Source organism: Oncorhynchus gorbuscha, linkage group LG04, assembly GCF_021184085.1.
Source record: "Oncorhynchus gorbuscha isolate QuinsamMale2020 ecotype Even-year linkage group LG04, OgorEven_v1.0, whole genome shotgun sequence".
NCBI lineage: Eukaryota > Metazoa > Chordata > Actinopteri > Salmoniformes > Salmonidae > Oncorhynchus > Oncorhynchus gorbuscha.
In genome coordinates, this window is record NC_060176.1 from 37,055,379 (window position 1) to 37,127,467 (window position 72,089).

Genomic DNA, 72,089 nt, shown 5'->3' on the forward strand with positions numbered 1-72,089 from the left:
GCTTGTGCAACGTGCCATCCTTCATTTTTCATTTTACAGGAATTAAATACATACTGATATAGTAAACTCCTCAATTTTATCAGATGAATCTCAACATATTCCTGTCTCTGCTATAACGAAACGGTCCTGTAGGTTAGCATCCGCTTCATCGGACCACTTCCGTATTGAGAGTGTCAACTGGTAATTCTTGTTTGGTTGTTTTCTTGTCTGAGTTATGGTCTGATTTGCAACGGAGGGCCTTGTATGCATTTCTGTGTGTGGAGTAAATGTAACCTCTAGTTGCACAGGTGACATTATGGTAAAAATGAGGTAAAACCATCAACTCCAGCGCACGGAGACACATTCGGAATGTGACCAAGTGCCCATGTGGAACAGGGAGAGGCACTGTCGGGACGATGCGATGCGCCTGTGCGAAAGAGATGCCTGATGAGAGAGGGTCTAGTATAACACCTAGATATTCTATTCTCTGTGCTGGCACCAAACAGCTCTTTATCTAGTTTTCAAACCCTAGCTCGGAGAGGTGGGTTTACAAGAGAAGCTGTGTCTCGTACTGCTTGTTCCCGAGTGGGGGAGCAAACCAGGTAATTGTCCACATATATGCGGTAAATAAGTCAATTGAACTCAACCAAAACAATGGAATGCCATAGAATCACGTGGGAGAAAGGGCCGTTGGGGAAAGATCCCGAATATCCTCATTGCCTTCCAGCAAAATGTGTCTACATTTAGGCCAATGTTTATAAACTATGGCCAAAAGTATGCCATCACCGATCCACTTTTCATTCTCCATTTGTTTTGTCTATGTTTTTTTTACACACCTGGTTTCAATTCCCCCATTACATGTTCATTATTTAACCCTCTGGTTTCCCCCATGTTTGTGTGCGTGTTTTTTTTGTGTAAGGTTGTATCTGATGGCTGGTATATTGTTGCCGGGTTTTGTTATTGTTTATTTCGTGGTACCGGTATTTTTCCAGCGACATAGTATTGTGTTAATACTGGTGTTTTCTTGAATTAAATAACTTGTCCACGCATCTCAACTCTCCTGCGCCTGACTCCTTTCACCAGTTACCCACAGCCTCGACAGTTAACACCACTTCACATAAGTGGCACACCTGTTGCGGACAGGTGTATACAATCAAGCACACAGCCATGCATTCTCCATAGACAAACATTGACAGTAGAATGGCCCATACTGAAAAGCTCAGTGACTTTCAGCATGGCACAGTCATTAGATGCCATCTTCTCAACAAGTCAGTTGGTCAAATTTCTGCCCTGATAGAGCTGCCCTGGTCAACTGTAAGGGCTGTTATTATGAAGTGGAAACGTCTAGGAGCAACAAAGGCTCAGCTGCGAAGTGATAGGCCACACAAGATCCCAGAACAGGACCGCCAAGTGCTGAAGCACTTAACAAAATAACTGTTCGTCGGGAGCTTTGTGAAATCGGTTTCCATGGCCGAGCAAACTGCACAAAAGCCAATGCCAAATGTTGGCTCGAGTGGTGTAAAGCTTGCCACCATTGGACTCTGAAGCAGTGGAAACGTGTTCTCTGGAGTGATGAATCACACTTCACCATCTGGCAATCCTACACACAAATCTGGGTTTGGCTGATGCCAGGAGAATGCTACCTGCCCGAATACATAGTGCCAACCATAAAGCTTGGTGGAGGAGGAATTGGCCCCTTAGTTCCAGTGAAGGGAAATCTTAACGCTACAGCATACAATGACAGTCTAGATAATTCTGTGCTTCCACCTTTGTGGCAACAGTTTGGGGAATGCCCTTTCCTGTTTCAGCATCACAATGCCCCTGTGCACAAAGCGAGGTCCATACAAAAATTGTTTGTCGAGATCGGTGTGGAAGAACTTGACTGGCCTGCACAGAGCCCTGACCTCATCAACCCCATCAAACACCTTTGGGATGAATGGGAACGCTGACTGCGAACCAGGCCTAATCGCCCAACATCATTGCCCGACCTCACTAATGCTCTTGTGGCTGAATGGAAGCCAGTCCCCGAAGCAATGTTCCAACATGTAGTGGAAAGCCTACCCCAGAAGAGTGGAGGTTGTTATAGCAGCAAAGTGGGGACCAACTCTTAATTAATGCCCATGATTTTGGAATGAGATGTTCGACGAGCAGATATCGGCATACTTTTGGCTATATAGTGTATCCACTGCTGTACATATAATTCTTATTATATCTTGTGTATATTCATCCGTGTACTGTAGGTATTCCTCTTGTCCAGATGGGATAGGGCAGTGTGCAGTGTGATGTCGATTGTCTCTGGATCTATTGGGGTGGTAAGCAAATTGAAGTGGGTCTAGGGTGTCAGGTAAGATAGATATGATCCTTAACTAGCCTCTCAAAGCACTTCATGACGACAGAAGTGAGTGCTACAGGGCAATAGTCATTTAGTTTCTGTTACCTTTACTTTCTTGGGTTCAGGAACAATGGTGGACATCTTGAAGCAAGTTGGGACAGCAGACTGGGATAGGGAGAGATTGAATATGTCCGTTAACACTCCAGCCAGCTGGTCTGCACATGCTCTAAGGATGCTGCTAGGGATGCCGTCTGGGCCGTGAGCCTTGCGAGGGTTAACACGCTTAAATTTCTTAATCACGTCGGGCATGAAGATGGAGAACCCACAGTCCTTGGTAGTAGGCAGCGTCAGTGGCACTGTGTTATCCTCAAAGTGGGCGAAGAAGTTGTTTAGCTTGTCTGGAAGCAAGATGTGATCAAAACAATCTTGAAACGTGGATTCCAATTGGTCAGACCAGCGTTGAATAGTCCTTAGCACAGCTACTTGCTGTTTGAGTTTCTGCCTATAGAAAGGGAGGAGCAAAATGAAGTCGTGATCAGATTTGCTGAAGGCAGGGCGGGGGAGGGCCTTGTAGGCATCCTTGAAGTTGGCGTAGCAGTGATCGGGGGTTTTATTAGCGCGGGTACTACAGCCAATGTGTTGATAGAACTTCGGTAGCATTTTCCTCAAATTTGCTTTGTTAATCTTATGACTCCCCATCCCGGATCCGGGATCGTGACTACGGCTCAAGCTCATTACCATAACGCACAATGCGAAAAAATATTCCAAAAAATATTTAACCTCCACACATTAACAAGTCCAATAGCTCAAATGAAAGATAAACATCTTGTTAATCTACCCAGCAAGTCAGATTTCTAAAATGTTTTACGGTGAAAACATAGCACATATTTATATTAGATCACCACCGAAACAAAAGGCAAGCGGCGGCCATTTTGTCCCAGAAAAAATAAAATTTAAAAGTAGGATTAAAAAATAATTAATTCACTAACCTTTTGAAAATCTTCATCAGATGACAGTAATATTACATGTTACACAGTACATTATTTTTTTTTCAATAATATGCCATTTATATCCATAAATCTCGGTTTACAATGACGACATTTCAAAAAATGCTACTCAAATGACCGAAATGATGATAGCTCCGACAGATAACGTCAGATAACAAGCAATAAACATGACTAAATATACATGTTCTACATATATTTACAAAGATACACTTCTTAATGCAACCGCTGTATTACATTTATTTTTAACGTTACAGACATCGTTCACTGGGCTATACTATGAGTCAGCGCTCAGATATTAGCAGTATGTCTCCTCTACGTTTGGAGTCCACAGAAACCCCAAATAACCACATAAATATTCCCTTACCTTTGATGTTCTTCCATCAGAAGATGTAGAAGGAGTCATACTTACCCAATACATCGTTTGGTTTCACGTTGTGTGTCCCTGTATTAGCATATGCTAACAGCTTCAGTTGAAATGCGTCAAAAATGACTTCTGGTCCAGCACTCTTGCGCATCAAAACTTCCAATTTACATATTATATGTCGATTAAACTGGTCAAACGATGTGCAAAATCGAGCTTTATGATGTTTTTAGCATGTAGAACAAAGAGCAACGCTAACAGACAATCCGGCTTCAAATGCTGCATCATGGAAAAAGACGTACTCCAAATCGGCCGCGCGCAATAGAGTGCATGATTTTCAGAGGGACACGAGCAATTTCGCCCGCCAAACGTGCAGGGCTCGTGGGATTCTCACATTGAACATGCCATTTGAAAGCTGACATCGCGCTGAAGACATGGAAACTGTTCCTGGATTGGTAGCTGCCTGGGAAGGGTGGGGGCCATGACGTCAAAGTTCACCCAACTTTTCTCTTCACAAGAGAGAGTTTGGGAGAAAGGCTGCCCTGAGAGTTCTGCTTTACATACAGACATAATTTAAACGGTTTTAGAAACTTTAGAGTGTTTGCTATTCAATAATAATTTTTATATGCATATATTAGCAATTTTGGGAAAAAATATTTTCAGTTTACTATGGGTACGCACTTTCTCCAACAGGGGCAGTATAGAGGGGGAGCTCTAAGAGGTTATTAAAATCCCCAGCTACAATAAATTTTGCCTCAATATATGTGGTTTCCAGTTTCCATAAAGTCCAGTGAAGTTCTTTGAGGGCCGTTGTGGTATCTGCTTGAGGGGGAATATACACGGCTGTGACTATAACCGAAGATAATTCTCTTGGGAGGTAATACGGTCAGCATTTGATGGTGACGTATTCTAGGTCAGGTGAACAAAAGGACTTGAGTTTCTGTATGTTATCACAATCACCCAATGAGTGGTTAGCCATGAAACATACACCCCACCTTTCTTCTTCCTGGAGAGTAAATTATTCCTGTCAGCGCGATATACTGAGAACCCAGCTGGCTGTATGGACAAAGACGGTATATCCGGAGAGAGCCATGTTTCCGTGAAACAGAGTATGTTACAATCCCTCATGTCTCTCTGGAAGGAGATTCTCACCCTGAGCTCGTTTACGTTATTATCCAGAGACTGAACATTAACGAGTAACATACTCTGGTGTGCGTGCCTCCTGAGTCGGACAAGAAGCCCACTCCGAATGTCTCTTCTCAGCCGGCAGTGTTTTGGATCAGCCTCTGGAATCAGTTCAAAGATCCAATTCGGAAAAGTCATATTCCTGGTCGTAGTGCTGGTGAGTTATGCCGCTTTGATATCCAAAAGTTATTTCCGGCTGTACGTAATACTACAACATTATTCCTGGGCTAATAATATAAGGCATATATATATATATATAGATTTTTTTAAACGAAATACTGCAAAGTTGCTCAGGAGCTTGAAGCAGATCTGCCCTATCTGTCGGTGCCATCTTGTATCCACGAGATCATCTGTTCACCTATTCTGCGTCTCACAAAGACGGCGGTTGGAATCAAAATTTTCACATTTGGACATATCAGACCAAAGGACAGATTTACACCGGTCTAATGTCCATTGCTCGTGTTTCTTGGCCCAAGCAAGTCTCTTCTTCATATTGGTGTCTTTAGTAGTGGTTTCTTTATAGCATTTTGACCATGAAGGCCTGATTCACACTGTCTCCTCTGACCAGTTGATGTTGAGATGTGTCTTTTACTTGAACTCTGTGAAGCATTCATTTGGACTGCAATTTCTGAGGCTGGTAACTCTAATGAACTGCAGCAGAGGTAACTCTGGGTCTTCCTTTCCTGTGGCGGTTCTCATGAGAGCCAGTTTCATCATAGCGCTTGATGGTTTTTGCGACTGCACTTGAAGAAACTTTAAAAGTTCTTGAAATGTTCCACATTGACTGACCTTCATGTCTTAAAGATATTATGGACTATGGTTTATCTTTGCTTATTTGAGCTGTTCTTGCGCTAATATGGACTTTGTCTTTTTCCAAATAGAGCTTTTTTCTTCATACCACCCCTACCTTGTCACAACACAATTGATTGGCTCAAACACATTAAGAAGGAAAGAAATTCCACAAATGAACAAGGCACAAGTGAAATGCATTCCAGGTGACTACCTCATGAAGCTGGTTGAGATAATGTGAATAGTGTGCAAAGCTGTCAAGGCAAAGGGTGGCTGCTTTGAAGAATCTCAAATATTACATATATTTTGATTTGTTTATCACTATTTTTGGTTACTACATGATTCCATATGTGTTATTTCATAGCTTTGATGTCTTCACAACTTTTCTACAATGTAGAAAATAGTAAAAATAAAGAAAAGCCATGGAATGAGTAGATGTGTTCAAACTTTTGACTGGTACTGTATGTGATTGGTTCTTTGAACTTAGGCAAATATAACTATTTCCCATAGGGATACATCGAAACAAGTAGTTGAAAGAGAACTTGTTTTCTTATTCTTGATTGTGATTAATTCCCATACAGCTGTCATCAATAAATAAATCACTAACTGTGAGTGTCAGTGCTAAAAACAGCACTTTTCTCAGAAGCTGCTAAAATTCCACAAATCTGCTAATTGTGTCACAATGGAATATTTCCAAGCTGTTCCCCTAGGTAAAGTTCTACGATCAGCTTCCTATTCTTTAATTTTAACCATTAGTGGGGAAATTTCTAAATTGACTTCACTCTACTCCCACCGAAATCACTTCCCATGGCAGTTGTCAATACAGAAGTGTATTGAACCCCAGTGCAATTGAGGAGCCTCCGGAGGAGGAGAGTCCAAGTTGAGCTCCGTTTCACAACACCGTGCTCCTCCCAAATTTTGTTAAAAAAATGCAGAGGGCTCCGTATTGACATGACTGGTTAGCGGTAGGTGGGGTGGGAGGTCCTGTATAAATACAAACTCACTTCCTTGACAACAGCTCTACTCAACAGCTTTGCACTGCTTCACAAAGTACAATAAGTATGAATGCCCTGACTTCTGCAGATGACGTTTCCCAGCCAATGCTGATGTCGGATTGACCATGCAGTGACTTTAAATTCCTAACCTGGCCCGCTCACTCTGTCATGAGCATCTAGCGTGCGTCTCAAATGGTTCCCAATGTAGTGAGGGTTCCATTTGGGACATAGCCCTAATCATTGATTGCTTGACCATCACTTATCTCTCTGATATCAATGAGAGTTAAAGTACATTACATAAAACATGTCAAATATGACTGTACTTTATAAAACCACAACTTGATTCCACAACTTTACGGCCTTTACAGTCATCATGTCAGGACAGGGGATGGCCCAAATGCCATCCTATTCTCTATATAGTCCACTACTTCTGACCAGAACCATGGGGCTCTAGTCAAAATAGTACACTATAGGGAATAGAATTTGGGACACAGTTTAAGGGCTTTCATTTATGTTCTCCCAGCAGTATCACTTCACCTTCCGTCTGCTTGACGCCTACTGAGAATATCCCAAATGGCACCCTATTCTCTACGTATTGCACTACCTTTGACCAGAGTCCTATGTGACCTGGTAGGCAATTTCGATAGCCTTTAGCCACACCCTCATACTACTCCTCTGTTCCGCGGGTGATGTGGAGGTAAACCCAGGCCCTGCATGTCCCCAGGCACCCTCATTTGTTGACTTCTGTGATCGAAAAAGCCTTGGTTTCATGCATGTCAACATCAGAAGCCTCCTCCCTAAGTTTGTTTTACTCACTGCTTTAGCACACTCTGCTAACCCTGATGTCCTTGCAGTGTCTGAATCCTGGCTCAGGAAGGCCACCAAAAATTCTGTGATTTCCATACCCAACTATAACATTTTCCGTCAAGATAGAACTGCCAAAGGGGGAGGACTTGCTGTCTACTGCAGAGATAGCCTGCAAAGTAATATAATAATAATATAATATATGCCATTTAGCAGACGCTTTTATCCAAAGCGACTTACAGTCATGTGTGCATACATTCTACGTATGGGTGGTCCCGGGGATTGAACCCACTACCCTGGCGTTACAAGCGCCATGCTCTACCAACTGAGCTACAGAAGGACCACAAGTAATGTAATATTTTCCAGGTCCATACCGAAACAGTTCGAACCACTAATTTTAAAAATGACTCTCTCCAGAAATAAGTCTCTCACTGTTGCCGCCTGCTACCGACCCCCCCTCAGCTCCCAGCTGTGCCCTGAACACCATTTGTGAATTGATCGCCCCCATCTAGCTTCAGAGTTTGTTCTGTAAGGTGACCTAAACTGGGATATGCTTAATTAACACCCCGGCAGTCCTACAATCTAAGCTAGATGCCCTCAATCTCACATAAATCATCAAGGAACCCACCAGGTACAACCCTAAATCTGTAAACAAGGGCACCCTCATAGACATCATCCTGACCAACTGGCCCTCCAAATACACCTCCGCTGTCTTCAACCAGGATCTCAGCGATCACTGCCTCATTGGCTGTATTCGCTACGGATCCGCAGTCAAACGACCACCCCTCATCACAGTCAAACGCTCCCTAAAACACTTCTGTGAGCAGGCCTTTCTAATCGACCTGGCCCGGGTATCCTGGAAGGATATTGACCTCATCCCGTCAGTTGAGGATGCCTGGTCATTCTTTAAAAGTAACTTCCTCACCACTTTAGATAAGCATGCTCTGTTCAAAAAATGCAGAACTAAGAACAGATATAGCCCTTGGTTCACTCCAGACCTGACTGCCCTCAACCAGCACAAAAACATCCTGTGGCGGACTGCAATAGTATCGAATAGTCCCCGCGATATGCAACTGTTCAGGGAAGTCAGGAACCAATACACGCAGACAGTCAGGAAAGCAAAGGCCAGCTTCTTCAGGCAGAAATTTGCATCCTGTAGCTCTAACTCCCAAAAGTTCTGGGACACTGTGAAGTCCATGGAGAACAAGAGCACCTCCTCCTAGCTGCCCACTGCACTGAGGCTAGGTAACACGGTCACCACCGATAAATCCATGATTATCGAAAACTTCAACAAGCATTTCTCAAAGGCTGGCCATGCCTTCCTCCTGGCTACTCCAACCTCGGCCGACAGCTCTCCCCCCCCCCCCCCACCGCAGCTACTTGCCTCAAGCCTCTCCAGGTTCTCCTTTACCCAAATCCAGATAGCAGATGTTCTGAAAGAGCTACAAAACCTGGACCCGTACAAATCAGCTGGGCTTGCCACCTGGACCCTCTATTTCTGAAACTATCTGCCGCCATTGTCGCAACCCCTATTACCAGCCTGTTCAACCTCTCTTTCATATCGTCTGAGATCCCCATGGATTGGAAAGCTGCCGCAGTCATCCCCCTCGTCAAAGAGGGAGACAACCTGGACCCAAACTGTTACAGACCTATATCCATCCTGCCCTGCCTATCTAAGGTCTTCGAAAGCCAAGTCAACAAACAGGTCACTGACCATCTCGAATCCCACCGTACCTTCTCCGCTGTGCAATCTGGTTTCCGAGCCGGTCACGGGTGAACCTCAGCCACGCTCAAGGTACTAAACGATATCATAACCGCCATCGATAAAAGACAGTACTGTGCAGCCGTCTTCATCGACCTTGCCAAGGCTTTCGACTCTGTCAATCACCATATTCTTATCGGCAGACTCACTAGCCTCGGATTTTCTGATGACTGCCTTGCCTGGTTCACCAACTACATTGCAGACAGAGTTCAGTGTGTCAAATCGTAGGGCATGCTGTCCGGTCCTCTGGCAGTCTCTATGGGGGTGCCACAGGGTTCAATTCTCGGGCCGACTCTTTTCTCTGTATATATCAATGATGTTGCTCTTGCTGTGGGCGATTCCCTGGTCCACCTCTACGCAGACGACACCATTCTGTATACTTCCGGCCCGTCCTTGAACACTGTGCTATCTAACCTCCAAACGAGCTTAAATGCCATACAACACTCCTTCCGTGGCCTCCAACTGCTCTTAAATGCTTGCATGCTTTTCAACCGTTCGCTGCCTGCACCCGCACGCCCGACTAGCATCACCACCCTGGATGGTTCCGACCTAGAATATGTTGACAACTACAAATACCTAGGTGTCTGGCTAGACTGTAAACTCTCCTTCCAGACTCATATTAAACATCTGCAATCTAAAATCAAATCTAAAGTGTTCTATTCCGCAACAAAGCCTCCTTCACTCACACCGCCAAACTTACCCTAGTAAAACGGACTATTCTACCGATCCTTGACTTCGGCGATGTCATCTACAAAATAGCTTCCAACACTCTACTCAGCAAACTGGATGCAGTTTATCACAGTGCCATCCGTTTTGTCACTAAAGCACCTTATTCCACCCACCACTGCGACCTGTATGCTCTAGTCGGCTGGCCCTCCACTACATATTCGTCGCCAGACCCACTGGCTCCAGGTCATCTACAAGTCCATGCTCAGTTCACTGGTCACAATGGCAACACCCACCCTTAGCACGCGCTCCAGCAGGTGTATCTCACTGATCATCCCAAAAGCCAACACCTCATTTGGCCACCTTTCGTTCCAGTTCTCTGCTGCCTGTCACTGGAATGAATTGCAAAAATCGCTGAAGTTGGAGACTTTTATCACCCTCACCAATTTCAAACATCTGCTATCTGAGCAGCTAACCGATCGCTGCAGCTGTACATAGTCTATCGGTAAATAGCCCACCCAATTTTACCTACCTCATCCCCATACTGTTTTTATTTATTTACTTTTCTGCTCTTTTGCACACCAATATCTCTACCTGTACATAACCATCTGATCATTTATTACTCCAGTGTTTAATCTGCAAAATTGAAATTATTCGCCTACCTCCTCATGCCTTTTGCACAATGTATATAGGCTCTCTTTTTTTCTACTGTGTTATTGACTTGTTAATTGTTTACTCCATGTGTAACTCTGTGTTGTCTGTTCACACTGCTATGCTTTATCTTGGCCAGGTCGCAGTTGCAAATGAGAACTTGTTCTCAACTAGCCTACCTGGTTAAATAAAGGTGAAATAAATAAAAAAGGCAATAGGGTGCCATTTGGGACGCACACATTGACAAAGGGAGAAGTACAGCTGCCTGCTGTTCGATTTTCTCCACACCTTAGACAACCACACACATACCCTGACAACCATATTACACACACCCTTTGCCTCTGACACCCTGATGGTCACTATTGTTCAGAAACGACCCCTAGATTCTTCCCCCTAGTCTAGGAACTGTAGATCTGAAATTGTTGCTATAAGCAGTGTTGAATATTCCACCTAGCATACCAGAAGGCAAGCTGCAGCTATAGCTGTATGTTGTTTACACCTATTCAGTTATTTTCAATCTACATTAATAAAGTATGTACAGTTGAAGTCAAAGGTTTACATACACCTGAGCCAAATACATTTAAACTCAATTTTTCACAATTCCTGACATTTAGTCCTAGTAAAAATTCACTGTCTTAGGCAGTTGGGATCACTACTGCACATGGGGACAAAGATCTTACTTTTTGGAGAAATGCCCTCTGATCTGATGAAACAAAAATAAAATTGTTTGGCCATAATGATTATCGTTATGTTTGCAGGAAAAAGGGGGAGGCTTGCAAGCTGAAGAACACCATCCCACCGTGAAGCACGGAGGTGGCAGCATCATGTTGTTGCGGTGCTTTGCTGCAGGAGGCAATGGTGCACTTCACAAAATAGATGGCTTCATGAGAGAGGAAAATTATGTGGATATATTGAAGCAGCATCTCAAGACATCAGTCAGGAAGTTAAAGCTTGGTCGCAAATGGGTCTTCAAAACGGACAATGACCCCAAGCACACATCCAAAGTTGTGGCAAAATGGCTTAATGACAACAAAGTCAATGTGTTGGAGAAGCCATCACAAAGCCCTGACCTCAATCTTATAGAAAATTTGTGGGCAGAACTGAAAAAGCATGTGCAAGCAAGGAGGCCTATAAATCTGACTCGGTTACACCAGCTCTATCAGGAGGAATGGGCCAAAAGTCATCCAACTTATTGTGGGAAGCTTGTGGAAGGCTACCTGAAACATTTGACAATTTAAAGGCTATGTTACCAAATACTAATTGAGTGTATGTAAACTTCTGACCCACTGGGAATGTGATGAAAGATATAAAAGCTGAAATAAATCATTCAACAATTTTTCTGACATTTCACATTCTTAAAATAAAGTGGTGATCCTAACTGACCTAAGACACGGAATTCTTACTAGGATTAAATGTCAGGAATTGTGAAAAACTGAGTTTAAATGTATTTGGCTAAGGTATATGTAAACTTCCGACTTCACCTGTATATGTCACTGAACCAGGTCTGAGTAGTTGTTTTGCTTAGCCTGGACCGAGGAGTTGGCAAGACACTGACAGCACAAACCGGTCTAAAACCATGCTGTTTTGCTCACTATTCTGTCTGCCCAATTCTGTGTCCCAGGCTGATGTTGGGACAATGATTCAGATTATTCCAAAACAATACAGTGGGTATTTATACAACAATAAGAGCCATAGAACACACAGCAATGTATTGGGAAATGTGTCATGTTTGTCATTTATTATCATGTCTTGTCCCTGTGCTCCCCATTCTATTCGTTTCCCTCTGCTGGTCTTGTTAGGTTCTTTCCCTCTTTCTATCCCTCTCTCTCCCCCTCCCTCTCTCACTCTCTCGCTCTCTCCTTCTCTCTATCGTTCCGTTCCTGCTCCCAGCTGTTCCTATTCCCCTAATCATCATTTAGTCTTCCCACACCTGTTCCCGATCCTTTCCCCTGATTAGAGTCCCTATTTATTCCTTTGTGTTCCGTTCCTGTCCCGTCGGTTCCTTGTTTAGTATTCACCGTGCTGTGATTGTGTTTCGCCCTGTCCTGTCGTGTTTTTTGCCTTCATCAGATGCTGCGTGTGAGCAGGTGTCTCTGTCAACTACGGCCTGCGCCTACCCGAAGCGACCTGCAGTCTGTGGCCGCTTCTCTTGTTATTCCCCTCTACAGACTAGAGGATTTCTGTTATTCCCTGTTTGGACTTGAATAAACTCTGTTTCTGTTAAGTCGCTTTTGGGTCCTCTATCACCTGCATGACAGAAGGAACCGACCAAGGAATGGACCCAGCGACTTCAGACGCTCGTTACACTGCCGTCAAGATCCAAGGAGCCATGCTCGGCAGACACGAGCAGGAATTGTCTGCTGCTCGCCATGCCGTGGAGAACTTGGCCGCTCAGGTTTCCGACCTCTCTGGACAGTTCCAGAGTCTACGTCTCGTGCCACCTGTTACTTCCTGGCCTGCCGAGCCTCCAGAACCCACCTTGCTACTCCGGGCAGCCCACTGAGTGCCGCTCCTTTCTCACGCAGTGTGAGATTGTGTTCTCTCTCCAACCCAACACATACTCTAGAGAGAGAGCTCGGGTTGCTTACGTCATTTCACTCCTTACTGGCCGGGCTCGAGAATGGGGCACAGCTATCTGGGAGGCAAGGGCTGATTGCTCTAACAAGTTCCAGAACTTTAAAGAGGAGATGATTCGGGTTTTTGACCGTTCAGTTTTTGGTAGGGAGGCTTCTAGGGCCCTGGCTTCCTTATGCCAAGGTGAACGGTCCATAACGGATTATTCTATTGAGTTTCGCACTCTTGCTGCCTCTAGTGAGTGGAACGAGCCGGCGCTGCTCGCTCGTTTTCTGGAGGGGCTCCACGCAGTGGTTAAGGATGAGATTCTCTCCCGGGAGGTTCCTTCAGATGTGGACTCTTTGATTGCTCTCGCCATCCGCATAGAACGACGGGTAGATCTTCGTCACCGGGCTCGTGGAAGAGAGCTCGCATCAACGGTGTTTCCCTGCTCCGCATCGCAACCATCTCCCTCCTCTGGCTTTGAGACTGAGCCCATGCAGCTGGGAGGGATTCGCATCTCGACTAAGGAGAGGGAACGGAGGATCACCAACCGCCTGTGCCTCTATTGCGGAGTTGCTGGACATTTTGTTAATTCATGTCCAGTAAGAGGCCAGAGCCCATCAGTAAGCGGAGGGCTACTGGTGAGCGCTACTACTCAGGTCTCTTCATCTAGATCTTGTACTACTATGTCGGTCCATCTACGCTGGACCGGTTCGGGTGCTAATGCAGTGCCTTGATTGACTCTGGGGCTGAGGGTTGTTTCATGGACGAAGCATGGGTTCGGAAACATAACATTCCTTTCAGACCGTTAGACAAGCCTACGCCCATGTTTGCCTTAGATGGTAGTCATCTTCCCAGTATCAAATTTGAGACACTACCTTTAACTCTCACAGTATCTGGTAACCACAGTGAGACTATTTCTTTTTTGATTTTCCGTTCACCGTTTACACCTGTTGTTTTGGGTCATCCCTGGCTAGTATGTCATAATCCTTCTATTAATTGGTCTAGTAATTCTATCCTATCCTGGAACGTTTCTTGTCATGTGAAGTGTTTAATGTCTGCCATCCCTCCCGTTTCTTCTGTTCCTACTTCTCAGGAGGAACCTGGCGATTTGACAGGAGTGCCGGAGGAATATCATGATCTGCGCACGGTCTTCAGTCGGTCCCGAGCCAACTCCCTTCCTCCTCACCGGTCGTATGATTGTAGTATTGATCTCCTTCCGGGGACCACTCCTCCTCGAGGTAGACTATACTCTCTGTCGGCTCCCGAACGTAAGGCTCTCGAGGATTATTTGTCTGTGTCTCTTGACGCCGGTACCATAGTGCCTTCTTCTTCTCCGGCCGGGGCGGGGTTCTTTTTTGTTAAGAAGAAGGACGGTACTCTGCGCCCCTGCGTGGATTATCGAGGGCTGAATGACATAACGGTTAAGAATCGTTATCCGCTTCCCCTTATGTCATCAGCCTTCGAGATTCTGCAGGGAGCCAGGTGCTTTACTAAGTTGGACCTTCGTAACGCTTACCATCTCGTGCGCATCAGAGAGGGGGACGAGTGGAAAACGGCGTTTAACACTCCGTTAGGGCATTTTGAGTACCGGGTTCTGCCGTTCGGTCTCGCCAATGCGCCAGCTGTTTTTCAGGCATTAGTTAATGATGTTCTGAGAGACATGCTGAACATCTTTGTTTTTGTCTATCTTGACGATATCCTGATTTTTTCTCCGTCACTCGAGATTCATGTTCAGCACGTTCGACGTGTTCTACAGCGCCTTTTAGAGAATTGTCTCTACGTAAAGGCTGAGAAGTGCTCTTTCATGTCTCCTCCGTTACTTTTCTCGGTTCCGTTATTTCCGCTGAAGGCATTCAGATGGATTCCGCTAAGGTCCAAGCTGTCAGTGATTGGCCCGTTCCAAGGTCACGTGTCGAGTTGCAGCGCTTTTTTAGGTTTCGCTAATTTCTATCGGCGTTTCATTCGTAATTTCGGTCAAGTTGCTGCCCCTCTCACAGCTCTTACTTCTGTCAAGACGTGTTTTAAGTGGTCCGGTTCCGCCCAGGGAGCTTTTGATCTTCTAAAAGAACGTTTTACGTCCGCTCCTATCCTCGTTACTCCTGACGTCACTAGACAATTCATTGTCGAGGTTGACGCTTCAGAGGTAGGCGTGGGAGCCATTCTATCCCAGCGCTTCCAGTCTGACGATAAGGTTCATCCTTGCGCTTATTTTCTCATCGCCTGTCGCCATCTGAGCGCAACTATGATGTGGGTAACCGTGAACTGCTCGCCATCCGCTTAGCCCTAGGCGAATGGCGACAGTGGTTGGAGGGGGCGACCGTTCCTTTTGTCGTTTGGACAGACCATAAGAACCTTGAGTACATCCGTTCTGCCAAACGACTTAATGCCCGTCAAGCTCGTTGGGCGTTGTTTTTCGCTCGTTTCGAGTTTGTGATTTCTTACCGTCCGGGTAGCAGGAACACCAAGCCTGATGCCTTATCCCGTCTGTTTAGTTCTTCTGTGGCTTCTACTGATCCCGAGGGGATTCTTCCTTATGGGCGTGTTGTCGGGTTAACAGTCTGGGGAATTGAAGGACAGGTTAAGCAAGCACTCACGCACACTGCGTCGCCGCGCGCTTGTCCTAGTAACCTCCTTTTCGTTCCTGTTTCCACTCGTCTGGCTGTTCTTCAGTGGGCTCACTCTGCCAAGTTAGCTGGTCATCCCGGTGTTCGAGGCACTCTTGCGTCTATTCGCCAGCGCTTTTGGTGGCCGACTCAGGAGCGTGACACGCGCCGTTTCGTGGCTGCTTGTTCGGACTGCGCGCAGACTAAGTCGGGTAACTCTCCTCCTGCCGGTCGTCTCAGACCGCTCCCCATTCCTTCTCAACCATGGTCTCACATCGCCTTAGACTTCATTACCGGTCTGCCTTTGTCTGCGGGGAAGACTGTGAGAGCCGCCAATAAACGCAGGATTAAGAGTCCAAGGTATTGTTGCGGCCAGAGAGTGTGGCTTTCCACTCGCAACCTTCCTCTTACGACAGCTTCTCGTAAGTTGACTCCGCGGTTCATTGGTCCGTTCCGTGTCTCCCAGGTCGTCAATCCTGTTGTGCGACTGGGTTCTTCCGCGACATCTTCGTCGCGTCCATCCTGTCTTCCATGTCTCCTGTGTTAAGCCCTTTCTTCGCACCCCGTTCGTCTTCCCTCCCCCTCCCGTCCTTGTCGAGAGCGCACCTATTTACAAGGTACATAAGATCATGGACATGCGTTCTCGGGGACGGGGTTCACCAATACTTAGTGGATTGGGAGGGTTACGGTCCTGAGGAGAGGAGTTGGGTTCCGTCTCGGGACGTGCTGGACCGTTCACTCATCGATGATTTCCTCCGTTGCCGCCAGGATTCCTCCTCGAGTGCGCCAGGAGGCGCTCGGTGAGTGGGGGTACTGTCATGTTTGTCATTTATTATCATGTCTTGTCCCTGTGCTCCCCATTCTATTCGTTTCCCTCTGCTGGTCTTGTTAGGTTCTTTCCCTCTTTCTATCCCTCTCTCTCCCCTCCCTCTCTCACTCTCTCGCTCTCTCTTCTCTCTATCGTTCCGTTCCTGCTCCCAGCTGTTCCTATTCCCCTAATCATCATTTAGTCTTCCCACACCTGTTCCCGATCCTTTCCCTGATTAGAGTCCCTATTTATTCCTTTGTGTTCCGTTCCTGTCCCGTCGGTTCCTTGTTTAGTATTCACCGTGCTGTGATTGTGTTTCGCCCTGTCCTGTCGTGTTTTTGCCTTCATCAGATGCTGCGTGTGAGCAGGTGTCTCTGTCAACTACGGCCTGCGCCTACCCGAAGCGACCTGCAGTCTGTGGCCGCTTCTCTTGTTATTCCCCTCTACAGACTAGAGGATTTCTGTTATTCCCTGTTTGGACTTGAATAAACTCTGTTTCTGTTAAGTCGCTTTTGGGTCCTCTATCACCTGCATGACAAAATGAGCTCCACATCTCTTTGCTGTGCAACACACCCCATTTTCTTACTTTCTTATCTATTATAGCACATAGACATGAACTAAGTGTGTTCTTCTGTGTTAAAAATAGATATTCTACTTGGTAAATGAGACCAATAGGAAAATGTCATGTTGTGAAACATTGTGAGACTGGATTTGCTGGGCTACATGAGTGGAGTTATTACATGGACAATTTTTATTCATTTTATCAATTGGAAATCTCATAGTCTTGACTAAGAGCTAACGTTATATGAGCTGTAGTCTTTACTCATTTAGCTAGCACAAACCCATGGATCTAAACATTTTACAACACAAATATTGATAATCTCTCTTAAACAGACAGTATTTCTCAATTAAATATACTTTACTTCGTTGTTTTTTTATCATTTAAGTTCAATTTGTCATGCACAAAGTAGTAGTTCTTCTATCCAAGCTTTGCTTCACGTTAACAGCTTGACCGCACAGCCGGCTTGATCAATCAATCGTCATCTGCATGGTCTACCTCTGACTTTTCTCCTGCTCCTCCTGGTCTCTTTTCAAATATTTTATCCCTCTGTCTCTGCTTTATGTCTTTAATCTCTTTGGCATAATGGGAGAACGCTCCTCCAAACTTGCCCCACACTTTGAACGGGATAGTGATAGTTTCTACAGCTGGGTTTGACTTCTCTCACCCTCCAAAAAACTCAGTATGTTGAATCCCATGTCAAAGAAGAACCGTTTGGAGTCCACCATGATAGAGGTGCCCTCCGGAAGCTCGCTGTAGTCCCTTGCTCCTTCACCATAGGTGAGTTCCTCGTCATTGTCTATATGCTTGGCAAGCACGTTACGGAAGTCTATTAACCCTTGCCGGGAGGGTGATGGTTTGTCTGTATTTCATGCCACCGGGGACTCCGCCACCTCCTACTCTGAACCCGGGTCCTCGGTTGATGGTCTGCCTGATCCTGATTTTGCCTTTCAATTCGATGTTTGATGGCGTTTATGTATGGCCTGTATGGGTCCCATAGAAATATGATAACACTGGTGTCTGCACATTTTAAACTGTAAACTGTTGTCATTTTGCTGTCTGTATACCAATTGTGTAAATGTGAATATACAAATCTAGTTCATAAATAATAACACCAGAAATGTTTGCACGTGAAATGTTAATGAATTTCAGCAGATAAATAGCAAAAACCTTTGAGTGTTAGCCAAGTGTAGAGGCTTTGCCTTTTGATTTTGCACAATATAGCCAGTGGTATAAAGTACTGAAGTAAAAATACGTGAAAGTACTACTCAAGTATTTTTGGGGGGTATCTGTACATTACTATTCATATTTTTGACAACTTTTACTTTTACATTTTTACATTCCTGAAGAAAATCACTGACACCCAAAAGTACATTTTGAATGCTTAACAGGACTGGAAAATTATCCAATTCACTCACTTATCAAGAGAACATCCCTGGTCATCCCTACTGCCTCTGATCTGTGGGACTCACTAAACACAAATGTTTTAATTGATCAATTATGTCTGAGTGTTGTAGTGTTCCCCTGACTCCATAAAAAAAACATCTTGTTTGCCTAATATAAGGATAATGAAATGATTTATACTTTTACTTTTGATACTTAATATATTTTAGAAATTACATGCACTTTTGATACTTAAGTATATTTAAAATCAAATACTTTGCCTTTACTCAAGTAATATTTTACTGGGTTCACTTTTATTTGAGATATTTTCTATTAAGGTATCTTTACTTTTACTCAAGTATGGCAGTTGGGTACTTTTTCTGCCACTGAATATAACGCAATTGTCACGTTCGTCGTATGAATTGGACCAAGGCGCAGCATGGTATGCGTATATTCTTTATTATATTAAGAATGAACACTGAACAAACTAACCAAAATGACACGTGACGCTATGCAAAATAGTGCTGACAGGCAACTACAAATAGACAAGAACCCACCAAAACAAAAGGGAAAATGGCTACCTAAATATGATCCCCAATCAGAGACAACGATAAACAGCTGCCTCTGATTGGGAACATTTTACATTACATTTAAGTCATTTAGAACCATATCAGACCACCATAGACATACAAATACCTAGACCTACAAAAACCCTAGACATACTAAAACCCTAAACATTAAAAAACTAGCATACCCAACCTCGTCACACCCTGACCTAACCAAAATATAAAGAAAACAGAGATATCTAAGGTCAGAGCGTGACAGCAATTCCCACGATAATTAAAATCAACCATCCACAATGTATACCAATTTTCTTTTGTCATGTGTGAATATGCAAAGTATTTGATTGTGTCTCACAGTATATGATCACATTTTGGTACTTGTTTTTTTACGTTAACATACAATAATGTTTATGTTCTACCAAATAGAGAAATGAGCTTAAGCAAAGAACGTGATGCGGTATGGGTGGCATTTGAGGAGGCGCTTTGAGAAGCTCATTATTGCACAGCATTATAATTTCAACATGTAGCTGTAAGTGATATTTCTTCCTATTTCCCCAGTATATTTTTAGGGCAGTTGAATTGTGGGTACATACCACAATGTTGTTGTGTTGTAATTTTAATCACAGAGAGATTCCCATTCTGTTTGATTTTAATAAATACTGTAAGATCAGAAGTAGTGAGCTGCAAAGCGACAGGTACCTGCTCCTGCCACTAGACTTTTCCCTGTCCAATGGATAGAGAGGGATAGCAGAGGCAACATAATTCACCAAAGACCCGAGCTGTGTTCGAATACCCATACTAACATACTACATACTTGAATGAATATATACTATATACTAGTTCATTTACTGTAAATGAATGGTATCCTTTCAGTTGAGCGTACCTGTCTACGGGAAGTTGATGCTGTTGCTATGCAACCACTTGCTAGCTTGTTAGTATAACAAATTAATAGTTAGACATTTTACGACTTGGGGCTGCGTTTCAAACTCATAAAATACACACCTTCATCCACTTACCCTCGCCTTATGCCCTGGGGGAATCCCCGCAGCCATATTTGTCGTCGGTCCAAATGATTAGCCAAGCAAGGGAAGTTTGCAACCCAAGCCCCTCAGCCCTCGTTTTTTAATGGAGTTTGCGTGTGTACATGTAACGGATGTGAAACGGCTATCTTAGTTAGCGGTGTGCGCTAAATAGCGTTTCAATCGGTGACGTCACTTGCTCTGAGACCTTGAAGTAGTGGTTCCCCTTGCTCCGCAAGGGCCGTGGCCTTTGTGGAGTGATGGGTAATGATGCTTTGTGGGTGACTGTTGTTGATGTGTGCAGAAGGTCCCTGGTTCGCGCCCGGGTATGGGCGAGGGGACGGTTTAAAATTATACTGTTACATTGATGCTGTTGACCCGGATTACTGGTTGCTGCGGAAAAAGGAGGAAGGTCAAAAGGGGGGTGAGTGTAACGGATGTGAAACGGCTATCTTAGTTAGCGGTGTGCGCTAAATAGCGTTTCAATCGGTGACGTCACTTGCTCTGAGACCTTGAAGTAGTGGTTCCCCTTGCTCCACAATGGCCGTGGCTTTTGTGGAGCGATGGGTAACGATGCTTCATGGGTGACTGTTGTTGATGTGCGCAGAGGGTCCCTGGTTCGCGCCCGGGTATGGGCGAGGGGACGGTCTAAGGTACATACATTTATGTTCACTTCGGGGATTGAAACTCCCTATAATTAAATTTGTGATGATTGTACATCCGCTAAGAAAAGTCTGCGAAAACTTAACCTCAACGTCAATATGGAGAATGTAAATAAGTCAGAAATTGTGCTACTAATGCACAAACACGTCTCATAAAAGTAATGATGTTTTTGTTTGGTTAGCTTTTGGAAATTGTAGAAATATTTTCTTTCCTTCTTCAGAAGTAGCTAGGCAGGCTAACGTTAGTTAGCTAATTAATTTTCTAGCTATTATACAATAGCAAATATACAAATGTAAAATGTAAATGTATAGGCGTATATTAATTAATAATTATATAGTTAATATAAGTAGACATGTAATCATAATTGACTGTACTGCATATAAAACACCCATAAGCTATTGGGGTGGCTGAAAACACAATCATCGCGGGACGAACTAGTGACAAATTTCCGGGCACTTACTTTGAGGGCTGAGGGGAGACGGTGTGTCTGTTAAGTGTTTGGAATGCAGCCCGGGTGTGTTATTAAATTCAATCTGGAGTGCCAGAGTGCACTCTGGGCATTGTAAATTGAGAGTGTTTACCTCTCGAAGCGTTCAGATCGCACACTGGACGCTCTGGGTGAGGAGTAGGGTTGAGCCGACAAGCACACAAGCTAACTGGCTAACTTACTAGCTATTCCCTAGCAGAGATGGTTAGGCTGTTTTCATGTTATCCTGAGCGTTGGTGACTGTAATTGTGCTGCTGGCAACAATTTAATCATGCTTTTTTGACAATGTTTACTGACACTGATGTTGAGCGTTTTGCCTTGAATGGGCAGAAATCCCAGTGGCTAGATGTGCCAAGCTCATAGAGACGTATCCCAAGAGACTTGCAGTTATAATTGCTGCAAAAGGTGGCTTACAAAGTATTGACTTTGGGGGGTGAATAGTTACTGTATGCACACTCAAGTTTTCTGTTTTTTTGTCTTATTTCTTGTTTGTTTCACAATATTTTTTTTTTAGCATCTTCATAGTGGTAGGCATGTTGTGTAAATCAAATGACACAAACTCAAAAATCTATTTTAATTCCAGGTTGTAAGGCAACAAAATAGGAAAAATGCCAAGGGAGAAATAGTTTTGCAAGACACTGTAGCTAGCTAACATACCGGTGCATTCTGCTGTAATGCTATGCGGTTCGTAAGGATAGTGTAGCTAATTTATTAGCCAACATTACTTGTTAGGTAACTTATTTGAAAAGTAATTACTTTATTACATTGCTCAACATTTGTTTAACATTTGGCATATTTTCGGACATTTTCTTAAAATCTGAAAACGTGAAGCCACGCCCATTTTCTGAAGAATTGTATTATGGGCCCTAAAAGCACGGAAATGGTGTCCTCTGCTCGTATACTTCATATTTGGTGAAGGTAACTATATCCATACTATTGTCCAACCCTCTAAATTGTCCACCCCTCCTTTTGTGGCATTGTAATCCATTATGATTTCAGTTTTTTTTATGTTGCTGGCCACAGAATCTCCCATTCATATACGTACTCATGAGTCCCACATTTTTGCCTTTCTTTGTCACGTAGGATACTAGGGACGTGTCGGCTGTGAACACAAACTCAGAGGAATTGATAGGCCTGTTCCGTGTATTCAACAGCTGAGTTGGGAGCTCTGGGTTGTTTTTTCGTTCTGTTCCTACCATCATCAGCTAGCTCCTGCCCCAGCTTGTGAGAAGTAAAAGAGTTATTGCATGTGATGTTGTGGCCACGGAGTCCCTATGTCACGTCCAGGACAACCCTCATCCATTGGTTCTTCTCAGGGGCTCCTCCATCTGGCTTCCTTGTATACACTTGCAAGTTCCACGTATATGACGAAGCAGCATCAAAGGCAGCCCCGATCTTGATTCCATAATTTGCAGGTTTAGATGATATGTACTGCCTGAAGTGGCAGTGGCCCCTAAATGGCATAAGCTGCTAATCAACAGTAACGTTGGGCCCAGGGTTGTAAAACGGGAAGGCGGTCCATCCACTTGTTTACTGACCTGATTGCAAATAGCTTGTCTCTCTGATGCCGAGCTGGTCTGGTGACTCGGTTATCGAAGCGGATAATCCTGGAAAAAATTTGGAAGTTTTCCAGAGACATTGTTGCATGTAAAAGTTCTCTGCCAGTTTCTGCATCCCAAAAGGATTCTGTGGATTCTCCATTGGATCTGAAAATACCAGCAAGGATAAGAACCCCAAAGTATGCATGTAAATGTATTTGGTCCATCTCGTTCCATCTCTCTCCAAAAACATGCCTTCCCTCCAATTAGTGCAGTCCAGAATGATTTTCTCAATGGTTTCTGGGATGAACAGTTCAAAAGAACACTTGATGTCCTGCACATGAGTAAGAGCCATCTGCGTCAGCCCAGGTTGCATTCTCATCACATTGGCAGCAATGCGAGGTGGCTCATTCCTTGGGCAATAAGACCATTCAATTTCACAACTTTTTGACATCCATATTGCTCCTCCTCCAGGCTGCTAATGCTGGGGATGGACTAGGGTCAATCTCACCCTCTTCTTCCAACTCACTGTCAGAATACGAATTGACAGAGACATGATCCTCATATTCGGGAATATTCTTAATCTTCCAAAGTGGAAGATGCTTCTTCCACACTAGCTTCTCTCTCTGAAAAAAAATATTTTATTGCCCTCTGAGCAGAGATTAATTTTGCCAAACTGATTGATTGTGGTAAGGAGCCACACATGCAAAGCTATTCATTTGTTGTGTCCCTCCCTCAACTTGCACCTTGCTGGGATAGAGAGTGGGAAAATTCAGATTTTTTATTTTTTTACAATGTATCGAAATAACGTATTGTAATAACATTATGCAGATTCCCACAGGACATTATGTAGTTTCACACATTGCAAATGGTAAAGAGTGTGAGAAAAGCAGGATACAGGCAGGGAGACAGTCAGGTTCTTGGTGCTATGTTGAAACAGCAGGCCCAGAGAAGAGGAAGACAGTGAAGGCACACAGCAAAACTTTTTGTTGTTGTTATTTTTATTTGTTTTCACATACACACACACTTTTCCACACTTTTATTACCCTACGGTTAGTGAGGTTAGTATGAGTATTCGAACACAGCTTTGGACAAAAAAAGGTGTAAGAAGGCCTCAAGACACACTAAGTGTTATGTACCTATCTAGTTTTGTGTATTTATTTACGCAAACAAAAAGTGTAACCATTTTCTCTATATAGATAGCATATGCCAGTCCTGGCTGCCTCATGTTAATTGTATATTATTGTCATCAAACATCACAGCTGAGGACATTGATCTTACCGGAACAGGTGACCATATTGCAGCTAATGGCGGGGGTGCGTAATCGCCCTTAACAGAGCTTTACCCTGAGGCATCTAACCCTAAAACAGGGTTTTCCAACCCTCTCCACCAGCTCCCCCAGATTTTTCACATTTTTGTTTTAACGCTAAACTGCCACACTTGATTTAATTAGTCAAAGGCTTGATGATTTAGCTAACTAATTGAACCATGTGGGCCAGTTAAGGGTTAAATTAAAAATGTGAAACGTCTGGAGAGGCCTGAGAAGAGGTTTGGGAAACCCTCCCTTAAAGGAACCCCAAGGGAGATGCCAAGAGCAAGATCTCCCTTGGGCGATCATTACATTGCTGCCTCGGTCAGGATCGAGGGAAAGATGAACGGAGCAAAGTACAGAGAGATCCTTGATGAAAATCTGCTCCAGAGTGCTATGGAGCTCAGACTGGTGTCCTTGAGTGGCCCAGCCAGAACCCGGACTTGAACCCGATCGGACATCTCTGGAGAGACTTGAAAATAGCTATGCTGCCAGGCTCCAAATCCAACCTGACAAAGCTTGAGAGGATCTGCAGAGAAGAATGGGAGAAACTCTCCAAATACAGGTGTGCCAAGCTTGTAGTGTCATACCCAAGAAGACTTTAGGGTATAATCGCTGCCAAAGGTGCTTCAACAAAGTAATGAGTAAAGGGTCTGAATACTTACTGAATAATATTTTCATTTCTTTTTTAAAATAAATTTGAAAAAATGTGAGGTCCTGAGCAGGTTTTCATCAAGGATCTCTCTGTACCTTGCCGCTGAAACATGATGCTGCCACCACTGTGGGACTGCGAGTGCATACAGGGATGGTGCCAGGTTTCCCCCAGACATGACTCTTGGCATTCAGGCCAAAGAGTTAAAACTTGGTTTCATGAGACCAGAGACCAGATAGTCTTGTTTCCCATGGTCTGAGAGTCTTTAGATGCCTTTTGGCAAAGTCCAAGCGGGCTATTATGTGCTTTTTACTGAGGAGTGGCTTTCATCTGGCCACTCTACCATTAAGGCCTGATTGCTGGAGTGCTGCAGAGATGGTTGTACTTCTGGAAGGTTCTCCCATCTCCACAGAGGAACTCTGGAGCTCTGTCAGAGTGACTGTCAGAGTGACCGATTCTCCCCTGATTGCTCAGTTTGTCTGGGTGGCCAGCTCTAGGAAGAGTCTTGGTAATTCCAAACTTCTTTAATTGAAGAATGATAGAGGCCACTATGTTCTTGGGGACTTTCAATGCTGCAGACATTTTTTGGTATCCTTCCCTAGATCTGTGCCTCGACACAATCCTCTCTCAGAGCTCTAATGACAATTCCTTCGACCTCATGGCTTGGTTTTGCTCTGACATGCACTCTCATGTTTAAGGTGGGACCTTAAATAGACAGGTGTGTGCCTTTCCAAATCATGTCCAATCAATTGAATTTACCACAGGTGGACTCCAATCAAGTTGTAGAAACATCTCAAGGATGATCAATGGAAACAGGATGCACCTGAGCTCAATTTCGAGTCTCATAGCAAAGGGTCTTAATACTTACGTAAATTAGGTATTTCTGTTTTTTACTTTTTTTTACTTTTAATATTTGCAATAATTTCTAAAAACCTGTTTTCACTACGTAATTATGGGGTATTGTGTGTAGCTTAATGAGGGGAAAATGTTTAAATCCATTTTAGAATCAAGCTGTAATGTAACAAAATGTGGAAAAAGTCAAGGGTCTGAATACTTTACGCATTCATTGTAGGCCCACCCATTTGGGAGTCAGGTCCACCCACTGGGAAGCCAGGCCAAGCCAATCAGAATGAGTTTTTCCCCCAAAAAGGCCTTTATTACAGACAGAAATACACCACAGCACCCCACTCCCCCTCCTTAAAAAAATCCGCAGGTGAAGAAGCCGGATGTAGAGGTCCTGGGCTGGCATGGTAACACATGGTCTGCGGTTGTGAGGCCGGCTGGATGTACTGCCAAATTCTCTAAAACGACGTTGGCGGGCAGCTTATGGTAGAGAAATAAACATTAAATTCTCTGGCAACAGCTCTGGTAGACATTCCTGCAGTCAACATGCCAATTGCATGCGTTGGAAAACCTGGTCTGTTTTAAAATATGATACTCAGCTAAACTAGCACATACTGCTAAGTATTGAGTTAATTGTGTACTAATTAGATACCAATTTATTTTGTGAGGCAAATGTATATTTTCGGTCACGCAGTTAGTTTGCAACTTTGCGTCTATGCTAGGCAGCGGATAGTGGTCGCTAGATCTGCGCTATGGTCTAGGGTTGATGTGCCCAGTAATACACGTGTCCACCGTGCACCAGCTTGTACACAAGGCTGCAAAGGCGTCATTTCTCTCATTAACTAGCTTTAATGGCGGGCCTTAGTACACATTTTTTTCCTGTCTTAATAAAACGAATGTTTCCACCACCATTTTCGGAAAATCTAGGATGTTATACAACATTGGCTGAACGCTATGTGCAACATCAGAAATTGTCCGAAAATGTATAACTCAACCAAGATAGACTACAGCCTGTCGTTTCAAATTGAAACAAATCAGTCAACGTGGGCAGAACCAAGCTCGAGCTAGCGAGATCTTATTTGCGCGATCTAGCAACATCTGCATATTTCCCGTAGGGAAGGCAAATCCATCTTCTCTCACTGAGTGGAAACGCCAAGCGGTAGCTTCACTTTTATACATCCGTGAAATGTCTGTCTCATTGTTCTGTCTGTGGTATACCGACTGGGCAAATCAACACTAGATGCAGAGAAAGATTTTATAACTAACCCATTGTTATAGCTCATTGTTAATAGCTGTGGTGTAGATCTAACGCACGCTATCGGCTGCCTAGGCTACATATATGCATGCATGATCAAAGACGAGTTGTGTATGCAATCTCCAGTTATGCACATGCACGTAGTATATTTCAGAATTGTATTAGTCACAAGCAAGTAAATTATATTGAGAGTCAATTTTTTTTAAAGCATACATTTTGAGTGGCATTTTCTAGCTACAGCGAACCCGCCTACTTGTTGGTCTCGTGGGCAAAGAAAGACACGCCGATTTGGGGGTGGGGGGTAGAAATCTGTACAAGCAGCGCTGTGATTGGTCAGAAAAAAATATTAAAATAAACAACAGGAATTCCCGTTGGTCAACATCCATTCGCAAGGAGTCCCGGGTATAGTATTGTTAAGGGCTCTATTTTTTCTCTCGGTCTTGAACCGAAATTGTTTCCGATCTCCTCAGTTCCACAACCAAATAACGAAATGGTATGTGTTTTATCTGTAGCGATACTTTTTTATTAACTACTGAGTCGTATAGAATTTATGGTTTAATTGTACATTCGCTAGCATTACGTGCTACTTCTTCAAATGGACTGAAAAGCAACGCTAAACTAGCGTTTACCAGCTAAGTTAGCAAGGTCGGGTTCCTAACTACTAACGTTACTGTAGCTAGTTAAGAGTTACTTTAACTTTATTTTCTCTTTGGTAATTGCTGGTGTTACTTGTCCGACATGCATTACATCTTCTGCTATTTCTGCATGCAAATAATGTGGCAAGTAGGCTACTAACGTTAACTAATTTCAATAGTTAACGTTAGCCTAGCTATTTTTTTTTCGTGTTGGCTGGTCTGGTTGCTCCGCGGCAGTTCTGTAATCATGTCAATATTGCAAAATCTGTCGAGGTGCTCTAAGTAGATCCTAATTTAAATTTCGGCAAATGGCTAATTCAATGAGTTTATGTAACGCTCCACTTTGCAGTAGTGTTATCCAGTTTAGTTAGATTTCTCATTTGATGCCAGTTGATTTGTTGCTTGTCAAGAATTGGCGGGAAACGTAAACCAAAATGGGGTGATTCGCCTGGCTTTCTAGTTAGCTAACCATCTTCATAATTAGTTATTTATATAGGGACATATGAATCAATCTTGAGTTTTGTCTAGGTAACGTTAGCTATGTCAGCCAGGCAAGTGAAGATTGCTGACCTGAGACACAGTCATGTTATTTGGGCTCCCTTTGGGTCCCAATGATTTAAGAAACACTGACATTTGATGACAAATGTTGACAGACGTGCAAAATAGCTGTGAAGATATTATCGCTGTACGAATTCCATGGTTTATGGTGTAGGAATTGATAAACAGAACAATGATTGATTCAAAAGTTATTCTATTTAAATTCTAATTCAAAATTCTTGCCGCCGACAATCATTAGTTTTACTGTTATTCCCCAAATGTAGATCGTTTCATCACAGTTAAAGGAATGGCTGAAAAACACTCATTTAAAATGATCCCTACAGTGTTGGGTGATTTGGAAAGCATCGTCAGTCAACAATATTATAATAATACTCGTCGGAAAAGGTATCTTTAACTTGCACTGGATACTATGCCATTTTAAGGCTTGAAATGAATTTAACAGGTAAAGTAGTTGGCAAATGGAAATCAACAGGGTCGTCTACAGAGGTAGTTGGGCTGGGATTAAAAAGCTCAAGGTTAATGGTTATTACTGGTAACACTAAGACATTTACGGTATAAATGTGTACATAAAAACAATCTTTGTTGTGAATGCTGCGTGTAAAATGTATATGTCAAAATGTTTACTTTGTCTGAAGAGGTAATATGGGCCAATTAACAAGAGTTAGGATTTATCTGGTCATTTGGGGACGGGGTACATGACAAAAATAATGCATGCAAATCACATGGTTTCAAGTCTCATTCTACTGGCTAATTTTGTAATGCTGTGTCTTGCACCATCTATTCCAGGCTGGTGGTAAGGCAGGGAAAGACAGTGGCAAAGCTAAGGCGAAAGCGGTGTCGCGCTCCCAGAGAGCTGGACTGCAGGTAAGATTTGAATACCACTACAGAGACCTTATATACTGAACAAAAATATAAACGAAACTTTGAAGTGTTTGTTGCTTTAGCTAAGAAATTATCCTGAAGTGTTCAATAATCAAAGCTTATTTCTCTCAATCTGTGTACAAATGTTTACATCCTTGTTGACCAGACTTTCTCCTTTGCCACGATAATCCACCTACCTGACAGGTGTGGCATATCAAGAAGCTGATTAAATGTCATGATCATTACACAGGTGCAGCTTATGCTGAGGACAATAAAAGGCCACTCTAAAATATGCAGTTTTGTCCACAGATGTCTCAAGTTGCAGGAGTGTGCATTTGGCATGCTGACTGCAGGTATGGCCATCAGAGCTGTTGCCAAAGACTTGCATGTGGATTTCTCTGGTGGACTTTCCTGCAGTCAGCATGCCGGTTGTACACTCCCTTAAAGTCTTGACACATCTGTGGTATTTTGTGGCAACTGCACATTTTATTGGCCTTATATTGTCCCCATGCTGTTTAATCGGCTTCTTGATACTCCACACCTGTCAGGTGGGTGGATTATCACATTTATGCACAGAATTTGAGAGCAATTACCGTTTCATGCATATTGATCATTTCTGGGAACTTTTATTTCAGTTTGAAACAGTGCTTAATATGAGCCGGATACTGCTGGAACAGGATCTGGCACCTTTCAGTTTGGGGCTGTTTTGTTCTGCATTTGACCGGATCCTCTCGTTGCATGAAGAATAATTTTCACTTTTTGCAATATGTCGATTCTAACAAAAACTCATTTGAGTTGCCTCTAATTAATACACACACTCAAATCACCTGAGTGTTTTTTTTTTTTTCAAGCTCTGCCCAGTATTCTAAGTATATTTGGGTTGATTTGCAAAACATTGTAACTTGTGTTTGAGACCAACACGTGGCTGTGTGAAGCACTACAGTATGTCTCAGAACTAGAATGAAATTAACATTCTATGATTTCTCTACTCTGCTAGACGTGAGCCTGCAACTCATCTCTATAGCATTGCATTTCCTTATAGAATGATAGCCATGTGACAGGTTCTGAACAAACTGCAGCACCCCTGATAATTGTAAACACATTTGCCAAAGTTATAGAATTACTGCTGTCTGTTCAGAAATTAAATCATTCAGAATAGCCTACTACACCATGAGGCCTATAATTTAGCCACAGGAGATTAATAGATATATTATTTGGAAATGGTCTAGCTGTATTGTAGCCCAATAACAAGGAATAGCCAACAGTCAGTCACTTTTGGCATGAGAGCTGTGACAATCACCAGCGAGTGAGCTGCCCATCATTGGGTAATCCTAAAAAATGGTTTACAGCTTAATTTCCCCCTCTTATTGTAGCCTACAGTAAATCTCCATACATGTAGGCTATTGATGGAATCAAGGCATGGTAGTTTTTATTGATCTGTTTGACAGTGTCAAAGTACCCTTCCATTCTGATCATTTGTTTATTAAAGATTCTGCCAAAGTCTCCAGTCATGTAAAATGATGTCTAATTCCATGAATTGCGTTTATAAAGGAACACATTTTTCCTGGACCCTAGGCTACTAAAAACACTCCCATTTGTGCCACATCTGTAAGTCCCTCTACTGATCTGTACCATGACGCAAATGTGACTATGCATGCAATGCTTTATTATAAAGCTGAAACATTTTACTCTCCGGGTCACCCCCCTCCCCTCATGTGCACTTTGGGCTGGCACCTCACGATTTGACAAATGAAGCACTGCTTAACACTTTACAAGTTGCATTTCATATTTGTTCAGTATGTTTAAATTGCCTGACTTCCTTTATGAACTGTAACTTGGTAAAATCTTTGAAATTGTTGACTTTCTATTCTCTCTGTGTACAGGAGATTGGGATAGTAATTCAGACTGACTTTATCCAAAATGGATAGTTATTTTTCCTCGTTAGTCTACACCATGCCCTATAATAACAAAGCGAAAACAGGTTTTTAGTAATGTTTGCAAATGTGATTTTATATATTTTTATTAAGTTCGTTATTTACTAGGGATGCACGATATATCTTAATCGTCCGATTATTGGCTAAAAATGCCAGCATCGGCCCGGCATCAAAGCTTAGGTGTATACCTATATAACGTCGGTAGATGATGCCATGAAAAATAGTGCTAAACAGAACAAAAGCAGAAATGCTAGGTGCACACTTCTAACAAGTTCAAGTTGAGCAGTCATTTGAAAGAGTAAGAACTTCAGTGAACTCAAAGGCGAAATCCATTAACGCCAAGATAACGAGATTCATTGCCCTTTACAATCAACTGTTCTGTCATGGATGATGTTGTCTTCCACCGACTGGTCGAGCACCTCTAGCCCCGGTACACACTACAAAGTAGGTGCTATTTTCCAAATGTTTCCCTACTGGAGTTGTGCATTTCAACAATACTGTGCATCTATGGGCGTCACTGGTATTAGCTTCACGGCTGACATTTCATACCACTGCTGCCATTTCGATGGCATTTGAGAACGTTTAACTTGGAAACATGAACATGTTCCTAGTGCCAATCCAACAACTGACTCAAATGCATCTGCAGCAGACGTGATACCCTCTGTCATGGCAATGAAACGCCTGCTAAATTGCCATAAATGTTTAATGACTTTCAACTTGTTCCCAAATTAATGTAATTGGTTCAGTTTGTTTTTGATGTTTTAAACTGCGTGTCGTGATCACGTTTTGGTGTAGGGGGACAATAATTCTATACGTGATGCGCGCAGTTGTTTTGGGTTCCGTGTAAGACAGTGCTACAGGGAGACAGAACGGACAGCTGATTGTCGTGGTTGACTACGTAACAACACCTGCACAGGATCGGTCCATCCAAACATCACACCTGCGGGACAGGTGGTTTTGTCTCACCAGGGGTGATGGTTGGATTCGCGTTTATAGTCGAAGGAACGAGCGTCACACTGAGGCCTGTACTCTGGAGCTGGATCGATGTGGCGGGTCCATCATGAACAGATACTCACTGTTACTTTTAACCCCCTCCCCCTTATTCAGGGACCCATTATTCCATTTCTGTTGGTCACGTCGCATGTCTGTGGAACTTACTCGGTTTGTCTCACTTGTTGGTTCTTGCTATGTTCATACAAATATTGACAGTGAACATGTTTTTTTTTGCTGAGTTTATATATTGTATAGAAAAATAAAGTATATATTGCATATTTAACATGGGAAAAATATCCACATAGTATTAAAGTTCTCTTAGCTGTGTGCGGCTCCGCTCATTAATTATTTCGCTCCAGTGAGAAAAGAGCTGAGACCGTCGTAGCAGCAATTAGCTTATGAAGGAATTAGCAGTTAGCTAAAATGCAAAGGAGCAACATATAGCACGCATTGGCGAGCCAGGACTAGAAAACGCCAAAATCATTAAGGTCTGGTAACATTTCGTCTTCCCTGTAAACTATAACAGGGCTTACCAACGAGTGGTGGATATAACGTCTACAACATGTAGGCTCTGATCATTGCTGATAGTCTGAGTGGCAATGCGAGTAATATGACTACTCATTTCTGCGAACATCACCCTGAAGTTCCAATTTGGCGAAAAAAGGAAACGGCAACCACTTCTCCCCACAGCTTTCAGGCAACAATATGCGGCTGACTCCCGTATGGCTAAAGAAAGCAACGCAGCGATAGCAAAATTCATAGCGGCAGATGAGACCCTTCTCTATTGTAGAGAATGCAGGGTTCAGGAACATGTTTGACGTGGTCGAGCCGCACTTCACTATTCCTTCCCGGACACATTTTGCCCAGACATTAGTACATGCCTTCTACAAAACAACTTGCGAGCGATTTGTCAAACGCGGTCTGTCACTCTAAGACAGTTGGACGTCGAGAGCTACCTTACTGTAACGGCACATTTCATTACAGCAGAGTGGGAGATAAAAAGCCTTCAAACACGTCCCCTTCAGAGTAGTGATAAGTGTAAACTTGAAGAGCTAAGGGAAGTAGTTGCAGTGTGGAAGTTGGGGAGATATAATATAATCATCCCTGTGACCGCTAGAAATATTATAAATGCATTTACACTAGCTGGATTGGGGCCACAGAGAATGCTTTGTTGACTGGGGGGCAGTATTGAGTAGCTTGAATGATTAAGGTGCCCAGAGTAAACTGTCTGCTACTCGGGACCAGTTGCTAATATATGAATATCATTAGTGGGTTTGGATAGAAAACACTGAAGTTTCTAAAACTTGTCTGAGTATAACAGAACTCAGGCGAAAACCTGAAGAAAAAAATCCAACCAGGAAGTGTACGTGGGAAATATTGAAGATGGTGGGATATTGGTCATGTTGCACTTCCTAAGGCTTCCACTAGATGTCAACAGTCTTTAGAACCTGGTTTGATGCTTTTACTGTGAAGTGGGGCCGAATGAGAGGGGAATGAGTCAGGTCTGGCAGAACGCTTTTAGCTTGTGACGTGCGTTATTGTGAGTGACTCACGGTTGCGTTCCATTGCTTTTCTACAGACAAAGGAATTCTCCGGTTGGAACATTATTGAAGATATATGTTAACATCCTAAAGATTGAGTCTATACTTAGTTGGACATGTTTCTACGGACTGTAACGGAACTTTTTGGACTTTTCATCCGACCTTTTGGCTGGACCTGCACGCGCTTTTGGATTTGTTTACCAAACGCCCTAAGAAAGGAAGGTATTTGGACATAAATTAGGAACTTTATTGAACAAAACAAACATTGTGGAACGGATTCCTGCGAGTTCATTCTGATTGAAGATAATCAAAGGTAAATGAATATTTCTAATACTAATGTTGACTACACAACATGGCGGATATCTCTTTAGCTGTTTTGGTCTCTGAGCTCCGTACTCAGATTATTGCATGGTGTGCTTTTTCTGTAAAGTTTTTGGGATATTTGACACGGCGGTTGCAAGGAGGCTTTTATCTAAAGTTCCAAGTATAGTTGTATCTTTTATCAATGTTTATGAGTATTTCTGTGAATTGATGTGGCTCTCTGCAAAATCACCAGATGTTTTGGAACTACTGAACGTAACACGCCAATGTAAAATGAGATTTTTGGATATAAATATGCACTTTATCGAACAAAACAAACATTAAGTCCTATGAGTGTCATCTGAAAATCAAAGGTTAGTGATTCATTTGATCTCTACTTGTGCTTTTTGTGACTCTTTGGCAGGAAAATGGCTGTTTTTCTGTGACTTTTCGATGACCTAACAATTGTTTGGTGCTTTAGCTGTAAAGCCTTTTTGAAAACAGACACTGGCTGGATTAATGAATTTTATCTTTAAAATGGTGTATAATACTTGTATGTTTGAGGAATTGTTATTGAGATTTTTGTTTTGAATTTGGCGCCCTGCACTTTCACTGGCTGTTTGCGGGGTGGTATGCTACCGTCCCGAATATCCCAGAGGTTAATCTAGACGATTCACCGACATTGCTTTTTTGAGAGACCATCTCTTGCCTCCAAGCATAGACCAGGAAGGTGGTATCCTTTTAATTAAAAACACATTTGCTGCACATGTTTTAAGACAACAGGAGATGCTGGAGCTGCTAAACCACAAATTAATCCAAGATGGAATTCAAGCCATGGCATGGTTGAGAGACTCAAAGTTGCAGTGTATTCTACACTGACTGAGCAAGCTGTGAGGAATGTCAAAGATATTGTGACTGGAAAAATGACGACTTCTTCTGCTAGTCTTATCAGTGGGCAAACCTCTCAAAACAGTCACCGCACTGAGCATTCCATCAGTTTCCATGGTCCTGAAAACAATGATTCAGAAATCAATGGTGGTATCCCCCGCAGTAAGGGATGTCAAGACTGCTATCAGAGTAAACTTGGAGCCTAAATATGCTGACCCTGGTGTCAGCTTCTTACACGAGCACTGCTTTGGACTCCCGGTTCAAGTCCCTGCTGCACCTGGATGCTGCTGCTTGTTTAACAGCGGAGATTATAAATAAAATACCTGTTGTATATTGGTCATAAAGTAATTGTCCGTGTCTATTTCTAACAACAATCATATTTTTAATGCCGCTTAAGAGGTCATTTTCATAATATAATTCTGCAGTATCAAGCCAAAGGCGCCAACCCCTCTCCAGAGACTGCAGACAGGGGTTCTCCTCCAGAAGTCTGCTATGGCTGAGCTTTTCACGACCCAGGCGCAGGGAACCAAGTCAAAAGGCCATGGAGGAGGTGACCTCACTCAGGGACGTAGACAGTATTCCCCTGGATGCTGATCCACTTACATGGTGGAAGACCAAAGAGTTAATATACCCTCATGTTAGCAAAGCACTACCTGGCTGTGCCTGGGACCTCTGTCCCTAGTGAGAGGGTATTCTCCACAGCAGCTGACATTGTCACAGCAAGCCGATCTGTGCTCACTGCAGGGTAATGTGGCTGAACTTAATTAACTTCTTAACCTCTAGCGTCAAGCAATCCCGTATCCGGGAGCGTAATTATAGTCTCAAGCTCATTACCATAACGCAACGTTAACTATTCATGAAAATCGCAAATGAAATAAATATATTCACTCACAAGCTTAGCCTTTTGTCATCTCAGAAATATGCTTTTCAACCATAGCTACACAAGCATTTGTGTAAGATTATTGATAGCTAGAATAGCATTAAGCCTAGCATTCAGCAGGCAACATTTTCACAAAAACAAGAAAAGCATTCAAATAAAATAATTTACCTTTGAAAAACTTCGGATATTTTCAATGAGGAGACTCTGTTAGATAGCAAATGTTCATTTTTTTCATTTGTGTAGGAGAAATCGCTCCGTTTTGGCTATAAAAAATCAGAAAATGCCGTCTCTACAACGCCAAACTTTTAAACAAATTAACTCTAATATCGACAAACATGGCAAACGTTGTTTAGAATCAATCCTCAAGGTGTTTTTCACATATCTATTCGATGAGAAATTATTTGTGGCAGCTGTGTTTCTCCTTGACGCAAACGAAAAATACACTCAGCTGGAGATGACGCAATAATTGCAACTGAGGACACCAAGCGGCCACCTGGTAGATGTAGTCTCTTAAGGTCAATCTTCCAATGATTTGCCTACAAATACGTCACAATGCTGACGACACCTTGGGAACGACAGTCTCTAAGCTCATTCGTGACCCATATAAGGAGACATTGGAACACAGCGCATTTGAAATCTGGGGCACTTCCTGTGTGAAATTTCATCTTGGTTTCACCTGTAGCATTAGTTCTGTGGCACTCACAGACATTATCTTTGCAGTTTTGGAAACGTCAGTTTTCTTTCCAAAGCTGTCAATTATATGCATAGTCAAGCATCTTTTCGTGACAAAATATCTTGTTAAAACGAACTTTTGTTTTATCCATAAATTAAGAGTGCCCCCTAATCAAGAAGTTAAAAACTTAAATCATTTTTTTTTAAACAATCAATTCAAGTAACCAGTCTCGTGGTCTTATTTAAGGCACTGCTATGTGACTTATTTTTTTATATTTGCTACTGGACTATGCACTCTTTAAGTTCTGTTTAAATGACTCGTGTTTTAATTAAGGCAGGCACTTTCTTTTCTTGTCCCTTTGTTTCCATATGCTCCTGGGTATTGAAGCTACCTATGTTTCTATTACAATAAATGGAAAATCTAAATACAATTGGCATTTTATTTTGTCAATGTATCAATACCGAACCGTGACACCACTACTGTATCGTACCAAACTGAGTTTTGTGAACCGTTTCACCCCTAATTGACATGTATGATGAAATCCTTATTGAGAATGAAACTACTGAACGAAACCGCATAGCAAGTGAAAGAAATGGGTTTTGCTTGTTTTACTGGCACTACATATGTAAATGTTTACTTTTTGGTCTGCGTGTAACCTTTTATTTAACTAGACTAGACAAGAACAAATTCTTATTTACAATGACTGCCAAACCCAGTCAACGCTGGGCCAATTGTGCGTCACCCTATGGGACTCTCAATCACGGCTGGTTGTGATACAGCCTGGATTCGAACCAGGGACTGTAAGGCCACCTCTTGCACTGAGATGCAGTGCCTTAGATGTGTGTTAAGCATTCTAGTACAGTTAAAAAGGCTGCATTTTTTAAACGACATTATTTTGGCAGGGAACATCGGTACTGGCCAAAAGTCATTTGTGCATCCCTATTTACACTACTATTCAGACCCTTTGCTATGAGACTTGAAATTGAGCTCAGGTGCATCCTGGTTCCATTGATCATCCTTGATGTTTCTTGATTGGAGTCCACCTGTGGTAAATTCAATTGATTGGACATGATTTGTGAAGGTGCGCACACACCTGTCTCTTAAGGTCCCACAGTTGACAGTGCATGTCAGAGCAAAAACCAAGCCATGAGGTTTAAGGAATTGTCCGTAGTACTCAGGATTGTCACGGCACAGATCTGGGGAGGGGTACCAAAACATTTCTGCGGCATTGAAGTTCCCCAAGAACACTTTTTTTTTTTCTTAAACTGAATAAGTTTGGAGCCTAGAGCTGGCCGCATGGCCAAACTGAGCAATCAGGGGAGAATGGTCTTGGTCAGGAGGGTGACTAAGAACCCAATGGTTATTCTGACAGAGCTCCAGAGTTCCTCTGTGGCGATGGGAGAACTTTCCAGAAGGAGAACCGAACCATCTTTGTAGCACTCCACCAATCAGGCCTTTATGGTAGAGTGGCCAGGCGGAAGCCACTCCTCAAAAGGCACATGACCGCTCACTTTGGAGTTTGACTGTCAGACCGTGAAACCACGATTGAACTCTGGCCTGAATGCCAAGCCTCATGTCTGGAGGAAACTTAGCACCATCCCTACGGTAAAGCACAGTGAAGGCATCAGCATGCTGTGTGGATGTTTTTCAGCAGCAGTGTCTGGGAAACTAGTCAATATGAGTGGCGCAAAGTTCAGAGATCCTTGATGAAAACCTGCTCAGGACCTTGAACTGGGGTTGACGGTTCACCTTTCGACCACCCTACGCACACAGCCAAATCAAATTTGATTTGTCACATACACATGGTTAGCAAATGTTAATGCGAGTGTAGCGAAATGCTTGTGCTTCTAGTTCCGACAATGCAGTAATAACCAACAATGCAGTAATAACCAACAAGTAATCTAACTAACAATTCCAAAACTACTGTCTTATACACAGTGTAAGGGGATAAAGAATATGTACATGAAGATATATGAATGAGTGATGGTACAGAGCAGCATAGGCAAGATACAGTAGATGGTATCGAGTACAGTATATACATATGAGATGAGTATGTAAACAAAGTGGCATAGTTAAAGTGGCTAGTGATGCATGTATTACATAAAGATGCAGTTGATGATAAGAGTACAGTATATACGTATGAATAATGTAGGGTATGTAACACTATATTAGGTAGCATTGTTTAAAGAGGCTAGTGATATATATTTTACATTTCCCATCAATTCCCATTATTAAAGTGGCTGGAGTTGTCAGTGTCAGTGTGTTGGCAGCAGCCACTCAATGTTAGCTTCTGTCTCTCGGTCCCAGCTTTGATGCACTTGTACTGACCTCTCCTTTTGGATGATAGCAGGGTGAACAGGCAGTGGCTCGGGTGGTTGTTGTCCTTGATGATCTTTATGGCCTTCCTGTAACATCGGGTGGTGTAGATGTCCTGGAGGGCAGGTAGTTTGCCCCCGGTGATACGTTGTGCAGACCTCACTACCCTCTGGAGAGCCTTACGGTTGTGGGCAGAGCAGTTGCCGTACCAGGCGGTGATACAGCCCGCCAGGATGCTCTCGCTTGTGCATCTGTAGAAGTTTGTGCGCTTTTGGTGACAAGCCGAATTTCTTCAGCCTCCTGAGGTTGAAGAGGCGCTGCTGCGCCTTCTTCACGATGCTGTCTGTGTGAGTGGACCAATTTAGTTTGTCTGTGATGTGTATGCCGAGAACTTAACTTACTACCCTCCACTACTGTTCCATCAATGTGGATAGGGGGGTGTTCCCTCTGCTGTTTCCTGAAGTCTACAATCATCTCCTTCGTTTTGTTGACGTTGAGTGAGGTTATTTTCCTGACACCACACTCCGAGGGCCCTCACCTCCCTGTAGGCCGTCTCGTCGTTGTTGGTAAATCAAGCCTACCACTGTTGTGTCGTCCGCAAACTTGATTATTGAGTTTGAGGCATGCGTGGCCACGCAGTCGTGGGTGAACAGGGAATACAGGAGAGGGCTCAGAATGCACCCTTGTGGGGCCCCAGTGTTGAGGATCAGTGGGGTGGAGATGTTGTTGCCTACCCTCACCACCTGGGGGTGGCCCGTCAGAAGCAAGATGATGCCAGGAGTGGCTTCAGGCAAGTGTCAATGTCCTTGAGTGACCCAGCCAGAGCCCAGACTTGAACCCAATTGAACATCTCTGGAGAAACCTGCAAATAGCTGTGCAGTGACGCTCCCCATCAAACCAGGGTTTGAGGCTCTACAGAGAAGATTAGAGAAACTCAATACAGGTGTGCCGAGCTTGTTCTACCCAAGAAGATTTGAGGCTGTCAAAGGTGCTTCAAAGTAGTTGGTAAAAGGTTAGTTTTTTTTTTTTTTGTGCAAAAAAATGCAACGTTTTTGCTTTGTCATTATTGGTCTAAATGCTTTCCGAATGCACTGTATATGCACCTTGTCATTCATTTATAATGGACCTTGAGTTTCCGTGGTGTTCTGTTTTCAAAGCAAGAGTAGCAATGTTTTTCATGTTCCTGGTATTAAAAATAACTCTTCCATTCAACTGGTTTGTATTTTTGTTTCTCATGTCTGTGGTCCTATTACTAGAAACCACTCATTCTGCGCAGAGCCTTGGTGTAGTGGCAACACTCCCTGGCAACTGTCCAACAGATGAAGGACAGACAGGGATTTAATCTCAAGGTTTTTCCCACTTGTCTCCCCACCTAATATCGCTATGTATAAAAAGCCACTCATCCTAATTTTTTCCCCCTTGTTTCTTCCTTCCAGTTCCCAGTGGGTCGTATCCACAGGCACTTGAAGACTCGTACTACCAGCCATGGCCGTGTAGGAGCCACAGCGGCCGTGTACAGTGCTGCCATCCTTGAATACCTCACTGCTGAGGTGAGCCTAACACCATCTGACACCAATACATTCTGTTGGATTAGACTATTGCTGTCATGTAAACAATGTCATTTATCCATTTGTGGGATTGGAAAGATATTCTAAGAGTGCTATTGAATACTAGACCTCAATCTTTATTTTGAGTTAAGGTTTGCTGATTTGTTTCCAGGTCCTGGAGTTGGCGGGCAATGCTTCCAAAGATCTGAAGGTGAAGCGCATCACTCCTCGCCACTTGCAGCTCGCTATCCGTGGAGATGAGGAGTTGGACTCCCTCATCAAGGCCACCATTGCTGGAGGAGGTGAGTTGAGAAGGCACACTATTAGATCACTTGCTCTCACACCGTTTATACGGACAAACACCACATGCACCTGTTTTTGGATTATTTGCAGTGTGTGTGTGTTTGTGTGTGTGTGTGTGTACTACACACATCGTGTGAGTGAATGACATTAATTTTGTAACATGCATACACAATCGTATTCTTGTTTGCTGTTTTTTCTAGGTGTGATCCCTCACATCCATAAGTCCTTGATCGGGAAGAAGGGCCAGCAGAAAACTGCATAGACAGACCATCTTGTTGACTGTGAAGGCTTGTATTCTGACTGGACTGTGTTCGGAGACACTTGTATTCAGACTGACTTGACTGACCAGAACTTCACATTTGATATTTTATTAATATTATAGCTAACGATGAGTGATTACTTTTTTTTTTTTTTTTCATTATTGTAATATTTCCCATAATGAGAACTCTTAAGACAAACACATTTGTATTAGGGCTGGGCGATTATAGTCTAAAAATCTGTTATGTAAAAAAAAAAATTGAACTTATGGGCGGTTCCTAAATGTAATTTAAAAGTTTTTGTACAATTAAGTCATACACTGCATTTAAAAAAAGTTGAGCAACAATCTAATCCATGGCTTGTGAAATTATACCTAGGCTAAATATAAGCCTTCCACAACACACTAATTATTTTATCAAAGTAGTTTAACATCATTTTGCCATCACTGATCAAGTTTATGGAAAATCCCTTTCCTTACAAATTTAACCAAAAGCATACATAATATACATTCACTAACAATAAACTTATTGTAGCAGGCATTGAAAATTAACACCAGTTTCAGGCACAAGCCCACGTGCTCATAGGTAGCCAGCTAATCTTTATATTTCAGGTTTTGCAATCTTGGATCTATTTGCTAGCTAACAAGGCAGAACAGTGGAGTTATGAACACACCCTTCTGTCTAAACTGTTGAAAGAGCATGCTATCCTGTACTTTGTTAAGATTGAAATTTAGTGGCCTACTTAATCAGAACGAGACATTGCCAATCATAATTTTATCCTTATTGCAGATTTAAGACTAGACCACTACTATACGTCTTTGCTAAAATGCTGCTCGCTGTACTTGGTAGTGCCATGCTGCATGTGACCAACTGAGCATACATTTTTTTGTTAGTGTTTGCAATTTCAGTAGTTCAGACAAAGGGTATTGTTAACTTCTCTAAATTGTCCATATGATTTTTTTTTTTTTTTTTTTTGACGGACCAATCCTTTATTATAAATAGTGACTTTTTTGTTGTCAGATCTGTCCAAAATGAGCCCAATGGTTTGAGTTTAGCTTGGATTTAAGCTTGTCACATGCCTTCCCACCTTTGGGACATCTCCCATTTTTAGGGTGGAGACGTTCATCTAGTCATTTATTTACAGTTCTCTGGTGTTAGTGGGAAGGAGCGACTAAGTCGAGACCAAAAAGACATGAGAACAACAGACCATAATGAGACCATAATCATAATGAGAAATACAAACATTGATTCTTGCGATATAGGCATTTGGAATATCGCTCAAATTAATTAGATCGCTCAGCCCTAATTTGTCTGCCATTTTAGATTGTTGGGCAGGACAGAGGAAATAATCATACCGTTGTCAGATTGACAGTTGAATTCGATTTGGCAGGGCTTCATAAATGTTTTATACTGAAATGGAATTAAAACTCATTTTTATAAAAACGAAGCTGATTTGTGGTTTTCTTCTATTTGTTTTGCAAAATTTTTAGAATATCCTGTAGTGTTATGAAACTTCGGTACGTTATGCTATGATAAGTGTTGTAATGTTTTTATTTGCAAACAGTTCCAACAGACTATCATGGCTAGAGTGGGTATACTACTGAACTTTTTTTTTTTACATTTCAAGGTTTATAAAGAGTTGGCCAATTAAGAAATGAATGGCTTTTTTATAATTAACTCCACAAAAATAGTCTGGTAAACGCAGGCTTAGAATACATCTATGAGAATCAGCTAGTCACTTTTTGTGAATTTTGAAGCATTTTATGTAATCCAAGTTAGTACGTTAAGGCTTCGTAATTCATGAAAGTCCTGTTAACTGATAATCTTATAGAGAGAACGTATGATCTCCTCAGCCTGTTAACCATGGAAATGTTTTTGCATTTATCCCAATTCCTTTCCCCCATAGGAATGGCCGAACCATAAGAGATGGACTCATCTTTATACCATTATAGCGTCTGAAGGCATGGGCAGCGCCATTGAGGCTACAACCCATAGGAATCCCCACCCGGTTGACTACTTTAAAATGGAGCAAGCCCTCAAATGTCCCTGCCCATGCTAAAATTGCTTTTTGGCCACTACAGTCTTCGGTCTTAATGAACCAGAGTTTACTCATTTCAGGAGGCTGAAGAAATTTGGCTTGTCACCTTAAACCCTCACAAATCTTTACAGATGCACAATTGAAAGCATCCTGTCAGGCTGTCTCACCGCCTGGTACGGCAACTACATCACCCTCAACCGAAAGGCTCTCCAGAGGGTGGTGTGGTCTGCTCAACGCATTACCGGGGGCAAACTACCCGTCCTCCAGGACACCTACAGCACCCGATGTCACAGGAAGGCCAAAAAGATCAAGGATGTTTTCAGTCCCCAAATTCAAGAAAGCGTACAGTGTTATATAGAGCCTTAGTTGCATGGAACTTCCATCTTATATTGCTCAAAAAACGGCAAACCTGGTTTCAAAACAGATAAGGCAGCACCTCGTGGCGCACCGCTCTCCCCTATTTGACCTAGATAGTTTGTATGCCTTGATATGTAGGCTACGTGCCTTTAAAAAAATAAAGTCTTCTGTTTGTCTTTGAGCTGTTCTTGTCTATTGCTGTTTTGTGTGGACCCCAGGAAGAGTAGCTGCTGTTTTTGCAACAGCTAATGGGTATCCTAATAAAATACCAAACCACCCCGCTATTTACATTTAAGTCATTTAGCAGACGCTCTTATCCAGAGCGACTTACAAATTGGTGCATTCACCTTATGACATCCAGTGGAACAACCACTTTACAATAGTGCATCTAAATATTTTAAGGGGGGGAGGGCTGGTGAGAAGGATTACTTTATCCTATCCTAGGTATTCCTTAAAGAGGTGGGGTTTCAGGTGTCTCCGGAAGGTGGTGATTGACTCCGCTGTCCTGGCGTCGTGAGGGAGTTTGTTCCACCATTGGGGAGCCAGAGCAGCGAACAGTTTTGACTGAGCTGAGCGGGAACTGTACTTCCTCAGTGGTAGGGAGGCGAGCAGGCCAGAGGTGGATGAACGCAGTGCCCTTATTTGGGTGTAGGGCCTGATCAGAGCCTGGAGGTACTGAGGTGCCGTTCCCCTCACAGCTCCGTAGGCAAGCACCATGGTCTTGTAGCGGATGCGAGCTTCAACTGGAAGCCAGTGGAGAGAGCGGAGGAGCGGGGTGACGTGAGAGAACTTGGGAAGGTTGAACACTAGACGGGCTGCGGCGTTCTGGATGAGTTGTAGGGGTTTAATGGCACAGGCAGGGAGCCCAGCCAACAGCGAGTTGCAGTAATCCAGACGGGAGATGACAAGTGCCTGGATTAGGACCTGCGCCGCTTCCTGTGTGAGGCAGGGTCGTACTCTGCGGATGTTGTAGAGCATGAACCTACAGGAACGGGCCACCGCCTTGATGTTAGTTGAGAACGACAGTTTGTTGTCCAGGATCACGCCAAGGTTCTTAGCGCTCTGGGAGGAGGACACAATGGAGTTGTCAACCGTGATGGCGAGATCATGGAACGGGCAGTCCTTCCCCGGGAGGAAGAGCAGCTCCGTCTTGCCGAAGTTCAGCTTGAGGTGGTGATCCGTCATCCACACTGATATGTCTGCCAGACATGCAGAGATGCGATTCGCCACCTGGTCATCAGAAGGGGGAAAGGAGAAGATTAATTGTGTGTCGTCTGCATAGCAATGATAGGAGAGACCATGTGAGGTTATGACAGAGCCAAGTGACTTGGTGTATAGCGAGAATAGGAGAGGGCCTAGAACAGAGCACTGGGGGACACCAGTGGTGAGAGCGCGTGGTGAGGAGACAGATTCTCGCCACGCCACCTGGTAGGAGCGACCTGTCAGGTAGGACGCAATCCAAGCGTGGGCCGCGCCGGAGATGCCCAACTCTGAGAGGGTGGAGAGGAGGATCTGATGGTTCACAGTATCGAAGGCAGCCGATAGGTCTAGAAGGATGAGAGCAGAGGAGAGAGAGTTAGCTTTAGCGGTGCAGAGCGCCTCCGTGATACAGAGAAGAGCAGTCTCAGTTGAATGACTAGTCTTGAAACCTGACTGATTTGGATCAAGAAGGTCATTCTGAGAGAGATAGCGGGAGAGCTGACCAAGGACGGCACGTTCAAGAGTTTTGGAGAGAAAAGAAAGAAGGGATACTGGTCTGTAGTTATTGACATCGGAGGGATCGAGTGTAGGTTTTTTCAGAAGGGGTGCAACTCTCGCTCTCTTGAAGACGGAAGGGACGTAGCCAGCGGTCAGGGATAAGTTGATGAGCGAGGTGAGGTAAGGGAGAAGGTCTCCGGAAATGGTCTGGAGAAGAGAGGAGGGGATAGGGTCGAGCGGGCAGGTTGTTGGGCGGCCGGCCGTCACAAGACGCGAGATTTCATCTGGAGAGAGAGGGGAGAAAGAGGTCAGAGCACAGGGTAGGGCAGTGTGAGCAGAACCAGCGGTGTTGTTTGACTTAGCAAACGAGGATCGGATGTCGTCGATCTTCTTTTCAAAATGGTTGACGAAGTCATCTGCAGAGAGGGAGGAGGGGGAGGAGGATTCAGGAGGGAGGAGAAGGTGGCAAAGAGCTTCCTAGGGTTAGAGGCAGATGCTTGGAATTTAGAGTGGTAGAAAGTGGCTTTAGCAGCAGAGACAGAGCATTGAACCAGTAACCGGAAGGTTGTTGAATCAAATCCCTGAGCTTACATGGTAAAAATCTGTAGTTCTGCCCCTGAACAAGGTAATTAACCCACTGTTCCCTGGCAGGCTGTCATTGTAAATAAGAATTAGTTCTTAACTGACTTGCCTAGTTACATTTTTTTAACTCATGTTTGGAGTGTTTGCACATTCAGATCAAAATTGCATTTTTTTAAAAGTTTCTTTGCCCCATAACAAATATAGTTCTCCCTCCCAGTCATTTTTCAATACAACCTAATCTGTATTTGTAAATAATATTATATTCCTTTTCTTTTAGCCAGGTAAAGACTGAGTCTTTTATTATAATCTACTAAACCATTACAATTATAACTAAGCTGTACTTATTTCACCACTTACAATGATGGGACGAGTATCAATTAATCTTACCATAATATATACCTGTAAATGTACTACCAAAAAGTACCATAATGACCAAGCTGCTAGACACCCTGAATTTATCCATTCTTATCAATAATACCAGAATCAATATCTGACATCGTTCCATGTAGCTGTACCATAATACACAGTATATACAAAAGTATGTGGACACCCCTTTAAATTAGTGGCTTTGGCTATTTCAGCCACACTGTTGCTAACAGGTGTATAAAATCGAGTACACAGCCATGCAATCTCCATACACACACATTGGCAGTAGAATGGCTTACTGAAGAGCTCAGTGACTTTCAACATGGCACCATAATAGGAAGCCACCTTTCCAGCATGTCAGCATCTCATTCCCTTCTTTCACTTCCTTGGCTGCTCTCTCAAGAACTTCAAGGGGTGGCTAGACCCCTGCTTGTTTTACGTTTGTACACATAGGGCATGATTATGTCTGCTCTGTACCAATAAAAATGCTATCTTGAGTTCATATTCATGACACATTGCAAAAATACTGTGTAAAAATGACAATGTTATGAATCATAATAATTGTATGGGGTTGGTGGCCATTGGCTCAGGCAAACGTTTTGGCCATATTAACCCACACAGCTACAAGGATGCTCTTTCATGCTAATTTTAGGACATATCGTAGCTTATATTGGCTCAGGCAAACGTTTTGGCCATATTAACCCACACAGCTACAAGGATGCTCTTTCATGCTAATTTTAGGACATATCGTAGCTTATATTGGCTCAGGCAAACGTTTTGGCCATATTAACCCACACAGCTACAAGGATGCTCTTTCATGCTAATTTTAGGACATATCGTAGCTTATATTTTATTTAACCTTTTTTTAACTAGTCAAGTCTGTTAAGAACAAATTCTTATTTACAATGACAGCCAACCAAAAGGCACAAGGCCTTTTAGCAAGAGACAACACAGCACTACATAAAGAGAGACTTTAGACAACAACATAGCATGGCAGCATCACATGACAATACAGCATGGTAGCAACACAACATGGCAGAAGCACAACATGGTAGTAGTTCAAAACGGGGTACAAACATTGTTGGGCACAGACAACAGCACAAAGGGCAAGAAGGTAGAGACAACAATACAATGCAGCCACAACTGCTTTGCAGAATTGCAGCTTGTCTATGCCGCTTGGTCATCACTCATCCATATATTTATAAACAGGGCAACATAGACATGGGCCTAGACAAGGTCTGAGATAGGCTCGGTGATGATAGGGGAAGCAACCTTAAAGAAGAAAGGCTCTAAACCATATGACCCAGATGTTTTTTAGGGGTCATGTTTAAGGAGCTCCTTTCGCACCTCGGACTCTGTGATCGCTTGCAGTTAGAAACTTTGTAGCGGGCAGGGGGAAAATAATGAGGAGCATTGAGGATAGTCGCATTAGAAGGAGTAGTAGATGAGGAAATGTTGGACGTGCAAGGAGGCATGGCAGAGTCAAATAGGAATCCTGACTTAATGAAATTGAAGAGCTCAGCCATGTGTTTGTTGTCAGTAATAACCACATCATCAACATTAAGAGACATGGGCAGCTGTGAGGAGGAGGGTTTATTCACCAGGTCTTTAAACATTTTCCAGAACTTCTTGGGGTTAGACCCACAGTGAGAGAACTGTTCCTTAAAGTAACTAACTTTGTCCTTCCGGATAGCCTGAGTGCAATTATTTCTCATTTGCCTGAACTGGCATCATTTTGGTCGGCATCCTGGGGGTACTGTCACGTGTGCTCCCTCTCCGGCCTCTAAGTCATCAGGCTGCTTGTTATGGCGCACACCTGTCACCATTTTTACCTGCGTATCATCCGACTCACCTGGACTCCATCACTTCCCTGATTACCTTCCCTATATTTGTCACTCCCTTTGGTTCCTTCCCCAGAGAGCCAGTTAGCCTGAGTTATGCGTATGCTAAGCGATTTGCCAAATGGAATTCTTGAGGTGAAGTAAATCACAGTCGAACCTGGGGCCGAACCTGTTTTTAATTCTCATTTCTTTTATGGGGGTGTAATAGCAGGTGGGGCTAATTACATTCATAATACTAGGGGATTGTGTCAGTGTTTAGAGGGACTTGTGATTACGGTTGCAAAGAGTCGGAAACTTTCCGGTAAATTTCCAGAATTTCCCCGGAATTTTTCCAGTTAAGCCCGGGAATTTGGGGAATTTGTCTTAAATTAATTTTAAAAGTTAGCTTATAACAGTGAACCTTTTTTTGTGGGATACACATTTTTTGGTTAAACTATCCCCAATTCAAAGGAATTGCAACCCTCTGCATGCACAGTGCATTCTTCAATCACATGTACAGCTGATTCTTGCACACTAATGAGATGCTATTAAGCCCACACTACACACTGTCTGAGCCAAGGACTACATATATTTGACATGATATACATTATTTTTTTGTTAACTAGTAAACAGTAGCCTACGGCAAAGTGTGTTTACATAATTTCTAACTTTAGCTTTAGTTTTTGCTACCATGCGGGTTTTTAGCTTGCTTGAGCCTGAACTGAAGAGTGTTAATTCACCTGTTTCCATACATTTATCTTACAAAGGAGTTGTTTAATCTAACTGCTTGACTATTTATCTGTACATAGAATTGTATATATATATTTTTTACTCATTTACTCAAAATTATTAATCAGACACCTTATCGTTTGCACCTTCCTCCTGGAATACAACTTTTTTTTACTCAATGGAGGAACGTAGCCAGAGAAATGATGATGAATGTCTTTGCTCGAGCTGTGTATGCAACTGGTTTACCTCTGATGCTCACAGGCAACGTGTATTAGAAGAGATTTCTCAATGTTTCTCGCCCAACATACACCCCTCCAACCAGACATGATTTATCTACTCATTTGCTGGATGCCGAGTTCAAGTGAATGTCAAGCAAATCATAAGAGAAAGCAGACTGTATTGCAATCATCTCTGATGGGTGGTCGAATGTTCTTGGGCTAGGAATAATTAACCACATCAAATCAAATGTATTTATATAGCCCTTCTTACATCAGCTGATATCTCAAAGTGCTGTACAGAAACCCAGCCTAAAACCCTAAACAGCAAGCAATGCAGGTGTAGAAACAGGGTGGCTAGAAAAAACTCCCTAGAAAGGCCAAAACCTAGGAAGAAACCTAGAGAGGAACCAGGCTGTGAGGGGCGGCCAGTCCTCTTCTGACTGTGCCGGGTGGAGATAATAACAGCACATGGCCAAGATGTTCAAATGTTCATAAATGACCAGCATGGTCAAATAATAATAATCACAGTAGTTGAGGGTGCAACAGGTCAGCACCTCAGGAGAAAATGTCACTCGGCTTTTCATAGCCGATCATTGAGAGTATCTCTACCGCTCCTGCTGTCTCTAGAGAGATGAAAACAGCAGGTCTGGGACAGGTAGCATATCCGGTGAACAGGTCAGGGTTCCATAGCCGCAGGCAGAACAGTTGAAACTGGAGCAGCAGCACGGCCAGGTGGACTGGGGACAGCAAGGAGTCATCATGCCAGGTAGTCCTGAGGCATGGTCCTAGGGCTCAGGTCCTCCAAGAGAGAGAAAGAAAGAAAGAGAGAATTAGAGAGAGCATACTTAAATTCACACAGGACAACGGATAAGATAGGAGAAATACTCCAGATATGACAGACTGACCCTAGCCCCCTGACACATAAACTACTGCAGCATAAATACTGGAGGCTGAGACAGGAGGGGTCAGGAGACACTGTGGCCCCATTCGATGATACCCCCGGACAGGGCCAATTAGGCAGGATATAACCCCACCCACTTTGCCAAAGCACAGCCCCCACACCACTAGAGGGATATCTTCAACCACCAATTTACCATCATGAGACAAGGTTGAGTATAGCCCACAAAGATTTCCGCCACGGCATAACCCAAGGGGGGGCACCAACCCAGATAGGAAGACCACGTCAGTGACTCAACCCGCTCAAGTGACACACCCCTCCTAGGGACGGCATGGAAGAGCATCAGTAAGCCAGTGACTCAGCCCCTGTAATAGGGTTAGAGGCAGAGAATCCCAGTGGAGAGAGGGGAACCGGCCAGGTAAAGACAGCAAGGGCGGTTCGTTGCTCCAGCACCTTTCCGTTCACCCTCACATTCCTGGGCCAGACTACACTCAATCATAGGACCTACTGAAGGGATGTGTCTTCAATAAAGACTTAAAGGTTGAGACCGAGTCTGTGTCTCTCACATGGTTAGGTAGACCATTCCATAAAAATGGAGCTCTATAGGAGAAAGCCCTACCTCCAGCTGTTTGCTTAGAAATTCTAGGGACAATTAGTGGGCCTGCGTCTTGTGACCATAGCGTACTTGTAGATATGCACGGCAGGACCATATCGGGAAGGATAGGTAGGAGCAAGCCCATGTAATGCTTTGTAGGTTAGCAGTAAAACCTTGATATCAGCCCTTGCCTTAACAGGAAGCCAGTGTAGGGAGGATAGCACTGGAGTAATAAGATCACACAGAATCTAGTCAGGATTCTAGCAGCCGTATTTAGCACTAACTGAAGTTTATTTAGTGCTTTAGTAGTTTGCAGTAGTCTAACCTAGAAGTGACAAAAGCATACTACATCATCTCCACCCTTCAACCAGTATTCTACAAGAACAAGGGACAACATACACACCAGTCTCTACATTGCAGATGAGCTGAAGACAGTTATCAATGACCTTGGACCACAGAAGGTATTTGCACTGGTGACAGGCAATGCTGTGAACATGAAGGCTGCTTGGTCTAAAGTCCTACCCTCACATCACACCCATTGGTTGTGCTGCTCATGCATTGAATCTGCTCCTCAAGGACATCATGGCACTGAAAACAATGGATATGCTTTTAAAGAGATCCAAGGAAATTGTTAGGTATGTGAAGGGTCAAGTTACAGCAGCAATCTACCTCACCAAGCAAAGTGAGAAGAATAAGAGCACCACATTGAAGCTGCCCAGCAACACACTTTGGGGTGGTGTTGTCATCATGTTTGACAGTCTCCTGGAGGGGAAGGAGTCTCCAAGAAATGTCCATATCACAGTCTGCTGATATAGACAGCCCCATCAAGAGGATTCTCCTGTATGATGTATTTTGGGAGGGAGTGGTAGCCATTGCATGGATTGAGGGAGACAATGCCATCCTGTTTGATGTTCAGACTCTGCTTACAGATGTACAGTGAGGGAAAAAAGTATTTGATCCCTTGCTGATTTTGTACCCACTGACAAAGAAATCACCTGTCTATAATTTTAATGGTAGGTTTATTTGAACAGTGAGAGACAGAATAACAACAAAAAAATCCAGGAAAACGCATGTCAAAAATGTTATACATTTATTTGCATTTTAATGAGGGAAATAAGTATTTGACCCCCTCTCAATCAAAAAGATTTCTGGCCCCCAGGTGTCTTTTATACAGGTAACGAGCTAAGATTAGGAGCACACTCTTAAAGGGAGTGCTCCTAATCTCAGTTTGCTACCTGTATAAAAGACACCTGTCCACAGAAGTAATCAATCAATCAGATTCCAAACTCTCCACCATGGCCAAGACCAAAGAGCTCTCCAAGGATGTCAGGGACAAGATTGTAGACCTACACAAGGCCGGAATGGGCTACAAGACCATCGCCAAGCAGCTTGGTGAGAAGGTGACAACAGTCAATCTCCCTCTGCCTGGGGCTCCATGCAAGATCTCACCTTGTGGAGTTGCAATGATCATGAGAATGATGATGAATCAGTCCAGAACTACACGAGAGGATCTTTTCAATGATCTCAAGGCAGCTGGGACCATAGTCACCAAGAAAACAATTGGTAACACACTGCGCCGTGAAGGACTGAAATCCTGCAGCGCCCACAAGGTCCCCCTGCTCAAGAAAGCACATATACATGCCCGTCTGAAGTTTGCCAATGAACATCTGAATGATTCAGAGGACAACTGGGTGAAAGTGTTGTGGTCAGATGAGACCAAAATGGAGCTCTCGGCATCAACTCAACTCGCCGTGTTTGGAGGAGGAATGCTGCCTATGACCCCAAGAACACCACCCCCACCGTCAAACATGGAAGTGGAAACATTATGCTTTGGGAGTGTTTTTCTACTAAGGGGACAGGACAACTTCACCACATCAAAGGGACGATGGACGGAGCCATGTACCCTCAAACTTGGGTGAGAAACTCCTTCCTTCAGCCAGGGCATTGAAAATGGGTCGCGGATGGGTATTCCAGCATGAAAATGACCCAAAACACACGGCCAAGGCAACAAAGGAATGGCTCAAGAAGAAGCACATTAAGGTCCTGGAGTGGCCTAGCCAGTCTCCAGACCTTAATCCCATATAAAATCTTTGGAGGGAGCTGACAATTCGAGTTGCCAAATGTCAGCCTCGAAACCTTAATGACTTGGAGAAGATCTGCAAAGAGGTGTGGGACAAAATCCCTCTTGAGATGTGTGCAAACCTGGTGGCCAACTACGAGAAACGTCTGACCTCTGGGGTTGCCACCAAGTACTATGTTTTCAGAGGGGTCATATACTTATTTCCCTATATAAATGCAAATCCATTTATAAAATTTTTGCCATGCGTTTTTTTTGTTTGTTATTCTCTCTCACTGTTCAAATAAACCTACCATTAAAATTATAGACTTTGTCAGTGGGCAAACGTACAAAATCAGCAGGGGATCAAATACTTTTTTCTCTCACTTGTAAGAGAAGAAATCTGTACCGCCCTGCCCACTTCACTGTGGCTCCAAGCAGAGGAAACTGCAGTTCTGAAATACATCAAAAGCGTGAGGACTTCTGCCTGAAGCCCGTACACGCCGCAACGTACATATTGGACCCCAAGTGTGCTGGCAAGAGCATCCTGTCTGGTGCAGAGATCAACACGGTCTATGGTGTCATCATTATCGTGTCTCGACACCTTGGCCTGGATGAGGGTAAGGTTCTTGGCAGTCTGGCAAAGTACACTTCCAAGCAATGACTTTGGGATGGAGATGCTGTATTGCAGTCATGCCAACATATCTCATCAGCCACCTAGTGGAAGGGGCTTTGTGGATCTGAGGCTCTTTCAGCCTGTTGCCTCCATCATCCTCCAAATCCCACCAACATCAGATGCCTCAGCGCGCAACTGGTCCTTGTTTGGGAACACACACGCCAAAGCACGCAACAGGCTGACCAATACAAGGGTTAAAAAATTGGTGGCCATCCGGACAGATTTTAGGCTTTTTGAGCCTGACGACCAGCCATCCTCAACAAGGTTGGAAAGTAACAGTGAAGATTAGGCCTCAGAGTCTGATGTTCAAGAGGTGGACATTGAGGAGGTCCAGGGAGAAGACATGGAAGCCTGAGAGGAAGACAACCAAAAGCTTTAGTTTTTAAACTATCATTTGTTGGTTCCTTTTTTCGTTTTTTGGTTCCGTTTTATTTACTTAACAAATAAGGAACACTCAAAATGTGCACTTATAAATTATAACAATTTTAATCAAAATACAGCTGTAGACAGAAGTCAAAGATCAAACATCACACATACAACTGATGCCTCTCCCGCTGTGATGTCACTGCATACGTCAATACCTGCTACTTCTCATACCAAGCGCATGCATACACAGCTATACTAACTTGCAAGAGATACAATTAGTTCCAGTGTTTTCTAAGGCCTCAGCAGTAAATGTCCACTCCTCCAAGTTGATTTATAGAGGTATGTCTGACTAGCCTCTTATCTCTTCTACTCCCCTGCAGGGCTCTTTGTTCATCTTTGTAATGCTTTCTCACAGACTCCATTTATTTATAAGAGGCAGAGACTTAGAAAAGATTGGAACAATTCTAAAACCTTATGTATATATGTATTATTAATCTGTAGTCTAGGACCTTATAATTGTAGATGAGGGGTCCCATAGCCCCTCCCCTTCTATTAATACAACATAAGAATAATAAATTATTATAATACATCTAACATTTAGTACAGCCCCTATCATGACCCCAATTTGACCCCATCACATTTTATGTTGAAAACATTTTTGGGAGATGCGATGGATCATTGGGAGACATTCAATATTCCCTTTCTTTTGTTGTTCAGTGAAATCATCCCATGTGAAGAGTCAGCTCATTTAATTAAAGTTCAATTTGTAACTACATTGTTTTTTTATTTCTATTGGAAGGATTTAATCATTGCAATTATGTCTACTTATGTTAAGGTAAAAGGTTTATGTTTCTGTCTCCATATTATATGGTAAATATATCCAATGCAAAAACATCTACATTTAAATAGTATTAATATTCATTTTGCATATATTTCCTTCCCATATATTCCCGTTAATTCCCACAGAAAATTTCCACCTCTGAATATTCCCCAAAATGTACAACCCTACTTGTGATATTGATGTCATCTCTCTCTTTCTCTCTCTCTCTGCAGAATGCAAGCACACCCACTGAGCTAAGAGAGATGAAGGGAAACCTCTCCCCTTGTTTCACTCCTAGCCTTTGAAAGCCCCATCTCTCTGTGGCAATTGAGACACATCTTCTGCGTCTTCTTCTGTTTAAGACAAGACCCATGTGAGTCTACTGATATTATATACCTCTTTCTCTTTCTTTCTCTCTCCAAACACACACACACCTGGGCAAGGTCTGTTTCTTTGTCGTCACTTGTGACCTTTACCCTACTCAAAGTGTGGTAGTGGTAAAAAAAAAAATAGGTGTGTAAACTTCCTACACTTTCAATACATTTTTCTGCAAAAGGTGAGTAAACTGTACCGCAAAAAAAGTGTTTACTTGCGTTTAGCCTCCACTACACCGCTGCCTCCTCGCTGTTGAGTCTGACCCAGAGATGAACTTTCTGCTGTCAACCTGCATTTACAGTCTACATGTTTATCCAGTATTAGACTGTCACAACAAAGATAGATATCAAAGCACTGGAACAACCACAGTCAGGTTCATAATTATTGGCACCCTTGATAAAGATGTGCAAAAAAATACTTTAAAAACATTATACAAATACTGAGCTATATTGTATGCTCCAAAAATTGGGAAATTATGTTATTCTATGCAAATATTATTCCTCATAGAAAGAGATTATTTTTTTTAACAAGTAAATCTCAAAAGGATAAGGGAAAAAAATATTGGCACCCGTTTTCAATATCCCTTGCGAGGATAACGACGCTAAGCCTTTTTCTTAACTGTTTTATGAGATTGGAGAACACGATGGGAGGGATCTTAGACCATTCCTCCATACAGAATCGTTCCAGATCCTTGATATCCTTCACCTGCTCTTATGGACTGCCTTCTTCAATTCAAAACAGCTTTTCAATCAGGTTCAAGTCCGGAGATTGAGATGGCCATTGCCAAATGTTGATTTTGTGGTTAATTAACTATTTCTTTGTGGATTTTGATTAGTGCTTGGGGTTATTGTCTTGCTGGTGTTACAGACATCACACTGCTATCTAAAAAAAGAAAATAGCCCCATAATATCAAAGATCCACCACCATATTTTACTGTAGGTATGAAGTACTTTTCTGCATATGCTTCTGTTTTTCAACACCAAACACAGCACTGGTGTGTGTGTGGCCAAATAACTCTATTTTCAGGTCATCTTACCCAAAGCAGGGTTCCAGTCCAAATGCCAGTGCCATTTATCAAATTCCAGGCGGTGCTATGGCCAGATGACATGAAAATAGAGCTATTTCGCCACACGCACACCAGTGGTGGGTTTGGTGTTGATAAAACGGAAGCATATGAATAAAAGTACCTCATACCTGCGGTAGCCAAATGGCTAAGAGTGTTGGGCCAGTAACTGAAAGGTCGCTGGTTTGAATCCCTGAGCTGGCAAGGTAGAAAAAATCTGATGTTCCTCCCTTGAGCAAGGCAGTTAACCCTGAATAACAACTGCTCCCCAGGCACTGATGATGTGGATGTCAATTAAGGCAGCCCCCCAACACCTCTCTGATTCAGAGGTTAAATGCAGAAGACACATTTCGATTGAATGCATTCAGTTGTGCAACTGCCTAGTTATCCCTTTTCCCTTGAAATATGGTGGTGCTTCTGTGATGTTATGGGGCTATTTTGCTTCCACTGGTCCTGGGGCCCTGGTTAAGCATCATCAACTTGGGTGGCTAAATAAAAACACCCGCAGGCCTCCAGTTGGGCAACCCTGGTGTAAAATAATATAATTTCACTTAAAAAAATATATATATATACTTTTTTGCTAATCTTTTCAAGGTTACCAATAATTATGAACCTGATTGAACAAACATAATAATAATAATAGAGATTGTGGTTTGACTATATTTTAGAATAGCACATACATGGTGCTGACCTGTAACTGTTGTAAGTGTAGAGCTAATACATGTATTAGACTTACACACAACTGTTAAAATTCAACACACTGTATGTGTATTTAAAGCCCTACGTGTTATTATGTATTTGACCTGCTGAGATAGAACATATGTGTAATGAACACGATGGGAGACAGAGAGCTGGTTTTAAGCGCAGCAGGTGTTTATTGCAAAGAACCACAGGAGAAGGCAGGTAGCTGGGTCCAGGGGCAGGCAGAAGGTCATACACAGGGGTCCAAAAGGGCAACAGTACAGGCAGGGAAAAGGCTAGTTGTCCGGGAGATCAGGAAATAGGTAGATTACAGGAAATCCGATAATGAGTCAGGCAAAAACTATCATACAAGGGAGGAGTAAATCACGGGAAAAACTGCTCCGATAGACTTGTGTCGCAAAACAAATAATACCTCAAAGTGATGGGGGCAAAGAACTGAACAAAATAATGTGTCATAATGACATACAGGTGTGTGAACAGGTGATTAGAATTCAGTTGATTGGGATCTGGAGAGTGAGCTGCGTTCAGGGGATCTAGGTTTTTGAGAGTGGGTTGGAAGCAGACATTACAATATGATCTTTACAATACATTCTGTCTAGGCCTAGTAATGTATTTTAGTTGGTACCCCCCCCCATTGCTATGTTCTATTAAATATAGTTCTTTTCTCTGGGTTAAAGTACAACAGTACACATTTATTGAAGAAGATTTTAGAAAACATACTTACAATGGATTACAGCTCAAACACCTTCAAATCTAAATTCAACAATCCCAAAAATATACATTTCTATTGAACGTTTGATAGTAAAATATTAGAATAATAACAAGATAAGTACACATGGTTATCTAAATGAGGACATTATTTTAGCTCACATGCATACTTTTTACAATGGTAAACGATTTTGTGAAAATGGTAAGCAGTCTCAATCTTCAGACTCGGTTTGAAATAGCTTCATATGGGTACAGTAGATCTTCAGATGGACTGACCTTTTAGGCAATTAAGCATTCAGTTATAGTGCAACAATAAGCCCCATCTAATTTCAAAGCATTCTTCTACCCTCTATTTTCTGTACACTTATACATTTCCTCCAATGGTATCTGCTCTGAAACTCATTTTAATGACCATCAAAATGACAAGATTTGTTTTTGTCGTGATTGTTCACGATACAATTGTATGGCACAGTTTATTGTAATTATTTTCTTACACTCGATTTCATTCCAGTTTGTGCAACCAAGGCCAACAATGACAGGCACCAGCAAGAGTCATGATCAGGTGCTATTAGGACCACCAGGCATACAGTATTAGAGAATGGGCACTTCAGTTCATGTTCTCCAGCAGGTAGTACGATTTAAAAAAACAACAGATCACTAGAATGGATATTCCCATTCAAGTCAATGTTCCGTGATGGGTGGACCAGCTGCCATATTGAATGTACCCACCATCTATTTCTATGGGTAGTTAGAAATAGTGTCCCTCAGTGAGAGTTATCTTATACAGTCTATGCTTGTTGTGCTTTTCACTCCCAGGCCTGGCTTGGTTCAGCTCATTGACAGTAAGACAATTGAGAACATTCAAAACGTAACACCTCTAAAGATCTTTAAAATCGTCTGTGTGCATCTGTGGTTTTATCCTTTCATCTCTCAGTCAATTCATCCACCCACACCCTTCAATTAACACATAAATTAATCCATCCGCACACCCAACAGTCTGCACAGCAATCTATTCATCCATTCATCCCATCCACCCCCCTACCTGACAGTCAACACACCAATCTATCTATCCGTCCAATCAATCAACAGTAACTTCACACAGGCCAATGTCTTTTCACTGTTGACCTGCTCTTAGTGTCTCGAAGAGTCTCTAAGATTACGTTCTAAATGGTACCCACTCTGCCCAAAAGTAGTGCACTACATAGGGACCATTTCAAAGGCATCCCAAATATTTGCTATTATGGCCAATATCTCCAGTTGGCCCTGTCTGTCCCCTCTCTCTGTCCCATTAAAGGTGGTATCAGAGCAATAAAGGGCCTTTTGTTTCTTGATGCACAGTCAGCACCAGGAGAAGGAACGTCCCACCATTTCAAAGAACAGGCGGTTGGGTTCTTTGAAGTATCGGCAGAGCTTCCTGAAGGCCCGGGAGCTGAGAGGAGCGTGGGGCCTCCCCTTGGACTCATCCAGACACTTGTCATGGCCCCCAGCAGAGAGGAGGCAGTAGAAACCTTTAGTTGTGTTGAAGTAGAAGTTGGAGGGAGTGATGCGGGGCAGCAGGTCCAGGAACCTATAGATAATTTATTTTATTTTATTTAACTAGGCAAGTCAGTTAAGAACAAATTCTTATTTACGATGATGGCCTACTACAATGACGGCCTACATTAGATGAGATTAGATTAAAAACTTTAATCTCCTCAATGACGCAACTGAATAGCATCTTACACAATATAAGTTACATACAGACAAAAGTAACAGGTGGGCCATGAAAGGATCTTCTCTTTGAGGCCATTTTTTATTCAGGCCAATGGGAAGATGGCAGAAATGGAGGTTCTGTTCAAAACTGATGGCGGGTCGGATAAAGATGAGAGTCAGAATGAGTGGGCAACAGTCATTAAAAAGAAAGGAAACAAAATAAGTAAAGTTGTGATGGAAGCTAAGAAGTTTCATGGGTGCATTGGGTGAGGTGGCGTTGGTGGCAGCCGCAAATTCTGGTTTTCGATCGATTTTTTTTGTGTGTCCGTGGAACATACTCTGCGCCTTGAAAATATTTTGGAATGCAGTTTTGTGTATGGATTTACAAAGCAGGGCGCCTGTCTCTGGGGTTGCTCATGAAGTGGATGCAGATGATATACCTGAGGAAGTAGATGAAGTGATTAGGGCATGATGACTGACCTGTGTGGTGAATGGAGTAAGGAAACTCACTTCGTCCATATTATAATGTCTCTCCCTTCTCATGTAAAGCTAGGCTTTATGAAATAACCTTTAAGAGATGTTGTTCTTAAGCTCCTCCAGTGTAATAAATGCAAAAGATTTGGGCATGTCTCAAGTGTATGCAGATAGGGGGGGGGGGCGTATGCCAGCTGAGGTTATATGCTGCAACTGTGGTGGCTTTGGTGGCACCTTATTTGGGGAGGATGGGCTCGTGGTAATGGCTGGAGAGGAATAAGTGGAATGGTATCAAATACATCAAACACATGGTTTGATGCCATTCCATTTGCTCAGTTCCAGCCATTATTATGAGCCGTCCTCCCCTCAGGAGCCTCCACTGGTGGTGGCGAACATATGCCCTAGTCCCCTGGATTGCGCTGTTAGGGTGAAGGAGACAGAGGTGGGGAGAATAAGGGCTGTCCAGCTTGTCTCCTATCTGGAGGTGGAGAAAAGAGTTGAAGTAGCGAGTGGCGTTGAAGACGCCATGGTAATTGAGACTGCACCAGTGAATGTTTCTCGGCAATCAAGGGATCCTGATATATAACATGTAGAAAAGGTGGACTTTGCAGCATTTATTGCAGTGGTCATAAACTGCACAGCACAAACAAATAAGAAATCAGACAACATTTGAATTATCGTGCAGCAGTATGCTTTTTGGGACTCAGTGAGTTTACAGCCGAGGCATTGCAAGAAATCTTGTCAAAGGATGCTCCGCCCTCACATGCCCCTCAGCCTGTGTAGGGATGTGATGTTATTTTTTTTGTGTCTGTTTTTGTTTGTTTACATGATGTCATTTTTATCCCCCTTTAATTACAATGGATATTTTTTTCTATAGTTTACCACCTGTACAGTAGGTGGCGGCATGCACCTCTAACGTGTGTTTGTGGACCTCCATAATAACATATAAGATGAATAAGAAGAAGACTGCTATTTCCGGGTCCTTTCAATGAACTTCCGTTGTGTTTGGGGTGCTCATCTCTGTGAATTTTACCAACAATAGACATGAGGCTAAATGTATTAAAAAAGCACGGTTGGTTAAATATGTAGGCTACAAGTTAAAGTGTGTGGTGATAAAGTGTAACTTAGGCCATTTTATTCAAGTATAAGCTGTGTCCCAAATTGTACCCTATTTCCTATATAGTGTAGTATTTTTGACTAGCCATCTCATTATGGAATGTCATGTTGAACAACAAAGGAGCTGATTGACTGACTATCCTTTGAAAATGTCTGCTGTGGCTTTGGCTACCTAGCATCTCCATCCCTGGATTGAGGTATGTTTTCCTGAGCTATATCTCATGCCGGCTCCATGGTTTCCTGGGCAGCCTGCCGTTCCGACCTTACAGGGAAGATGATCAGTGATCGTAAGGTCAGAATCTTATAATGTCTACTTTTGACCAGAGGGTGTGTTTTTGGAACACACCCAAAAATGACATTACCTCTCCGCCCTCCGGAGCTCTGGGAAGGGGTCTCTGATGAGGGCCTCTCCGTCCACCACATGGACCTGCTCCCTGGGGAAGACTTCCAGCCAGCGGTCCAGGTGTTGGTGGTACAGACTCCTCTGCAGGGCTTTGTAGGCCGGGTCAATGTGGCCCTGGCGGAGCAGCAGCTCTTCTACAATAGAATACATGAAATAGTGTAGAATATAATATAATATTTAGAGCAGAAATGTATATTGTCTTTGCTTTTTCCTAACTCTTGGCACACATATAGGTGAAGAGGAACAGGATCTGAGGTATGGAGCACTGGATGGATTTACATTTTTGTTGTTAACTGCATTTCTCAAGTGAATGATGATGATGGTAGTAATGATGTGACACAAGCAGCCCCCAATTATCTATCGCCTGGGACTTGAACTAGCAACCTTTCGGTTACTGGGTCACCACTCTAACCTCGGTGCAACTTACCTAGAGACTTGTAGGGCTTGTGGCGTGTCACCCTATTATGGAGAACCTGGGTGTAGTCGGAGACGAGGCGCTCAGCGGGGTCCCGGACGATCAGCAGGAGTCGGACAGCAGGGTTCATCTCCCAGACCCGCTGAGGGACTTGGGGAGAGGAAAAGTAGCCAGGGGTTTTCTCCACCGTCACTTGCCCAGGCAGGGTGAAGGGCATCTGGGCACGATACCACGCCAGCCCACGCCGGTAGTGCTCTTCCACATTGAAGTAGTGCACCTAAAAAGAAAGTATGTAGGGTTGTTTAATACCTTACCCCCCCCACCCCACCCCAAAAAATGTACTTCTGTAAAGTCTGCATTCTAGGATTTTATCTTGTTCTTTCATTCTGTTATGCTGCATGACTATTTTCATACCATTATGTTAAAGCTTTGAGAGTAGTCTATTGTGTGAAAGTGCTTTACAATTTAAGTTGAGATGGTCATGATGATGTTTCTATTTATCATTACCTCAGCCTTGGCCACCTCTACGTCCGGATGGAGGTTGAGCATCTCCAGGAGGGCCCTGGTGCCACCTTTACGCACGCCGATGATGATGGCTCCAGGTAGTCGCTGCTTGGTGGCATTACGAGAGGGGGAGGATGAGGGGGAAGAATAGCCAGCAACTCTGAGCACCCGTAGACAGACACATAGCTGGGTCTGCAGCAGGAGGAGAACCAGCAGGGCTAGGAGAACAGTCCACAGCATGGTGGACTATGGGCTCTGGAGGTGGGAGGATGAGGAGGGGGGAGGTAGACACACACAAATACAGGAAGATACCCACAGGCTGTGAGGCTGGGTCGAGGAGGAGGGTGGGGGCAGGGGCTCCTAGGTGAAATGGGTTCAGGATCCAAGGGTCTTCAGTGAAGAGACTGCAAATGAAGAGTTATTTTCCACTGTCAAAAGCAGTTTTAAATATCTGAGTTCATATTTTAGGTCATATAAATGAGCTACATTTAGGGTAGAGAACTCATGAAGACTGGAACTTCTTGTCTGTATTAGGGTTTCAAAGCTACCAGTAATTTATAAAGTCAGTGATTTTGGCAATTAACAGAAAATCAATGGCAATCTATTGTAACTTTGATCATTTATATTTTAATAACTGTATTCTATATATTATAAATGTATTATATCTGTGTCCATGTGTCCATTAGTTTCTAGTATATAGACCATATTGTTAAATACAAAATAGCCCAATTAATGAAAAAAGATTCTAGTGAACAATGGCATTATTTCAAATTAACTAAAATCCTTGAAAGATACCAGCCCTAATGCGTATTGTCCCTGCATGTGTCAAACTCAGTTTCCCCTCTGGGGAAGCAATATTGTTAATTAAATAATTAATTGAAAGAAAAAAACTAAGTATTTGGTGCAATGTCAAATGGTAAAAGTAGGCTAATGTTCAAGTTCAATTTGTTTTTTAATAACCACATGGAAGTGATGGACACTGAACTATGTGGATGTGGACTAACATCAGAGAATGAACAGTTCCACACAATTTAGATGATAAGTTTCCATTTTATTAATCTGGTGGAATAAGTAGGGTATCTCTCAGTCCTGGCGTGGGTGGTTCTGTCTATCACTTGTCCTCAACAGACAGGCAACCAGTCACAGAAGGAGGACTTGTAGAGAGCGATTGCAAAGTCAAGGACCCATGATGACATAGTTTGTTGCTGTGTTCACCAGGCCTTAACATCACTACACAGCGGTGTCAATACATGTAACATGATCCTTCCTCTGACATTGTCTCTCTGTTTCTATTGTTGTTATTGTGTTCAGGCCAGCCTGATGGGGCTGAGTTATTTGTTCACTTGTTGTGTGTGTGTGTGTGTGTGTGTGTGTGTGTGTGTGTGTGTGTGTGTGTGTGTGTGTGTGTGTGTGTGTGTGTGTGTGTGTGTGTGTGTGTGTGTGTGTGTGTGTGTGTGTGTGTGTGTGTGGGGGGGGGTTCCTGTGTTCGGTTCCTGTGTTCCTTTTTAATTGCACCTTAGGGGAATGTTGTTGCTCCAGCCGCCCCGAGAGTTTGTCTAGTCTCCCTGCTCTGTGTCTCTTTTGTCATCATTACCTTCATCAAGTCAGCTATCAAGGGTGAAGGGTTTGTCTAGTTTCCCTGTTCTGTGTCTCTTTTGTCATCATTACCTTTATCAAGTCAGTTATCAAGGCCGAAGGGTTTGTCTAGTCTCCCTGCTCTGTGTCTCTTTTGTCATCATTACCTTCATCAAGTCAGCTATCAAGGCTGAAGGGTTTGTCTAGTCTCCCTGCTTGGTGTCTCTTTTGTCATCATTACCTTCATCAAGTCAGCTATCAAAAGGCTGAAGGGTTTGTCTAGTCTCCCTGCTCTGTGTCTCTTTTGTCATCATTAACTTCATCAAGTCAGCTATCAAGGCTGAAGGGTTTGTCTAGTCTCCCTGCTTGGTGTCTCTTTTGTCATCATTACCTTCATCAAGTCAGTTATCAAGGCTGAAGGGTTTGTCTAGTCTCCCTGCTCTGTGTCTCTTTTGTCATCATTAACTTCATCAAGTCAGTTATCAAGGCTGAAGGGTTTGTCTAGTCTCCCTGCTCTGTGTCTCTTTTGTCATCATTAACTTCATCAAGTCAGCTATCAAGGCTGAAGGGTTTGTCTAGTCTCCCTGCTTGGTGTCTCTTTTGTCATCATTACCTTCATCAAGTCAGTTATCAAGGCTGAAGGGTTTGTCTAGTCTCCCTGCTCTGTGTCTCTTTTGTCATCATTAACTTCATCAAGTCAGCTATCAAGGCTGAAGGGTTTGTCTAGTCTCCCTGCTTGGTGTCTCTTTTGTCATCATTACCTTCATCAAGTCAGTTATCAAGGCTGAAGGGTTTGTCTAGTCTCCCTGCTTGGTGTCTCTTTTGTCATCATTACCTTCATCAAGTGTCCTGGTGTTTCGTTTAGTTTGTCTTTGAAGAATTTACTCTGAAAGTGGTGGCTACTGGCTAGTATTCTTCTATAATGTATGATATTACAGTTCTCGTTGGTGAAATTTCACAAGTAACAAGTTAGAGTTATCAAAACAAATCAAAACAGATAATCAAAATGGCTCGTGTTTCAAAACGAACACATTCACAAAGTCATTTTTTCACTGCATCAAATCACTCTTTGGATTTGGATACATATTCAATATAAGTATCTGCTTTTCAAAATGCAATATACACTTTACTTTTGATATGATTTTCTTGTCATTTGTTAACAATATAATTAACTATTACTTAAACAAACTGCTCAAAACTGAACCAAAAGCATGTAGTGCCTAGTTACCCCTATAGTTTGATAACTGCTGAACACTGTAATATTGCTTACCTCATAAATGTAGCAATTTGACATCAATATACGTTGGAAATCATATATGGATAAAGCTGTAAATACTACATGATTCTCCATCAGCCAGTGTGCTTCAATGGGACAAAGTGGAAAGAATCACTGTGTGTTACCATTAGAAATGATGGTGTAGTGTACAATGCACTGCTGAAATGGGCTACCTGGGTTCTATATAACAATATATTCCACTCATTATGTACATTTCGTTGATACACTGTATGTAAGCTGATCAATTTCAAGCAGAGTTGACAAATCATGTAAAAAGGTGATCATGTACAATGTTGCCATAAAGTTGGAAGCACAGAATCATCTAGAATGGTGTACTTTTTGGGGATCTTTTTATTTCAGAGATCTTGTGCATGTTGCTTTTATATTTTTGTTCAGCATATATTGAAATTATGTAGAAATAACGTTGATTCAACCATTGTGTCCCAGTGGGAAGTTGGTGCATGCTTCCCGTGTGTGTGTGTGTCCTGTGACTCCCTGGTATGTTGGAGTATACAGTATCCCTCGTGTCGAGACGCAGCGCTTTCCGCTTGATTTCCACTCTGCTAATTTGTATTTGTATTTATTATGGATCCTCATTAGCAGCTACTCTTCCTGGGGTCCAGCAAAATTAAGGCAGTTTAAACAATTTTAAAAACATTGCAATACATTCACAGATTTCAACACCCCCCTGTATGCCCTAAGGCCCCTACTCCACCACTACCACATATCTACAGTACTAAATAAATGTGTATGTGTGTGTATACCATTGTGTGTTAGTGTGTATGCATGCGTCTGTGTCTATGTTTGTGTTGCTTCACATTCCCCACTGTTCCATAAGGTGTTTCTTTCTATTTTTTAAGTCTAATTTTACTGTTTGCATCAGTTACTTGATGTGGAATAGAGTTCCATGTAGTCATGGCTCTCTGTAGTACTGTGTGCCTCCCATAGTCTGTTCTGCACTTGGGGACTGTGAAGAGGGACTTGTCTTGTGGGGTATGCATGGGTGTCTGAGCCTGTGCCAGTAGTTTAGACAGACATAGTCTAGTTTAGACAGGTGCATTCAACATGTCAATATGTCTCATAAAGTAATGATGAAGTCAATCTCTCCTCCACTTTGAGCCAGGAGACATTGACATTCATATTTTTAATATTAGCTCTCTGTGTACATCCTTTTTTGTGGCACCTGACCACACGACGGAACAGTAGTCAATGTGCGACAAAACTAGGACCTGTAGGACTTGCCTTGTTGACAGTGTTGTTAAGAAGGCAGAGCAGTGCTTTATTATGGACATACTTCTCCCCATCTTAGCTACTATTGTATCAATATGTTTTGACCATGACAGTTTACAATCTAGTGTACTCGAAGCAGTTTAGTCATCTCAACTTGCTCAATTTCCACATTATTTCTTAAAAAATTTAGTTGAGGATTAGGGTTTAGTGAATGTTTTGTCCCAAGTACATTGCTTTTAGTTTTAGAAATATTTAGTTTTAGAAATACTTATTCCTTGCCACCCACTCTGAAACTAACTGCAACTCTTTGTTAATTGTTGCAGTCATTTCAGTTGCTGTAGTAGTTGACGTGTATAGTGTTGAGTCAACCGCATACATAGACACTCTGGCTTTACTCAAAGTCAGTGGCATGTCGTTAGTAAAAATTGAAAAAAGCAAGGGACCTAAACAGCTACCCTGGGGAATTTCTGATTGTACCTTGATTATGTTTGAGAGGCTTCCATTAAAGAACACCCTCTTGTGTTCTGTTAGACAAGTAACTCTTTATCCACATTATAGCAGGGGGTGTAAAGCCGAAACACATACGTTTTTCCAGCAGCAGACTATGATCGATAATGTCAAAAGCTGCACTGAAGTCTAACAAGACAGCACCCACAATCATTTTATCAACAATTTCTCCTAGCCTGTCATCAGTCATTTGTGTAAGTGCTGTGCTTGTTGAGTGCCCTTCCCTAGAAGCATGCTGAAAGTCTGTTGTCAATTTATTTCCTGTCAAATAGCATTGTATCTGGTAAAACACGATTTTTTCCAGAAGTTTACTAAGGGTTGGTAACAGGCTGATTGGTTGGCTATTTGAGCCAGTAAAGGGGGCTTTACTATTCTTTGGTAGCGAAATTACTTTAGCTTCCCTCCAGTCCTGAGGGCACACACTTTCTAGTAGGCTATTGAAGATGTGACAAATAGGAGTGGTAATATCGTCTGCTATTATCCTCAGTTTTCTTCCATCCAGATTGTCAGACCCCGGTGACTTGTCATTGTTGATAGACAACAATAATTTTTTCACCTCTTCCACACTGACAATTCTTGTTTTTCATAATTTGGTCAGATATACTTGGATGTGTAGTGTCAGCGTTTGTTGCTGGCATATCATCCCTTAGTTTGCTTATCTTGCCAATGAAAAAGTAATTGAATGAGTTGGATATATCAGTGGTCTTTGTGATGAATGAGCCATCTGATTCAATGAATGATGGAGCCAAGTAGGCTTTTTTTTCACCAAAATGTTATTTAAGGTGCCCCAAAGCTTTTTACTATCATTCTTTATATAATTGATCTTTGTTTCATAGTATAGTTTATTTTTATTTAGTTTAGTCACATGATTTCTTAATTTGCAGTACGTTTGTCAATCAGTTGGGTTGCCAGATTTATTTGCCATACATTTCTCTTCATCCCTCCCATACAATTTTTCAATTCCTCATCAATCCAAGGGGATTTAACAGTTTTTACAGTGATTTTCTTAATGGGTGCATGCTTATTAGTAACTGGAATAAGCAATTTCATAAATGTGTCATGTGCAGCGTCTGGTTGCTCCTCATTACACACCATAGACCAGCAAATATTTTTCACATCATCAACATATGAATCACAACAAAATGTATTGTATGACCTCGTATACACTATTATAGGCCCAGCCTTTGGAACTTTGGTTTTCCTAGATATGGCTAATATATTGTGATCACTACATCCTATCGATTTGGATACTGCTTTAAAGCAAATCTCTGCAGCATTAGTAACGATGTGATCAATACGTGTTGATGATTTAATTCCTGTGCTGTTTGTAACTACCCTGGTCGGTTGACTGACAACCTGAACCAGGGTGCAGGCACTGGTTACAGTTTGAATTTTTTTCTTGTGTGGGCAGCTTGATGATAGCAAGTCAATATTTAAATCACCAAGAAAATATACTTATCTGTTGATATTACATACATTATCAAGTATTTCACACATATTATCCAGATACTGACTGTTAGTAATTGGTGGTCTATAGCAGCTTCCCACAAGAAAGGGCTTTAGGTGAGACAGATGAACCTGTAGCCATATTACTTCAACAGTCTCTAAGCTTTACAGGAATGTGGTTCTGAATATTGGCCAGAACACCGCCCCCGTTGGCATTTCTGTCTTTTCGGTAGATGTTGTAACCATGTATTGCTACCAATGTATCATCAAAGGTATTCAGAGAGTTCCAGAGATGTCATCTGTTACAAGCAAGTTATTGACTTCATGGACCTGGTTTCTCAAGCTGCATATATGGGCTATTTTTATCAGTTTTCTGGGATGCTTGATTGTTTTTAATGCTTTACTGGGAAGCGTATCAGAAGTAGACTTACTCATGTCATTTATTTTGGAGCAGGGTGCACAAAGTGGTCTTCCTTCTAGGGCACACCGCCTCAGTGCTAACAGTGTATCTCTGATTCATACACTAGCTGTAGGATAAACAGAAGTATTCGGTGCAATTAGGGGCACATAAATTAAGTGACTTACATTGTGTTTGCCAATGCCCCTAGGATCATGTACATTTGATGCAGCATTATGATGACTCATTGTCACAATGGTAGGCCATTAACTGAGCTGGCCTTGGATCATTGACCAGTCGAATGAACCCTCTCTCTCGCTCTCTCTTTACAAAAGCCATTTTATAAATTAATATTATTTTCGTTCCCCATTTCGCTATATTCTCTTCTTCTCTTTCAACATTTTTCTCTCTCCCCTCTCCTTTTTGTCCTATATCCCTATATATATATCTCACATGAAGATGCAGACATGAATATAATACATGATAGCTGAGGAATTACCCTAAAGGCTATGGTAACGCACACAGAAACCTCTTATCTACTCATCAATGAATCATTCTACAATCCCACGTTGCATCACACTCAGTTCCCTGAAATGTTCTAATCGCACAACTTTTTATTTCGGTAAGAATAGAGTGGCAGAAACTTGCTTTGGGAACAGTCCGAAACACAGTACATCATGAATGTTCTCGCTCTTATCACAACACTGGCAGAGACGGCTGATATGAGAGGAGTTCAGAGGTAGTATGTGTATGCACATCCAGTTACTTTTAGATACTTGGTATGAAGGGTCAAGTCATGAAAAAAGGACACATCATATTAATAGTGGACTTTACAGTAATGAGTGATTGGGGAGGGATTGGAGTTTCATTATAGAGTCAGAGGAGGGCCTCTAGCCCAGGCAGATCCCAGTGCTAGGCACATGTCTTTTATTTGTTTATCCCAAACCTTAACCCTTAACCAGAATGACTGCCTCAACTTAACCTTCGAAAATCTATGTTTTACCTCCCGTGGGCAAACGTTGAATTCTGAAGTCAATTTCACAATTTTGTGAGGTCTTGTTGCTCATGCCAGCTTTTAGTTCAGCTCTGTTCAATAGGAGAGCTTCTCTCCCACTAGCAGACAGCAGGCTACTCCTTGTGACTCCAATTTGGCACCATGCAAAAACCACAACAACAAGGCTTAGATTGTCCATGGTGAGTGGGGCTGTGAGAGTTCCACATGGACTAACAGTATTTCTAGGCTGAGAGAGGAAACTTTAATGAATCTAATTATTTGTGAAATATAGATGTAATATACTGTCACACCCTGATCTGTTTCACCTGTCTTTGTGCTTGTCTCCACCCCCCTCCAGGTGTCGCCATCTTCCCCATTATCCCCTGTTTATTTATACCTGTGTTCTCTGTTTGTCTGCTGCCAGCTCGTTTTGTTTTGTGAAACCTACCAGCATTTTTTCCCTTGCTCCTGTTTTCTAGTCCTTCCCGGTTTTGACCTTTCTGCCTGCCCTGGCCCTGGCCTTGACCCTGACCCTGACCCTGAGCCTGCCTGCCATTCTGACCTTCCCCCTCCTCACTGGATTATTAACCCCTACCTGCCCTGAGCCTGAGCCTGCCTGCCGTTCTGTACCTTGCCCCACCTCACTGGATTATTAACCCCTACCTGCCCTGACCCTGAGCCTGCCTGCCGTTCTGTACCTTGCGCCACCTCACTGGATTTATTGACCCCTGCCTGCCCTGACCCTGAGCCTGCCTGCCGTTCCGGACCTTTTGCACCCTCTCTGGATTACCGACCTCTGCCTGCCTTTGACCTGTCGTTTGCCTGCACCTGTATTATAAATATACTTTTGTTTCTTCGACACTGTTTGCATCTGGGTCATACCTGAAACCTGATAATATACTATATAATATAGCAGTGCTTATTCTGTTTTCTCTTGCTTTTTCTTGGCTAGTTTATGGGTGTGTGGATTTTGTTAGTTTGAATATAGCATGGTTTAGTGAGCTGCTTCTTACTTTGTATCTCAATCTGCATGTGTTTACTCTTTGTGTGTGTGTGTATATGAACACACGCCTCTGTTTGCCATTCTGTGCCTTAGAACTATCTTTTGGTGGGTGCTGGTATTTGTGGTTGGGGTTGTCGGGGATTATCCTGCACAGAGGGAGGGATGGAGGGAAGGCGGGTAGGGATGGAGGGGACAGATGTAGTCTGTGTTTGTCCCGTGTGTGTGTGTGTGTGTGTGTGTGTGTGTGTGTGTGTGTGTGTGTGTGTGTGTGTGTGTGTGTGTGTGTGTGTGTGTGTGTGTGTGTGTGTGTGTGTGTGGTGTGTGTGTGTGTGTTCTTAGCGGGAGTGTGTGTGTAACGCAGGCAATGAGATTGGCCCTAGTAGGGGGTGGCATAGTGAAATCCAGTTGATTGCCAGCCTAGCCATATCACCAAGGCTGTTGGACAGTAGATAAAGTCTTTCTCTCTGTTTCTCTGTTTACGTCTGTTTCTTTCTCTATATTTCTTACTGTCTCCTTCTCTCCATTTGTTTCTCTGTTGCTCTCTCGGTCTCCTCCTTTCTCTCTCTCGGTCTCCTCCTTTCTCTTTCTCAGAGAGTGGCGCTTGCAACACCAGGGTCGCGGGTTCAATTCCCGCTGGGGCCACCCTTCTGAAAAATGCATGCAAGTCGCTTCGGATAAATCCTTCAGCCAAATGTTATATATTAATACTGTGAATGTGTTATCATTCTTTCAGACAACTATCACAACAAACCCAACCATATTATTCAATATAATGTATTTGCACACACAAATGACAAAGAAAATCTTCATATAGTCTCATTATATTTTCATTCCATGTGTGGATAGACAAAAATCATCCAAGGGAGATCTATAAACAAATTCAACAAGGACATGAGAGAGACAAATCTGTCATACTCATTGCATGAGTTTGGGACTACTTCAAACATTTTCTTGCTATTCCATAAACTATCTACCACAACGAAGCTAGCTTTCACAACAGACAGAACATTTTAAGCTGTAGTCAAATGTAGGATCTGGAATACTTTCTAATTGTATGACCTGACTAGGTAAACACTCTTGTTTCCTGTTCACTTCACATGGTCAGGAACAACTCCTGTCACAGGCAAGCTACCCTTTCTGGGGAAGAACTGTGTGTGCGACTTTTCAGAATGCGGCTGGGGGAATGTGTCTATATGACAACGTCTATTTCATTGACAGACTGGTCACAACCTTGAGGAGTAAGACTAATGATGTCTTCTTGAGCCCATGCAGCATCTGAATTTGTTATAGTATCTGTGTGTGTTTGTGTGCCAAAAAGGCACTCCTAAAGCCTTAAGAAGCCCCTCGGCGTGTACTCCTCCTTTACATGAACAGGCTTAAGTTTGAACATCAGATCTCGTTCTTCAGAAGAATGAGGGTTGAAAAGAGAGGGAGGGGGGAAAGGGAGAGAGATGTTCTGGAGATGACGCCTGTTATCGGGGTCCAGAAAGTCTCTGTTTCCCTGTCCCCTCTCTTTCTCACTCCTTCTCCCTCTTGCTCTTTCTGTCTCTCTCCCCTTCTCTCCATCAAAGACACTGACTGCAGAAATCTGCCCACCGATCCCCGACTGGGTTTCAAATTAGACTCTTTACAAAAACTCCACACCAGCCGCCCAACCCTCTCCCCCCTCACACTTTTCTCCCCCTCCCCAGCCATTCGCGCTTTAAGATCTGGGTCAATCGTATCAAACACTAAAAAGAGCTCTCTATAGTCTGTGTGTGTATGGCGCATTGATAATGAGGATGGTGATGTGTGTGTGTGTGTGTCAGAGAGATGGGCAGGGGGGTGTCTGGGTTAAAAACAGGGTGTTTCGGGGGAGTGTGTGTGTGTGTGTGTGTGTGTGTGTGTGTGTGTGTGTGTGTGTGCGTGCGTGCGTGCGTGCGTGCGTGCGTGCGTGTGTGTGTGTGTGTGTGTTTGGGATCTAATTAAAGATGCCTCTGGCATGCAAGTGTGTTTGGGCGCAGGTGTTGGCATACACCCCATGCTAATGTCTGGAGTGTGAGTTTATACTGTTCATGGCAGTCTGGCACAGGGCAGTGCATGCGTGTGTGTGTGCATGTGTGTGTGTTAACATGGCATCCTGTGCCATTTAGATTTGGATAGGTTAAAACAGACAGACAGTCAGAAAGAGAAAGATAACAGGCTGCCTGTCAGTCTGTTTAGCTGCACCAGAAGGTCCCAGGGTACAGTCTAGTGTAGTGTGGAGCGCTGACTCCTGATACTGAATCACACACACAGTTACATGCACAGATGTAGGCTTGAAACAAATGCACAGAGGTAGCTAAGAGCGTACAGAGGTAGCTAAGAGCGTACAGAGGTAGCTAAGAGCGTACAGAGGTAGCTAAGAGCGTACAGAGGTAAAGGTAGCTAAGAGCTAAGAGCCCACAGAGGTAGCTAAGAGCTAAGAGCCCACAGAGGTAGCTAAGAGCGTACAGAGGTAGCTAAGAGCGTACAGAGGTAGCTAAGAGCGTACAGAGGTAGCTAAGAGCGTAC

General features: G+C 42.9%; 2 protein-coding genes and 1 pseudogene across 4 annotated transcripts in view; 1 reads left to right on the forward strand and 2 right to left on the reverse strand.

Moving 5' to 3' along the window:
- Positions 1-17,534: 17,534 nt before the first annotated feature.
- Positions 17,535-24,010, reverse strand: LOC124032977 (annotated as a pseudogene).
- A 1,960-nt stretch (positions 24,011-25,970) lies between these two features.
- Positions 25,971-41,901, forward strand: LOC124034026 (histone H2A.V). 2 transcript variants are annotated; one of them, XM_046346662.1, is made up of 5 exons: positions 25,971-26,003; positions 28,752-28,829; positions 39,788-39,901; positions 40,071-40,200; positions 40,402-41,901. In XM_046346662.1, exons 1-5 carry the CDS (start codon positions 26,001-26,003, stop codon positions 40,461-40,463), a joined length of 387 nt encoding a protein of 128 aa, XP_046202618.1. In that variant the 5' UTR covers positions 25,971-26,000; the 3' UTR covers positions 40,464-41,901. The 2 variants fall into 2 exon arrangements, with proteins under 2 accessions (XP_046202618.1, XP_046202617.1); XM_046346661.1 differs by lacking the exon at positions 25,971-26,003 and adding an exon at positions 27,115-27,265.
- A 14,069-nt stretch (positions 41,902-55,970) lies between these two features.
- LOC124034027 (heparan sulfate glucosamine 3-O-sulfotransferase 1-like) overlaps positions 55,971-72,089 on the reverse strand; it is a 36,663-nt gene continuing 20,544 nt past the window's right edge. Inside the window, exons 2-6 of one of the 2 annotated variants that reach the window (XM_046346664.1) lie at positions 67,595-67,690; positions 61,133-61,533; positions 60,638-60,902; positions 60,170-60,344; positions 55,971-58,092 (exon numbers count right to left, since the gene is read on the reverse strand). In XM_046346664.1, the coding sequence (XP_046202620.1) occupies positions 57,864-58,092; positions 60,170-60,344; positions 60,638-60,902; positions 61,133-61,369 (906 nt within the window). In that variant the 5' untranslated portion in view covers positions 61,370-61,533; positions 67,595-67,690 and the 3' untranslated portion in view covers positions 55,971-57,863. The remainder of the gene's footprint in view (positions 58,093-60,169; positions 60,345-60,637; positions 60,903-61,132; positions 61,534-67,594; positions 67,691-72,089) is intronic. The other variant, XM_046346663.1, reaches the window with a different exon arrangement.

Excerpts from the sequence above, each read along its gene's own strand:
- LOC124034026 (XM_046346662.1), top strand. Across the intron at positions 28,830-39,787 it reads CCCAGAGAGCTGGACTGCAG|TTCCCAGTGGGTCGTATCCA; the intron begins GTAAGATTTGAA and ends TCTTCCTTCCAG. Across the intron at positions 39,902-40,070 it reads TTGAATACCTCACTGCTGAG|GTCCTGGAGTTGGCGGGCAA; the intron begins GTGAGCCTAACA and ends ATTTGTTTCCAG.